This window comes from Colias philodice, chromosome 32, assembly GCF_061535455.1.
Source record: "Colias philodice isolate Cphi_HAF_F1 chromosome 32, ilColPhil1 Martin Lab GWU primary, whole genome shotgun sequence".
Taxonomy (NCBI): Eukaryota; Metazoa; Arthropoda; class Insecta; order Lepidoptera; family Pieridae; genus Colias; species Colias philodice.
This window is the reverse complement of record NC_143117.1, coordinates 1,486,512-1,558,600: the sequence shown is the minus strand read 5'-3', so window position 1 is coordinate 1,558,600 and position 72,089 is coordinate 1,486,512. Positions and strand designations below refer to the sequence as shown.

Genomic DNA, 72,089 nt, shown 5'->3' with positions numbered 1-72,089 from the left:
TGGTTATACATATGATGATTTAAGATGTTCGTCATGTTTATCACAAGCTTCCGTTTCAATTGGATAATTGTTAAAAAGTTCGAGAATTGATAAGGGTAAGCAAGCAAGTATTCAGTTACACGATTTATTCTGATAAGATATTGAGTGTATCTATGTATGCGTCTATAAAAATTTGTGGTTTTCTTCGTCAAGCACAGTTCCACCGTGAGCCTTATGGATCGCACATAACCTATAAGATATAGGTAATATTTTATAACAATAATAATTATTGTGGTAATATTAAACCAACTTAGTGGTGTAGTGCACTTAAAGGAATTTTGAGAAGGTAAACATTTTGATTTTGTATACGATTAAAATGATTGTCAACAATTATAATTTATGCGTTGTTTATTTATGTTTTTAAATACCTGAAGTGTGACTTTATGTTCAATAAACGCGCCAAGTTTAAAATTCACTCGGACAAAATTTCACTGTTCCCATGAAAGTTCGATATGAAACACGTCAAAATTTCATATTTGTATGGGTGAAATAATATAAATTCTCGAATTTTGCATGATAGAAATTAAAAAACCACTACTTTCATTGTTTCATTACTTACTCGGTTGGGTGGAAGCGGTGCGCGGTCGATTTTGCAATTGGCTCGCGTACGGTGTTTCGTTCCAAGCGTGCAGAGTGGTGACGTGGCGGCAACGCTCGTCGCCGTTCAACTCCCGCGTGATCCATTAAATTAATTAGTAATCGTACACTAAAATCTAAGCCCGTTAAAACTGTTCAATTTGAAAACGCAATATTTGTGGAGCGCAATCATACTCCAAAGTGCCCTCCGCGTCCTCCAGCCCAATACGACAAATAAAAACATGTTTATTTAACATATATACTTAAACTTTTGGCGGTAAAAGATTAAAGGGAGTGGAGAGGTCGAAAGGACGTCCAAAGATTTGGTCAAATATTGGAGAATAAGGGACGAATAATTTTGGTGTGTAACTAGAGATTTGGACCCTGACCTTAAATTGAACTTCATTTTAATTTAGTCTTTTCGTATTATTTAATTTAAATAATAAATCAAAGGAGAGGAGAGCTTGAAAGGTCTTTTAGATTCAGCTTAATTGTATGAGCGACACTGATTATACAAAAATTGTAAAATCTCAAATCCTGTCTGTAATCTTTTGGCACGGCTTAATAATAAAAGTATAATGAATGAAAATACGGTAAGATTTTGAAATAATTTGGAAAATCCAAAAGTGCACGCCTCATAATTTTTTTTTAATAAATATTAATTATTATTTTTGTTTATTTAATAACAATTAAACCACATCGAATCAGACCCTGAAAAATGAAAGGGTTCTATTCCTGAGCATACTCAAGCGTAAGAGAAAAAAAAATACTCGATTAGTAAAGTATTTCGGTCGCTATCGTGTTAACAAGAAAAAGGATCCGCACATACAGACACACGGACGTCCAAGACAGAACTTTTTTAAACTGTTTTTTAACTAGTTTAAATAACAAAAATGACATCAAAAATATCATGAACGTTAAAAATAGTGTTTTTTCTTAATATGTGTGTGTATGTATTATCTTACAAGTGCAATGTATGATACATAAAGACATTTTAAGTTTGAAAAATCAGATGTTTTGCGCGAAGTGACAGTAGTACCCACCTCAACGCTTCGCTTATGAGGCGTGCAAAATTATTTCGGTGTTAGATAGCCCATTTATCGAGGATGGCTATAGGCTATATTATATCATCACGCTAAGACCAACAGGAGCGGAGCAATGCGGGTGAAACCGCGGGGAACAGCTAGTTAAATATATAATATATATTTGTTTCACTTTATACGTAAATAACTCTTTAAATAAATAGGATTTTGACCAAAAAATATGCGCGAATGCTTATAATATTATGTTAGTGCATCCGTTAAAACAAAATTTTTCTAACTGGAATATTAATAAAAAGTCTTTAAGGATAGGTAAGTAACAATAATATTTTAAAATAGTATTATTATTTATTACATCGAGTTAATATGTACTACGTACTACGTAGTACCTCAATGATTAATTATTATTATTTTTTGAACATATTTCTATGGTGTAGTGATAGACTCGGACTTAAAAATATTACTATTTTGTGACGTTTAATAAAATCTACTTTCTTATAGGTTCCCGGATCAAAAGTACATAATTTAGGCGTAAGTTATGTTAATTTTTTGATACTTTTACTGTAATGTAAATTTTGAACACAACATTAAAATAAGCAAAGAAAATAGGTAGTTAAAAATACGAAAGCCATTTTCATATATTTTTTCTATTATTGCAGAGTTTGAATTTCCAATATGTAAGTACAGTTATAACTTATAAGTTCCCGTCCGATTAGGGCCCTTCTGGCCTCCTCCACCCAAGCGACAGCTCAAGCCGAGGTTCGTGGTCCCCGTCAAGGGGGGACGCCCTTGTGCATGTCGCTACCAGGGTGAACCTTCAGTTCACCCCCGCGTCCGCGTTAAAATGTAGAAGCCCTTCTGGCTAACATTGAGAGACACCACACAAAAAAAAAAAAAAAAAAACTTATAAGTAACATAATACAGGGTGTCCCACTGTTGGTATAAAATGCTCAAAGGAGGATATAGTTTTGCATACGCTGAGTACGTAAAAAATTCTTATAAAGTTCCAGACGTAGTTTTTTTTTCAAATAGATGAATTCTTAAAACTCTATGTGTACAACCATAACAAGCAATCCGCCCAGCTTTGCTACCAGCACGTGACCTATCGTTTAAGATTATGTTTTCATAGACAAAATGCTCACATTAGCGAAGCAGTATATGCCGGTTGCGCGAAGCTAGAGAAGAAAACATGGATTTTCAGGAAAAATTTAGCAAAAATTTTTTGATGTAATTTTGTTGTTTAACTATTTTTCCGTGATCAGTGTATGAACTACAAGTCCCTTCACGCTTAGTATACCAATATTGGGACACCCTGTATAATTGGTAATTTATTAAGAACTAGCTTCCGCCCGCGGCTTCGCCCGCGTGGTGTTTTGATAAAAGGTAGCCTATGTTCTTTCTCAGGGTCTAAAGATTGTCTGTGCCAAATTTCATCAAAATCGGTTGAGAGGTTTAAGCGGGAAAGCGTAACAGACAGACAGACAGACAGTTACTTTCGCATTTATAATATATTTGTGGCGCATAATATTAACAAAAGTTAAATTGATGAACTAATAAAGAAGCTATGAACGAAAAGATGTGAATTATATGCAATCAGCCCATGAATACAGGTAAAGTCACAAGCAAATGCTAGTAATATATATATATTCAAAATGTGCAAGTGAAGCGCTTTCAAATGATACCAAACACGGCATATTTATCTTAACTTTATTTTTTTACTCTGTATGTTTTGTCCGCTAGAGGGCGCCACATTAGATTTTGTGAAACCCCATATAGCCTATAACCAGCGGACAATTAAGAGACTTCTAATGATATGTCATTTGTCGAATTCTGATAAGTAGTTTAGAAGTTACGAGGGAACAGATGAACATACATACATACATACATATATACATACATACATACATAGCCTGTCAAAATCATAACCCTCCTTTTGCTTTGCCGTAGTCGGGTAAAAATATGTTGAATTTAATAACTTATTACCTGAAATTTTTTAAATTATATGTATTTTTAAAAGTGTTTTCCCGTTCAAAATATGTAATTACTAATAATAATTAATCAAAGTTACTATACATTTTTTTTATTGACTTTATATTTTTAATTTCACAGGTACAGCCAAGGAATCGGCTAGACTCACTAGAGAAATAAAGAAGATAAAAGAACGTGCGGTGAAAGTAAACGACGACTTTAATGTAAAAAGAAATGAAAAACTTTGTGTTAATATGTTATAGGTATAAATAAAAAGAGATACCCGCTCTGCTACCCGAGAGGCCGAGACATATTTATTTAATACGTCCTTATACAGGGTTACAGGTTAAGTCGACCTATTCCTGTTAAGAGCGTGTAGTAGGGGTCAAAACAAACTGATTTGATCTTATAATACCATATCCAAAAGTTAGCCGTTGAAGAGTTATTGCAATTTTAATTTTTTTCTTGAAAATGCCACTTTATCTTCGCATTTAGCGTTTAATTTTTTATTTTACTTATTTGGTCTGGGTTTTTTTGAGTTTTTATGTAAAGGTTGAGTTAAACAATAATTCTCAGCAATAAAAATCCATATCGCTGCAAACAATTCAAAGAAATGGCTTTTAAACTAAAAATAATAACATTAAAGTAATTAAGTTAACTCGTTTTAAACAAAGATATTGAAAAAAATCTCTATGAAAATGTGTCTGCAGATGTTTTTAAAAACATGTGCATGTTCTTAGCTATGTAAAAAGGTATGATAACCTCAGGTAGCATTCGTAGATTCCAAGAAATCGGGGATAAACATGGGACAGTGTTAGTAAAGTACAACATCAGAATAAATTTTGTCATAATTTATTTTTCTTAAAAACTTTACAGTTCCTGCTCAACATGTCTTCCTCTATTGCGAACACATATTCGAAACCTTTTCCGCAGAGAACTCTTGACTACCCCAGTTGTTAATTGGTTCCTCATCTTATTGGCTGCATCGATAATTTTTTGTCGTAAAATATCAACAGATGGAATCGGGTTCGGCTCATTGTACACCAGACTCTTCATATGCCCCCATACGTAAAAGTCCATGGGGGTTAGGTCTGGACTTCTAGCCGGCCATGGTATGGGCCCACCTCTTCCGATCCATCTGTTTGGATAGTTGATGTCTAACCATTCTCTAACACTTCTTCTGTAATGTGCAGGGCAGCCATCATGTTGGAACCACATGTCTCTTAACAAAGTCAGGGGTATGTCTTCAAGTAGGTCGCTTAAATGTTGGCGCAGAAAGGTCTCATAATTTTCACCATTTAGGTTGTCCGGAAGGAAGTATGGTCCAATTAATTTATTTGAAATTATCCCCATCCACATATTAAGACTGAATCGTCTTTGTGATTTTTTTGGAATCTTCTTGTTAGGATTGCCACGTGCTTTCGGAGCCCAATAGTGAGCGTTATGGTAGTTTGTGATACCGTCTTGATCAAATTTGGACTCATCTGTCCATAAAATTTTTTTGAAAAACGAGGGGTTTTCCAGATCCGCATTCAACATGAATCTACAAAAATCTAGTCTTCTTAAAGGATCTCCTTCTTCCATCACGTGCACGGGCGTGTAGTGATATGGGTAATATCCTGAAGTGTTCATTGTGAACCATACTTTCCACTGAGACAGACCAAGTTCTCGGGCAACAATGTTTGTTGATGTCGTGGGATCCATTCGAAAAAATCGCTTAATTTCATTTTCCTCTTCGTCTTCCTCATCCCGGACAGATGGCCAACCGACGTCTGTTCGTCGTCTTAGAATCGAACCAGTTTCTCTAAGGCGACGATAGGTCCCTTCGAAGACACTAACATCTGGTGCACGACGGTCAGGATAGCGGGTCATGTATTCCGCACGAGCATGTGCAGATACACCTTGACAAAACCCGTAACACATCAAAATGTCAGCATATTCTTCGTTAGTATACGAACTCATCTTGAAAATTCAAATCGCAAGCAAAAATCAAAGTCCAGTTTCGAGCCACGGTCACAGAATCGGAAGAAAATCAGTCCAAAAAGAAAGCCAAGTCGCGTTGTCAATACACAGAGGAGCACAGAAATCGCATCTACTAGGGACGAATCACATAAGCAGACTAAAAAATACAAAGCGGCATCCTTCGCCCCATACAGCTTCGTCCATCACCTTGCTCGCTCTCTCCAGTAGGTGGAAGCGAGATAGTTGCAGCGTGTGAGTGAGACATCATAATCACGCGGCACAACCCTTTATTGTTCGCATAGGCAGATAATAACTAGACCGATGTTAATGAGCTATTCTAAGAATTATTTCCCCATACCAAGTTTATCCCCGATTTCTTGGAATCTACGAATGCTACCTGAGGTTATCATACCTTTTTACATAGCTAAGAACATGCACATGTTTTTAAAAACATCTGCAGACACATTTTCATAGAGATTTTTTTCAATATCTTTGTTTAAAACGAGTTAACTTAATTACTTTAATGTTATTATTTTTAGTTTAAAAGCCATTTCTTTGAATTGTTTGCAGCGATATGGATTTTTATTGCTGAGAATTATTGTTTAACTCAACCTTTACATAAAAACTCAAAAAAACCCAGACCAAATAAGTAAAATAAAAAATTAAACGCTAAATGCGAAGATAAAGTGGTATTTTCAAGAAAAAAATTAAAATTGCAATAACTCTTCAACGGCTAACTTTTGGATATGGTATTATAAGATCAAATCAGTTTGTTTTGACCCCTACTACACGCTCTTAACAGGAATAGGTCGACTTAACCTGTAATTATATACGTATAAAATCAAATGTTTTTAAATTCTTAAGTCGATAATTAATGAAAATTGTATTTTACTTTTAATATTTTATTTTAAACTAAACATGTAATGCTTTGGGGTAAAACCTGTTAATTATGTACTTGTTATGAAATAAAATAAATAAATCAATTAATAAATTAATGTATTTTATTTATTACCTCTACACCCTTTACTTAACACACCTGTATGAAAATGAATACAATTTGAGAGGAAATTTTGTTATTTATTACATAGTTTGTTAAAAAATATATATTTGGAATAAACATGTTTATTCTCCTGTGAAAATCTTGTCAAATAGACGCTAGAGCTCCTTCCTTCAATGCGAATAAAAAACTAATCAATTCATTTTGATTGAATTTGGTTTATATTCATGTTTGAGGACTCCAATTACTTACATTTTCAGTATCTTTTATATATATTATATTTATTTATAGAATTAATCTGTATCTAATTTAATTTATAATATATTTTGTTTATAAAAACAATAATAATTTTTAACAAAAAAAAACTGATATGTCTTTAAATAGTCAGAACCTAACCAATTGGGTCCAAAATATGCTTCCAAACAAAAAAAAATATCATCAAAATCGGTTCACCCAGTCGAAAGTTCTGAGGTAACATTGTAACAAACAAAAATACAGTCGTATTGAGAATCTCCCCTTTTTGAACTCTCTGAAAATAAAGGTTAACCGCCCACTTCAATAAATAAGATAATATTTTAAATAAGACAATATCATATTTTAACGTCCATATTTACTCAGTAAATAATATAAGGACCTTTTAAGGTTACGATTAATATAAGTTCAAAGTATATTTACGCCTATATAACTGTAAGATAATATTATATTTCACATCCCACTTTGTAAGAAAGTCGAATTTTCTTTTCATCTCTTAATTGCGCATGTACTTGGAACTTTATCGTTTAATAGATCTAATATACCTACAATTTATGGTTGGGTTAGCGCAAAAATTAACTAGGTATGTATACTATACAGGTGACTTCATATAGGTGTAAAACAAAAACAAAAAAGTGAACATTACCTAGCCAAAACTTATTACTTTCAGAAATATTTAACGTTTTTTGAATATTTTCCAACTCCTTCGGGAAAACGATAAAAATTAATACTAATACTAAAAAAAAGTAATACTATACATGTTTTAAATATTTTATTCCACATAAAATATATCCATGTGTGATTAAATGTGTCTAGTAATTAATCTACTTTATGAATAAAATAAGAAACAATGCTCTTGTCGATCTAAATTTTTAGTAAAACGCATTTTTCCATACAAGTAGCTAATATTTTGGGTAGTTAAAAGTTTCAAGGTACATTGAAAAATACGGAAACAAGATCTATAAAAAAAACAAACACAGTGTTTAAGCTTGTTTTATTGGCTATTCAGAACAGTTAAAACATTTCAAGTGAGCCTCAGGAGCGAGTCACAATCAAAGTTTTATTACGGCGCGTCGTATTCCCAGATTCTGTCAAAGGTCAGGTGGCAATCGAGACCCTTTTTTTTTGCGCGTAAGCAACTGAGCGGTTAGATACTAAGTCCCTCTACTTCCCATAACCCGTTGGTCCACTACCTACTTACGGGACACCTGTCTATGTATTGCGGCTTAAAATATACTTTATATCAGAGATATCTAGTGGTGAATAGAAGAATCGAAATTAATAATGACTACATCTTCTCTCTAATAGATGGCGCTGTATTTAATTTCAATATTATACGGTTCATGAAATATAATGCTAGAGCGTTTTCAAAAAAAAGTGTACCCCTCACTTTCGGCCTGTCCCCTGTGTTTCAAGTCGAATAACAAGTAAAATTTATATGATGGCTAATTATATAATGCTTGAAAAGTATTAAATACATCATAATTTGATAAATGCAAACAATTAATTCACGGAAACATTGCGTACTATTTTTTAAATAATCATTTTTAAAACTAAAGTGTCAGTTTTTGGCGTGTCCCCATCCAAGTTCTTCGATGTTAGAGAAGCGATTCTAAAAAGTTTTATACCAAGGTACCATAAGTTTTAGTGTCATCTAAAAGTACATTTATTTGCGAATCGTCGCATGTAGTTCATAATTAAGGCCTTATAATCGTTTAAAAGCAATTTGATTTCCAAAAATATCTTAAAAAGTGGTACCGACCGGACATGTCGGGTTTATCACGGCTAATAATGCCACTTACAAATTTTAGATTACTATTTGAATTTTATAAATGGCAAAATTATCGTTTACTTTCACCGTCCGCTAATTTAAAAAAGCTTATTTTCAAATACAGTTCGAGTAAAACAGAAGTGTTTTGTGAGTGCAACGGCCGTTGCAATTTCTACTGTCTGGTTTGAGACATATTATTACTTGATACAGGGAAGTAAACATCGTTTAAATACTTTCAGAAGATGAGCAATATATTCATTAACCGTTATTTACATTTGATAATCAGTGTAGGCACATTTTTTCGTCAGAATATAATTTTGACTAAAAACTGAAAAGAAAACGTCACGTCAGTTTTGCAACATTTTGCTTCGTGACCTATAGGCTGACAAGAAAAGTCGCAAAACTGCAGCATAAAGCCAAGTCTAGATTGTCATTGTAATATTCTTCATAATTTTTATAATTTTTTCATATTTTTAGGTTTCACTGATCTCGGGACCAAAAAGGACATGTATAATTTGCAAAAAATGGTATTGCAATGAATGCGTTGGTCAGCAGGTATACCCTGAATACATAATATGTGATACATGTATGGAAAGTTAAAAGGTGTAGGTAGTGTAACTCTGAGTTTTACCCTAAAATTGATACTGTGTCAAACTATGTGTTGGTGTATTTTTTTTATGAGACTTAAATAAAATTTTTGTAAACATATTCTCGGTTTTATTTTAACCATGTTAATTGGATTCAATATAAACCTAGCCTTATGAAAAATGGTCTATCGGTTTTGCGACAGTCCCCCGTTTTGCGACAAGAAAAATTTTAGTTTTTACATTTTTTTATTATACGAGACACAAATAATTTGATTTCAATATTTAAAATGGTTTTACTGTTCCGAAATAAAATAACCACTTTGCCGATTTTAATCGAAATGTATTAAGTATCGTAAAAGTAACGGCTACTTTGGCATCAGCTGTGGCAAAACAGAACTTAAAGCTCGTTTAATAGGAATTTTATTAATTTGTCGACTTCAATTTTCTATTTTTTAAATAATGTATGTTATAATCTTCGTAACACAATCAAAATATTTTGCGTCTTTCTTCGTAGTTAATAGTTACATGAGCATTAATGACTGTCGCAAAACTGACACTTTTTTTCACAGTCCCAATTTATTTTGATGATTTCTCGTAAAACAAATTAATCTGCAAGAAATTAAATACAATTTCACTTACTATGATGTATATTTAAAATTTCTAAATCAAAATTTCATTAAAAATGCAACATTTAAAATTTATCCATAAATTCAGGCATGGTACACTTTTTTTTGAAAACGCTCGCTAACACTTTAAAGTACATACTAAGAAAAATATGTATATATAGTTAAATTTTTTGATGGTTATTTAAATATTGATATAATTCTGCAAACTTATAATATCACAATAATATACAAGAGCGTTTTCAAAAAAAAGTGTACCCCTCACTTTCGGCCTGTCCCCTGTGTTTCAAGTCGAATAACAAGTAAAATTTATATGATGGCTAATTGTTTTAATGCTTGAAAAGTATTAAATACATCATAATTTGATAAATGCAAACAATTAATTCACGGAAACATTGCGTACTATTTTTTAAATAATCATTTTTAAAACTAAAGTGTCAGTTTTTGGCGTGTCCCCATCCAAGTTCTTCGATGTTAGAGAAGCGATTCTAAAAAGTTTTATACCAAGGTACCATAAGTTTTAGTGTCGTCTAAAAGTACATTTATTTGCGAATCGTCGCATGTAGTTCATAATTAAGGCCTTATAATCGTTTAAAAGCAATTTGATTTCCAAAAATATCTTAAAAAGTGGTACCGACCGGACATGTCGGGTTTATCACGGCTAATAATGCCACTTACAAATTTTAGATTACTATTTGAATTTTATAAATGGCAAAATTATCGTTTACTTTCACCGTCCGCCAATTTAAAAAAGCTTATTTTCAAATACAGTTCGAGTAAAACAGACGTGTTTTGTGAGTGCAACGGCCGTTGCAATTTCTACTGTCTGGTTTGAGACATATTATTACTTGATACAGGGAAGTAAACATCGTTTAAATACTTTCAGAAGATGAGCAATATATTCATTAACCGTTATTTACATTTGATAATCAGTGTAGGCACATTTTTTCGTCAGAATATAATTTTGACTAAAAACTGAAAAGAAAACGTCACGTCAGTTTTGCAACATTTTGCTTCGTGACCTATAGGCTGACAAGAAAAGTCGCAAAACTGCAGCATAAAGCCAAGTCTAGATTGTCATTGTAATATTCTTCATAATTTTTATAATTTTTTCATATTTTTAGGTTTCACTAATCTCGGGACCAAAAAGGACATGTATAATTTGCAAAAAATGGTATTGCAATGAATGCGTTGGTCAGCAGGTATACCCTGAATACATAATAATATGTGATACATGTATGGAAAGTTAAAAGGTGTAGGTAGTGTAACTCTGAGTTTTACCCTAAAATTGATACTGTGTCAAACTGTGTGTTGGTGTATTTTTTTTATGAGACTAAAATAAAATTTTTGTAAACGTATTCTCGGTTTTATTTTAACCATGTTAATTGGATTCAATATAAACCTAGCCTTATAAAAAATGGTCTATCGGTTTTGCGACAGTCCCCCGTTTTGCGACAAGAAAAATTTTAGTTTTTACATTTTTTTATTATAAGGGACACAAATAATTTGATTTCAATATTGAAAATGGTTTAACTGTTCCGAAATAAAATAATCACTTTGCCGATTTTAATCGAAATGTATTCAGTATCGTAAAAGTAACGGCTACTTTGGCATCAGCTGTGGCAAAACAGAACTTAAAGCTAGTTTAATAGGAATTTTAATTATTTGTCGACTTCAATTTTCTATTTTTTAAATAATGTATGTTATAATCTTCGTAACACAATCAAAATATTTTGCGTCTTTCTTCGTAGTTAATAGTTATATGAGCATTGATGACTGTCGCAAAACTGACACTTTTTTTCACAGTCCCAATTTATTTTGATGATTTCTCGTAAAACAAATTAATCTGCAAGCAATTAAATATAATTTCACTTACTATGATGTATATTCAAAATTTCTAAATCAAAATTTAATTAAAAATGCAACATTTAAAATTTATCCATAAATTCAGCCATGGTACACTTTTTTTTGAAAACGCTCACAAACTACTAGCGCCATCAGATATATATGAGCGTTTTCAAAAAAAAGTGTACCATGACTGAATTTATGGATAAATTTTAAATGTTGCATTTTTAATGAAATTTTGATTTAGAAATTTTAAATATACATCATAGTAAGTGAAATTATATTTAATTGCTTGCAGATTAATTTGTTTTACGAGAAATCATCAAAATAAATTGGGACTGTGAAAAAAAGTGTCAGTTTTGCGACAGTCATCAATGCTCATGTAACTATTAACTTCGAAGAAAGACGCAAAATATTTTGATTGTGTTACGAAGATTATAACATACATTATTTAAAAAATAGAAAATTGAAGTCGACAAATTAATAGAATTCCTAATAAACTAGCTTTAAGTTCTGTTTTGCCACAGCTGATGCCAAAGTAGCCGTTACTTTTACGATACTTAATACATATATGATTAAAATCGGCAAAGTGATTATTTTATTTCGGAACAGTAAAACCATTTTAAATATTGAATTCAAATTATTTGTGTCCCTTATAATAAAAAAATGTAAAAACTAAATTTTTTCTTGTCGCAAAACGGGGGACTGTCGCAAAACCGATAGACCATTTTTAATAAGGCTAGGTTTATATTGAATCCAATAATTTACATGGTTAAAATAAAACCGAGAATACGTTTACAAAAATTTTATTTTAGTCTCATAAAAAAAGTACATCAACACACAGTTTGACACAGTATCAATTTTAGGGTAAAACTCAGAGTTATGGCGAGTTTCGCAAAATATAAGTAGGATATATCTTTAGCCGGTTATACGGATGTCTTTAGAAGTACTGTTAACCCAATAAGTCTAAATAAATAATAAGATACCGTTTAGGTAAATACTACTTCTTAGGACACGAAGTGTAATACGAATAAAAAAACGATGTAAAAAGTTACGAACATTATATTAATTGGAACCTTATCACAATTTAGGAACCGTTCCTTATAAATTTAATAGAGATCAGTTGCAACTGAAAAATAACCATGTTGTTGGAGCTTTGTGGAACTTAGAATGTTTTCCAATCTGAAAAAAAAGAAAAAAAGATAAGTGGTTAAAGTATCAAAACTTCCAGCAAACTCCTATAACAGTAGGAAGAATGTAATAGTTAAGGGTATTTATGATAAGACAAAAAAAACTAATCTCAAGCTTCAGAAGAAATAAATACACTACACCTTTTAACTTTCCATACATGTATCACATATGTATTCAGGGTATACCTATGCTGACCACCTGCTGACCAACGCATTCATTGCAATACCATTTTTTGCAAATTATACATGTCCTTTTTGGTCCCGAGATTAGTGAAACCTAAAAATATGAAAAAAAATATAAAAATTATGAAGAATATTACAATGACAATCTAGACTTGGCTTTATGCTGTCAGTTTTGGTCAGCCTATAGGTCACGAAGCAAAATGTTGCAAAACTGACGTGACGTTTTCTTCTCAGTTTATAGTCAAAATTATATTCTGACGAAAAAATGTGCCTACACTCATTATCAAATGTAAATAACGGTTAATGAATATGTCGGCGAAAGGTGTAGAATGTGGATCTATTTTCAAGCTGTGGGCGTTGCGTTGGGTAATCGAGCAAAGAAACACCTCTAACTCAAACATTTCTTTATTTACCACCGATTCGGAATGCAGTATCTACAGAGAAGAACCGGCAAGAAACTCCATAGTTGCTCTTTTAAATCATGTCAGTTTTACAATACAGTCATTTCTAATACAATTACTTGGTATTACAATATTATGACCACTAATAAAATAAATATCACAAATAAGTTATAGTAAGCTCGTAATAGATGTGCACTCGGCAACGGTCGGCGAACGAATGACCCGAGTCGTGCGCGCGCGCTGCTTTATATCGGTTCGCCGTTCGTTATTTTTTAAAGCTTCGACGGTGGCGCCGTCACGGCCATTCTGACATACGCTCGTCCTCGAGCGACTTCTGAGCACCTGGGAACAAGACAATTAAAACAATGTGCTGGTCCGGCAAGCCCTTCAGCAACCGTGCTAGTCCGGAAATCTCTCCAGATTTCCCTCTAGCGTGCTAGTCCGGAAATCTCTCCCGATTTCCCTCTAGCGTGCCAGTCCGGAAATCTCTTTAGCTTACTGTGCTAGACCAGATTTCCCTATAGCGTGCTAGACCGGATCTGCAATCCCTATAGCCGAGTTATTGGACCGGACTCCCTTCAATAACTCGCTCTCTCTTTTTTTTTGCACCATTCTTTTGCTCTCCTTTTTTTTGCATCATTCTTTTTGCATCATTTTTTGCATCATTCTTTTTGCATCATTCTTTTTGCATCATTCTTTTTGCATCATTTTTTTTTGCATCATTTTTTTGCATCATTTTTTTTGCATAATTTTTTTTGCATATTTTTTTTTAAGGATTATTTTTTTCCTTCTTTTCTTTCTTTTTTTTTACACAACAATATTAAATCCAAACTCACGACTCTCTCCACTCTCTCCACTCCTCGGCCATACTGACAATCGTACGTCCTCGTACGTCCCTTCTCGTATTACAGCACTACGGTATTTCATCCCGGGATTAGACAACTATACCGCTCGGCCATACTGACCTTACAGAACACCAACAACATCCACATAACATAGACACGACGCTCGCTCACCACAAATGAAGGCTCAACTACCGTGGACTGCAAACCAGATAGCACGCACAATTCCTGCAATGAAATCATTACCGTTACAATAATCCACGTTACAAACTTTTACTTTACACAAGTTATCTCCGATACAGTCATACTTGTGTCCTCGTACGCCATAATATCTCACACTACATTACTACGATAATTCATTTTCATTTTTTTTTGTCAAAATAACATCCATCCTGCCTCAGCCTACACTGCCCCGATCCTACTGACCGGTCAGAACACACATGTTTTATCCTGGACCTCATGCCAGATAGCATATCACTTTCTTCTAATAAACGACATTACTGTAGTAATATTGGAATATTACGTAAATGTGTGTTGTGTGGACACAACACACATTTACTTCGTACAGCGTACGAGTAAACAGATGTCAGTATGCTACTGGTCAACTATGAAAACTGAAAACAGAGTGTTGCCGCAGCAAATCAGTAAAACGGTACGCGACCGTATCCTCAACGTTTGTGCTGCGTCATCCTGGCATCGCGTCATCGAGCCGTACCATTGGCCGCTGATGATGCTACGTTGCTCCATATGCTACGCAACCGCTGCGCCGTACTGTTAACTGCCTCGCTTCTAAACGCTGTGTCGTAAAACGCTCTCTGTAATTTAGCTAATTAAAATCAATCTGACATTACCTGTCGTTAACTATGATCATTGACTATAGCGCAAAAATTACAATATCTAAAAAGTTTTTAAAACGAATAATTCGTAACTTAACCGCAAAAAAACACAAAATTTCGACTAACTCAAAAAGTGGCAAAAGCTTGTTCTCAAATGTGGTTAAAATTCCTTAACGGTATGTTAACTTTTGAAAACTCGAAACAATTGATAAGTGTAGGCTTAAACTCATCTGTGAATCTCATATCGAACGGTAAAAGGGCTGAGCTAAATTTTAGTTTCAACGTAAATAAGAATGTACTGCTCAACAACTACTGTACAACTACCTAATTGATGTATTCAGTTGATGTCAAACTGCAGCTAGTCACAAAAACTATTATCAAGGAATTACATTAAATGCACACAATGTAAATCGATTATACTATCGAATACTCCACGTTTAGGATTTGCGTTCTTATATTTTGAAGCTACAAAATAACCTTCAGAAAACCTGGATGGATTTTTTCTTTTCTCTATTCAATTAAACAGACATTATATTCTGACGACAGTATGTAAACTGTAAATGCGCGATTAACCTTGAGATTATTTTCGGTTATTATCTTTTTTTTTTTAAACTATCGTAATATTTAACGGACCCTTACGTTGATGGGATAGTTAAGAGTTTTTTTTTTCTTTTTTTTTTAAAGCAATCAAATTACATACTAAAACCGAATCTAGACCCGTACTCCAATCATAACGTTTATCTTACGCCAGATGTTTATTTGAACACACGATAATTATCTGTGACATTGTATTATGAACTGCCTAAATAGGGCCTTAATAAATTTTCTAAGTAAAAATTCAAAACGAAATGCCTCGATTTATCTTTCATTCGATCAAACTAAGTCTGCCACATTTCATAATACTGCATATTGTAAAAACTGTATACTGTGAATTGTTCACGACTTAATATTTATTTATTTTTTTTTATAAAGAAATGACCTCAAATATCACCCTAAATAAAACCTACGAAAAGTTTATTAAACCTCTAAGCACTAGTTAACGCATTGCTTTTCGTTTTTAATCGAATGGCAATAAGGCTGTCTTTGTGTAGCAATTAATTGCTATTTGTCAAGGGTATAGTCTAAATAAAAACTAACGCAGGTAGTTCAAGAAATGAATGCGGGTAGTCAAGAAACTAACGCGGGTAGTTAAGAAACTAATTTAAAAGTAATTCGCATACTGTTTTTTGTTCCGATACACGGACAAGTGAATGTTTATTGTTTACGTTCGATTGAAGTATCTGGATGCAGTGTACAAATTATTGCGCTTTCTTTCTTTAGTGTTAGCTCACAAACTAACCAACATTAAAGCAAGTCGTTACTTAATTCATCTTGAAGTCAGTGCTTACGCCGCGAAGTGTTTTTTTTTTAAATAACGTGAATTACCTACTCAAGTAAACGTGTCCCTGAATAAGTGAAATACAAGTCACACGACCTAGGTACTGATATTTGAATTTTAAGATAAATTTTGTTTTTGGCAATAAATTTCTTTTTCTTTCAAATAAGTTACTACATTTTAAAAACCTTACTTTCTTTATCTAATTGCACACTCAAAGTGAAATGTTATCTACTGACCGATTTCTTACAAGAGAACATCAGAAACATAGTAATAAAAATAGTACGACTGACCAGATTCACCAGCACTTAGCCTCATACATGTGCCGAGTGGCAGCTGCCAACGCGTCGTTTCGTTACACCATAACCCTCCTCTGCCATGAACCACACGGCTTGTAGGCGCACCGCCCGCGCCACTGCTACTGCGATAACGCTGCGATGCCAGACTTGTGAAGTCATGATGAAGCGCTGCTCTCGATGATACGGGGTCCGACGCGGTGGTGCGAGCGGCAGTGGCATCCGCGCAGCGCGAGGCGAAGTTGCCACCCGGCCCGCACATAACGAGCTCTCCCTTTGTCACCGGCTGCTCAGTGACACGTATGCTCGTAGATCTGTAGGATGCCTCTTCCCGTTGAAACTGGATCGAAGTGCCACGTGGTTGCGGCATTTTGTCTTTTAATCAGCGCACGCATTAATTATATCCAGGTTATCGCCACGTGCTTTCTCATTTGCTCGATTTGATCCCAATTCTGATGTCGGCGAAAGGTGTAGAATGTGGATCTATTTTCAAGCTGTGGGCGTTGCGTTGGGTAATCGAGCAAAGAAACACCTCTAACTCAAACATTTCTTTATTTACCACCGATTCGGAATGCAGTATCTACAGAGAAGAACCGGCAAGAAACTCCATAGTTGCTCTTTTAAATCATGTCAGTTTTACAATACAGTCATTTCTAATACAATTACTTGGTATTACAATATTATGACCACTAATAAAATAAATATCACAAATAAGTTATAGTAAGCTCGTAATAGATGTGCACTCGGCAACGGTCGGCGAACGAATGACCCGAGTCGTGCGCGCGCGCTGCTTTATATCGGTTCGCCGTTCGTTATTTTTTAAAGCTTCGACGGTGGCGCCGTCAAATACATTTCTCATCTTCTGAAAGTATTTAAACGATGTTTACTTACCTGTATCAAGTAATAATATGTCTCAAACCAGACAGTAGAAATTTCAACGGCCGTTGCACTCACAAAACACATCTGTTTTACTCGAACTGCATTTGAAAACAAGCTTTTTTAAAATAGCGGACGGTGAAAGTAAACGATAATTTTGCCATTTATAAAATTCAAATAGTAATCTAAAATTTGTAAGTGGCATTATTAGCCGTGATAAACCCGACATGTCCGGTCGGTACCACTTTTTAAGATATTTTTGGAAATCAAATTGCTTTTAAACGATTATAAGGCCTTAATTATGAACTACATGCGACGATTCGCAAATAAATGTACTTTTAAACGACACTAAAACTTATGGTACCTTGGTATAAAACTTTTTAGAATCGCTTCTCTAACATCGAAGAACTTGGATGGGGACACGCCAAAAACTGACACTTTAGTTTTAAAAATGATTATTTAAAAAATAGTACGCAATGTTTCCGTGAATTAATTGTTTGCATTTATCAAATTATGATGTATTTAATACTTTTCAAGCATTAAAATAATTAGCCATCATATAAATTTTACTTGTTATTCGACTTGAAACACAGGGGACAGGCCGAAAGTGAGGGGTACACTTTTTTTTGAAAACGCTCCACAACAATAAAATAATTAAAATCTATACATAATTATTCTAAAAAATATTAATTACGATATTTAATATATGTACAAGTACGCGAAATGCTATCATATCAATTGTTTCATTAGAGCGTTTTCAAAAAAAAGTGTACCATGACTGAATTTATGGATAAATTTTAAATGTTGCATTTTTAATGAAATTTTGATTTAGAAATTTTAAATATACATCATAGTAAGTGAAATTGTATTTAATTGCTTGCAGATTAATTTGTTTTACGAGAAATCATCAAAATAAATTGGGACTGTGAAAAAAAGTGTCAGTTTTGCGACAGTCATTAATGCTCATGTAACTATTAACTACGAAGGAAGACGCAAAATATTTTGATTGTGTTACGAAGATTATAACATACATTATTTAAAAAATAGAAAATTGAAGTCGACAAATTAATAAAATTCCTATTAAACTAGCTTTAAGTTCTGTTTTGCCACAGCTGATGCCAAAGTAGCCGTTACTTTTACGATACTTAATACATTTTGATTAAAATCGGCAAAGTGATTATTTTATTTCGGAACAGCAAAACCATTTTAAATATTGAAATCAAATTATTTGTGTCCCTTATAATAAAAAAATGTAAAAACTAAAATTTTTCTTGTCGCAAAACGGGGGACTGTCGCAAAACCGATAGACCATTTTTTATAAGGCTAGGTTTATATTGAATCCAATTAACATGGTTAAAATAAAACCGAGAATACGTTTACAAAAATTTTATTTTAGTCTCATAAAAAAATACACCAACACACAGTTTGACACAGTATCAATTTTAGGGTAAAACTCAAAGTTACACTACCTACACCTTTTAACTTTCCATACATGTATCACATATTATATATTCAGGGTATACCTGCTGACCAACGCATTCATTGCAATACCATTTTTTGCAAATTATACATGTCCTTTTTGGTCCCGAGATTAGTGAAAACTAAAAATATGAAAAAATTATAAAAATTATGAAGAATATTACAATGACAATCTAGACTTGGCTTTATGCTGCAGTTTTGCGACTTTTCTTGTCAGCCTATAGGTCACGAAGCAAAATGTTGCAAAACTGACGTGACGTTTTCTTTTCAGTTTTTAGTCAAAATTATATTCATATAAATTTATAAATATAAATTTATAAAGAATAGAAAAAATTCGATCACAAGGCGGGACTCGAACCCGCATCCTTCGCGCCATTCCGGGGCGGATGCCTCACCAACTCAGCCACTCGTGACCCGCCCGAGTGATCGAATTTATTCTATTCTTTCAGTTTTATGTGTCTGAAGGGACACATCGCGCGCCATCTATTGAGATGATTAACAACCATTTCAACCAATATGAAGCACTTTTCAGTGAATACAATATTGTAACGATGGAACACGACCTTTTTTGTTGAATTTATATTTTTGGTTTTATGGCATTCAAATGCTTTATAAATATAAATTTATAAAGAATAGAAAAAATTCGATCACGAGGCGGGACTCGAACCCGCATCCTTCGCGCCATTCCGGGGCGGATGCCTCACCAACTCAGCCACTCGTGACCCGCCCGAGTGATCGAATTTATTCTATTCTTTCAGTTTTATGTGTCTGAAGGGACACATCGCGCGCCATCTATTGAGATGATTAACAACCATTTCAACCAATATGAAGCACTTTTCAGTGAATACAATATTGTAACGATGGAACACGACCTTTTTTGTTGAATTTATATTTTTGGTTTTATGGCATTCAAATGCTTTATAAATATAAATTTATAAAGAATAGAAAAAATTCGATCACGAGGCGGGACTCGAACCCGCATCCTTCGCGCCATTCCGGGGCGGATGCCTCACCAACTCAGCCACTCGTGACCCGCCCGAGTGATCGAATTTATTCTATTCTTTCAGTTTTATGTGTCTGAAGGGACACATCGCGCGCCATCTATTGAGATGATTAACAACCATTTCAACCAATATGAAGCACTTTTCAGTGAATACAATATTGTAACGATGGAACACGACCTTTTTTGTTGAATTTATATTTTTGGTTTTATGGCATTCAAATGCTTTATAAATATAAATTTATAAAGAATAGAAAAAATTCGATCACGAGGCGGGACTCGAACCCGCATCCTTCGCGCCATTCCGGCATAAAGCATTTGAATGCCATAAAACCAAAAATATAAATTCAAAATTATATTCTGACGAAAAAATGTGCCTACACTGATTATCAAATGTAAATAACGGTTAATGAATATATTGCTCATCTTTTGAAAGTATTTAAACGATGTTTACTTACCTGTATCAAGTAATAATATGTCTCAAACCAGACAGTAGAAATTGCAACGGCCGTTGCACTCACAAAACACGTCTGTTTTACTCGAACTGTATTTGAAAATAAGCTTTTTTAAATTGGCGGACGGTGAAAGTAAACGATAATTTTGCCATTTATAAAATTCAAATAGTAATCTAAAATTTGTAAGTGGCATTATTAGCCGTGATAAACCCGACATGTCCGGTCGGTACCACTTTTTAAGATATTTTTGGAAATCAAATTGCTTTTAAACGATTATAAGGCCTTAATTATGAACTACATGCGACGATTCGCAAATAAATGTACTTTTAGACGACACTAAAACTTATGGTACCTTGGTATAAAACTTTTTAGAATCGCTTCTTTAACATCGAAGAACTTGGATGGGGACACGCCAAAAACTGACACTTTAGTTTTAAAAATGATTATTTAAAAAATAGTACGCAATGTTTCCGTGAATTAATTGTTTGCATTTATCAAATTATGATGTATTTAATACATTTCAAGCATTAAAATAATTAGCCATCATATAAATTTTACTTGTTATTCGACTTGAAACACAGGGGACAGGCCGAAAGTGAGGGGTACACTTTTTTTTGAAAACGCTCATATATGGGCATTTTCACAAAAATGTACCCCCTCCTTGAAAAATATATTTTTTTTGATAGTATTATATTTTAAACTTTTTTTGGTCTCTTTAAAACGGAAATTCAATATACTTCAAGAAAACATATAATATGATGGGTTTAAAATGAGAAAACTGTAAAAATAATAGGACACAATGGAAAGTCTCGCAATTTTATATCAGTTGTGTGACTATATTCAGTAGCTGGAAAAACAGTGCAAAATATAAGAATTTTTAGATATTGTTTATTTATTAACTTAAAATCGTTATTTTGTATATTTTAAACACTCACTATTCCCAACTTTTGGATCTAAGCTAATTAAAAAAAACATTAATATATTCAGTATTGTGACTCTGGTACTTCAACTGTCATTATTATCTTTACATTTAAAATGTTAGATACTTTTTTAGAGAAAAGGCAACAAATATTACACTTATGTATTATTCTCCATTAAAGAGACTGATTTGAAGGGCATTAAATGTAAAATCTACTGAAATATTTAAAAAATTCAGCTCCGTAATATAGGGACAGTCACACAACCGAATACCTAAAAAGGGAAAGGGTGCGTTTACATGGCGAAAAAAAAGTACGCAGGCACACATAATAAATATAATTATAAACTTAACTTAACTTCAAACTAAATTATCACAATCAGTTCGGGCTTAAGCCATCACATTATTATTATTTATCTAAAGGGTAAATTACTATCAAGATTCAAGAATAAGAAGTCTCTTTTATGTTTTATATTGGCACTAATCAAATTAATCAGTCGATAATCAGTCTTCGTGATTCGTTTATTATTAACCTTAAATAATCTCAATCACCATATTTGATAAAAAAAATCTTGTTTCAGTGGACGCTGCAAACACGAAGGTTAATCTGTAAATAAAAAAAAAACCAATGAAAAATATCGTGAAAAAAATTAATTTTTGTTCCATTATTATCTTTCGTTGTTATACAAGGCACATTGTCTAGATTCTTAGTTCTGCTGGCTTATTTTGTTTCTTTTTCTGCATAATGCTTCTTTTTTTTTCCTCAAAAAAAAATTTTACTTCCTCATGCAAAATGATCAATCAGCTGTTGCGATTTGTATGGAGAAATAATTTTTATTTTTGAAATCTACTTTTTGCCGTAGTTTCCTACTCAGTCAAAAATGTCTTAGAAAAATATTTTTATAGCTCAAGAAAATCGCCATGTAAACATTGCTTTATGTGTTCAGGCATGTTGTGACTTTTCGTTCAGCGTATATGTGACCGCTCAAATAGTCACACAGCGGAAGTCACATTTGATAATCCTCTAGTAATAAAAACGGTTTAAAATATAACCACAACACTTATATTCATCAAAACTTTTGATCAACTTACATATAAAACATTTAAAACAAAATTAACTAAATACTACAAGATAAATAGATAGAAATAAGCCAAAATATGGTCACATACCTGAATGAAGAATTTGGTCCCTGCGGCTTGCAAACACGCGTGCACTCCTTCTAAGCAGTTTTTTGACCCTGACGGCTTCTAACCTGATAAGTTGCATAGCAGTAGCTATGGTGTTGACAGTAATGCAAAATTAATTGAACCACAGTAATTTTCTTTTTAGAAAATCGGTGACACAACTGAATGTTCCGGGAAGGACAATTTTTTTGATTTTCTTTTTGATTTTTTTATCTTTTATTTTGTTATATAAGGTTATTATATTTTAACTATTATCACAGTAACTGATTATCCTGGACCAAATAAAACCTTAAAAGATGGTACCTTTCTTACAAAAAAGTTAAGAAATAATGTAATAAACGCGTAAGAGTAAGCAGGGGACAGCGTAAAATTACCCATTTTTCGATTGTTATTTATAATTAACTTAACTTTATTTTAGATTTTGTCATAGTTTTTGTTAAAAAAACAAAATATTGTATACGTATAATCACTTTGATAACATATATAAATAATTCTGGCAACTACTTCATTATATAGAATTTAATGAATTCGAGGGACAGTTGAAAATCAGGGGGGTATACATTTTTGTGAAAATGCCCATATATATATCAGATTAATTATATTTTATTACTGTGACATCTAGCGATGACAGGTAATAACTAATTGCACAAGAATTACTGCCAGATTCTAATAGATGGCGTTGTTTTGTATTTCATAATTACTGAATTTACGGAATAAAATTTTAACATTACATTATGGATGGCAAAAATCAGTGCAATATGAAATAAAAAATGCACTTTTCATTTTTTATGTTAATTATAATGTTGCTTTAGCGAAAAAGCTTTAGTTATTTAAATAATTAAAACTAGTGGCGCCATCTACATTAGTTTCCTGTATCATTTATTTTATATCTGTGACATCTAGTGGAGACTAGAAGAATCGAAATTTATAATGATTACAGACTCCTTCTAATAGATGGCGCTGTATACAATTTCAATATTATACAATTCATGAAATATAATGCTAACACTATAATTCACAAAAAAATGTATAGTTAAATTTTATTGATGGCTATTTACATATTGATTTAAGCTGCAAACTTATAATATCACAATAATATACAAACTACTAGCGCCATCTACATCAATATCAGATTAATTATATTTTATTACTGTGACATCTAGCGATGACTAGTAATAACTAATTGCACAAGAATTACACAACTTATATAATAATACAGAACAGAGTATAAATTAAACATAATTAATTCCCAAGGTGAAACAAACAGTCAAAAAGCAACGGGAAATAAAATTAGATGAGCGGTTTGAAAAACGTTTAACTGATAGGTAGAAAAAAAACCGAACGAAATTATTGAGCATTTACGGTAACGGTGCAGGACATGTCCAGTTAACAGATACCAAGGGGACACGATTAAAACTAATTTTAAAAAAAGACGGGTTGCACTCCGGGAGTGCCGGCAGAAGTGAAAACTTGATTATTAACGTTGAGCATGTTTGATATCCATCCGTCTTACGCTTTTTCGATCAGGTCACGTGTCCTGACGCGAGTTTAAGATTTTATACCCAACGCCGCTAAAGAAGTTTTCACTTCAATAATATAATTGTATTAAAATGTATTATGAGATTATTACACTTGAAAACTACAACGAAATTACAATAATTTAAATGTTTGCAGTAAGTAATAAATAGCGAAATTGCTGAGAAATTGTTAAATAAAGATCACATTTCGAAAAGGGGACAGTACTGCAATCCGTAAGATGTCAGTTTTTAGGATTAAATTTTGGAACTTTGGTTTAATTTTCTCTTAAGTAAAATTAAAACAAGAAATCTTAAGTCATCCTAAACTATTTAAAATTAATTCAACACTTCTAAATCATAAAATCCTGAGTTTTTTGCAATTTTTATGTGTGGGACATCCCGTGAATTGGATTACCGAACATAAACGCACCTCATCGCATCGAACGAATGTCAAACATAAACACTTCACATTAATATATTGAACATAGTCAAGGGGATTTATCCTAAATATATGTTTTTGAGGATACAGGATGCTGGTTCAAATTGTCGATATTACACCTTTTCTCGGATTTCATTCCACTCGATACCTATCTACTTATTCACCCATTTTCATCACGGTCTTTATGATGTTGAGTTGTTACATGATCATAGATATTATATTGGATGAACTTAAACATTATAATACAAAACTTACTTAAATTAATAAAAAACGTTAACTAAAGACTTAAAAGAGGCCGGTTATTGTTACCCCTTGAATGTCCTTAAACAAATTTTTTTTCACGATGCATACTGACTAGGAAAGAGGCAATGTAACTTGGTTGAGCGTAGCAAATTATACTTATTATTTAGTTTATGTAAGCGTACGAAGTAAACGAAGCTCGTCCCACCTTGATGGAGAATAAAGGACGGAAAGCTTATAAATTCATTAAAAATCCAACCATTGAGACAAATAAGCGTCCTTGGAACGTGGTTTTTGCGGCATAAACGGCTGTATCTTTTGATTGCGTTGGCTTAGAAGTTTGATTTTTTCACAGCTTCAAGGGACAGTAGACCTGAGTAATTGATATAAATTTCAGCTTCATACCTCCACGCGTTCCTGAGAAAAAGGGTCTTGACAGACGGACGGACGGACGGACAACAAAGTGATCCTATAAGGGTTCCGTTTTTTCCTTTTGAGGTACGGAACCCTAAAAACCGCATCAAAATCCGTTGCGTAGTTTTAAAGATTTAAACATACAAAGGGACATATGGACAGAGAAAGCGACTTTGTTTTATACTATGTTATATTTTAATTTATCCTGCACGAATTTTTCCTACTACTTTATTTTTATATTGCCCTCATATTGATTGAACAAAATATATGATAGATATGATGAAATAAGTCAGAGCGTTAACATTATATTTTAATTAGTTCGTTAATCTCTCACTTTTGACATTGAAATTATTAATTTTATAATTATTTAAAGCCGTCCAAATTCATTTATTCTTCAACAATATGGATACATCACGTTCAATTTTCCTTCACAACCTTTATTTAATTAACTCTCTCTAATTAATGAAAGCAGTAGGTGCCTAGTTAAATTTCTCAACACATCGCGCGTTAAGTGAAAAGTAACTAGGCGCGTGATTCCATTTAACCAAATATATAACAAACTCAAGGAAAGTTTGTTACGTTATGTAATTTCCTTTTTGTAAAGCATTATACAAACGATGTCCGGTTCCGGCTGTCGTACAGTGAGGACGTTGTTCAGTGCTTCCCAAAAGAAATAATTTGTCAAAATTAAACTTTAATGATTTTCGACTAAATTTTTTGAATTTCTGAAAGTTCATGATGCTAAATTTTGCATGTGTATTTATGAGCAAAAATGACATCTTTTTACAGGTATGCCAAAACGAAAATAATAATATTTTTCACTCCACCCTACTGTACAATAATAATTAGTATTCGTATAATTTTTAAATACAAAGTAACAAGTACCAAGTAATTAGTATTTAGCTTCTCAATTTGAAAATAAGAAATTGAAGACACCGACAGGTGCGCGCAGATGTGACATTTTGGGTACGTTATAATAATATTTTATATAATTATTTCACATATGAATTATCGAAAAATAGTAATAACTAATAATTTGGAAAATCCAAAAGTGCACGCCTCATAATTTTTTTTTAATAAATATTTATTAATTATTATTTTTGTTTATTTAATAACAATTAAACCACATCGAATCAGACCCTGAAAAATGAAAGGGTTCTATTCCTGAGCATACTCAAGCGTAAGAGAAAAAAAAAGACTCGATTAGTAAAGTATTTCGGTCGCTATCGTGTTAACAAGAAAAAGGATCCGCACATACAGACACACGGACGTCCAAGACAGAACTTTTTTAAACTGTTTTTTAACTAGTTTAAATAACAAAAATGACATCAAAAATATCATGAACGTTAAAAATAGTGTTTTTTCTTAATATGTGTGTGTATGTATTATCTTACAAGTGCAATGTATGATACATAAAGACATTTTAAGTTTGAAAAATCAGATGTTTTGCGCGAAGTGACAGTAGTACCCACCTCAACGCTTCGCTTATGAGGCGTGCAATAACGTTGTTCTCGTAATGTATCTTACGAAAAAAATACAAATTTCGTCGAAAATATGCAATAGAGGTGAGGTTTTATTATAAATTCGAGATAATTTAACGATAATAATGAAAATTGATAAAACAAGCAATACAAATTGTTACAAATATCATAACATATTTTTGACGTGACAACGTCTTATAATTCGATAGCCGGCTGCACGCACGAAAAAACATGACTCATGCGGCGTTACCTCGCTCTGAGGCGTTCCATGTAAGGCTTGAAGTGCAAGCGAGAGCGCGGAACGAGCGACAAAGAAGCACAATCGGCCGTTGTCACGTTCAACTATCGTCAGTAAACCGACTTTACAGACAACCAATTTTTTTGGTATAAATTTCATCAATCATCAATATCATCATCATCATCATCAATACATAATATTTAAAAAAAAAATCGAAGTGTCTAGTCGTCCGCTAAACGGATGAATAAAATAATTATTAGTCGTCCGATTACCGGATGAATAAAATAATTTAATCGTCCGATTACCGGATGAATAAAATAATTTAATCGTCCGATTATTCGGATTACTAGATAACCTTTTAACACTAAAGCTAGTTAGTTGGGTTGGACTAAAGCAAAGGGGCGCAGGACTTAGAAAATTTTTGATGGAGTTGGTGTCATTATAACACCTATTTATTATTGTTTTATCGTAAAGATTACGCTAATATAAGCATGTTTTATAGGGACAACTTTTCTCTAAAATCAAAAATGGCCGAGATATTCGCCCTCAATTCGTCAGGTTAGGTTTAGGTTAGGTTAGCCTTTAGGTTAGGTTAGGTTAGGTGTCTTAAAAAAAAACTACACAGAAATAGGAGCCCCGCGAAGCGGGGCTCCGTGGACGCGCAAAAAAAAATCAAGTTTAGGTTAGGTTAGCCGTTAGGTTAGGTTAGGTTAGGTTTCTTAAAAAAAAAACTACACAGAAATAGGAGCCCCGCGAAGCGGGGCTCCGTCGACGCGCAAAAAAAAATCAAGTTCAGGTTAGGTTAGCCGTTAGGTTAGGTTAGGTTAGGTTTCTTAAAAAAAAAACTACAATTTCTGGCCACGAAATTTATAATCATAATATAATATATTAGCTGTTTCGTTTCTCTTTTCTCAGAAAATTCGAAAAAAAATTCGGCTATTCAACAACAAAAATAGTAAGGTTAGGTTAGGTATAAAACATAGGCAAGATATATTCGTATAATTTTTAAATACAAAGTAACAAGTACCAAGTAATTAGTATTTAGCTTCTCAATTTGAAAATAAGAAATTGAAGACACCGACAGCGCGCGTGGTTCTTGTATGACTTTCTGCAAACGGTGCGCGCAGATGTGACATTTTGGGTACGTTATAATAATATTTTATATAAATCGATAGCCGGCATATCACCATCTCTTGCCAACCAGTTGCCAGCATGCGAGCTTAGCCAAGTCTTTCAAAATTCTCATTCTTATCCTAAATTATCTACATAAAGAAATACACAATTTTGTATCGTAAATGACAAGTTAATACCTAACCACAGAGGCACACAATGCTTATGTACTATAGATACAGCTAGATATTGAATATGATATTATAATATATTGTTAGACGTAACTTTTGATTTAATATTTTTGTGGATGAATAGTTGTCAATATAGCTGTCACTGTCACCTGTCAGAACATGCTTAGCTGTCGAATACTATAAATTGCCACTTTCCTTTGACTCGTGGCGCAATCGTACGGATCGTGCCTAGGGGCTCGGACGTTGTTTATACGACGTTTGACCCAACTACCTTCACTTTGCTAATAGTCGTTGACTTGCTGCGATTTGTTAATCAATTAGGTAGCTGTGTAGAATCGCAGTACATTCTAATTACATTTCAAACTAATATTTAACCCGGTCTCGTCATCCTGATTCCCAAGCAAGGCAAGAACATAATGCTGCCTGAGAGCTATCGCCCCATCACTCTTCTGTCCTCTATCTCGAAAGTCTTTGAGAAACTACTGTTGCTGCACATTACGCCCCACCTTCAGCCACGCGACGAACAGTTCGGTTTCCGCGCCGAACACTCCACCACTTTACAAGTGACGAGAGTACTGCACCACCTCGCTACCGCCTATAACAAGCGAGAACAATCAGTTGCAGTATTCCTTGATATGGAGAAGGCGTTCGATCGCGTCTGGCACACCGGACTCATCTACAAGCTGTCCACGTCCACTACTCCACGTCGAGTAGTTAAGACTGTGGCCACCTTCCTGCAAGACAGGCGTTTTCAAGTGGCGGTTGAAGATGCTTTGTCCTCAGAGCGCCCCATCCGAGCCGGTGTGCCCCAGGGAAGCTGCCTGTCGCCCGTCTGCTATAGCAGATACACGGACGACATTCCAGTCGCCGGCGGAGCCATTTTAGCGTTGTATGCCGACGACGCTGCGTTCATTACCACCTCGCTGAACGCCAAGCACGCATCGGTAAAGATGCAGCGAGCACTGGATGCACTTCCCTCATGGCTGGAGGACTGGAGACTCAAGGTCAACGTGGGTAAAACTCAGGCGATTTCCATCGGGCGGGCGCGCCTTTTGCCGCCCCCGGTGTCTCTCATGGGCGAGAACGTCGAATGGTCACCGACGGCCAAGTACCTCGGTGTGACCATTGACAAGACACTCTCGATGCGGCCCCATGTGAAAAACGTGGTCGCCCAGACGCGCGCTGTGCGGAATATACTCCGCCCCATGCTGGCGTCTCACCTGCCTCTCCGTACGAAGCTGTGCATATACAAGGCGTACATTCGCACGCGACTTACCTACGCGGCCCCTGCGTGGTTCGCGCTGACCAACGAGACGGACCGCAAGTCTCTGCGAGCGCAGCAGTCGCTAGCGCTCCGCACCATCTCCGGAGCACCACGCTTCGTACGGAATCAGGTCATCTCCAGGGACCTGCGCATGGAGAGCCTGGACGACTTCGTTCGCCGCCTGAGTTCCTCAATGTTCGCGCGCGCCGACGGAGCGCGATCCCAGCATTTGCACGGCATCGCGCCATACCATCGACGACCGCCGGACAAAAGAGGCCTACCACGTGACCTAATCTCCTAGGACACGACCGCTTCCTCGCCGCTGGCTGACGGGCGCTTACCGGCACTCTGCTGGCGAGCTCGACCTCGCTGAGCGGCGGGTGAAACACACACGGACATTCCCCCCTGCAGCAGGTCGCAGATCGCTCGCGATACCCCGCGGACTCGATCGCACTGCAGCAGGATACCTCCCGGACATGACACCTTGGACCATCCGGTCCCACCCAGTGCCCCGCCTGTAGTAGCAGGCGGCGTTGCTATCACTGAAAGGGGCCATCGCCCCGAACAGTTACCCCGAAGCCTGTGAAGGCTTGCGTGGAAGACCCGAGTAAAAAAAACCCGGTCTCGCGTGTAATTTCTATTATCAGAATTGGGATAGAATTCAAGCCCACTATTTTTAAATGTGTTTATGTTTACGTAGTTTTGTAACTGGCATTTGTATTTTTTTTTCGTGCGTTGTGTAAAGTAAAAGTTTGTTACGTGGATTATTGTAACGGGAATGTAGTCCATCGAAGAAATTGTGTGTGCTATCTGGGCTGCGGTCCAGTATTTGTAATAAAAACCTCTCAGTTCACAGGTAAATTAGATTCAGGGATGCGAGGGCCCTACGAAGTAGTGAACATCCTGCCTAGTGGTCGATACGAGTTGAAACTCGTTGTGGTGACTACGGAAAGAAGACTCAAGCCGCGGCACAGCATAATATGGTGCCCTGGCGTGGCGAGTGGTGTCCCGAAGCATGTGCCGAATTTTTTTGACGATGAGTGTTATTGGCTCGTAGTGATTCAAATCGCTAGTCGAACCCTGGCGTTGAGGTATTGTCTAGTCGCTGACGTATCGTAGTGATGTATTTCACTAGTCGTACGAGCGTAGATATACCGTCAAGTCGCCGTCTGTATGTCCGTAGTGAGTTGTCTCGCTAGTCGGATTTGAGCGTTGAGGTATTGTCTAGTCGCTGACGTATCGTAGTGATGTATTTCACTAGTCGTACGAGCGTAGATACACCGTCAAGTCGCCGTCTGTATGTCCGTAGTGAGTTGACTCGCTAGTCGGATTTGAGCATTGAGGTATTGTCTAGTCGCTGTTTTACTAACGAGTGCGTAGAAAAGTATGGTCAGTGTGGCCGAGGCAGTGTGTTTTTGAAATCCCGAGATGAACTACCGTTGTATTGTAATACGAAAAAAGGCGTACGAGGACGTACGTTTGTCAGTATGGCCGTGTTAGACGTAACTTTTGATTTAATATTTTTGTGGATGAATAGTTGTCAATATAGCTGTCACTGTCACCTGTCAGAACATGCTTAGCTGTCGAATACTATAAATTGCCACTTTCCTTTGACTCGTGGCGCTACTACTGCTGCCGGCGCCACAAACGCCGCGCCTCCCACCAAACAGTCCAACCGCTACCCCCCGCTTGTAGTGGAGACGCTGCCCGACTGGCCCACCCACTTTAGGGAGTTAAAAAAGGTCCTCGGGCACACCCCGAACGGACGCCCATTTGGCAAGGGTGTCCGTTTTATACCAAAGACAGACCAGGAGTTTCGACTCATCCAGCGCTATCTCACGCAGCTGGAGAGCAACACCGGAATCTCTTGGTTCTGCTACTCGCTGCCCGCTGAGAGAAGCGTGAAAGTTGCGATCCGTGGCCTGCCGGCCAACACAGAACCAGCACTGGTAGAGACAGAGCTACGCGAGCTCGGGTTCATCCCGGAACACGTGCGCGCAATCCCCGCTCGTCCAGGTAGGCCGGGCTGCTTGATGTTCGCGCAACTGCAGCGGACTCCGGACCTCATCCCGGGCATTTACGAGGTGAGCGAACTGCTCTGTATGCCCGGGATTACAATAGAAGCATGGCGCGGCAGAAAGGGGCCAGCGCAATGCCATCGCTGCCAGCAATTTAGGCACTCCTCCCAAAACTGTCACCGGCCAATAGCCTGTGTGCGGTGCGGTGGGAACCACCCGGCGAAGGAGTGCCAACGTCCGCGCGAGGAACCTCCAACGTGCGCCAACTGTGGCGGCGCGCACACGGCAAACAATGCGACCTGTCCGATCTTCCGGAAGGAGACGCGCAACCGCCGAGCGGGCACCGTCGCGCGCACTGCTACAAGTGCGCACGCGCCCACAACTGAAACCGATGCACCTGGCTCGCTCATGGCTGCAGCTAACCAGCCAGGGCCGACGGGTAAACGCCGCCGCAAACGTGGCAAACGCACCAAAACGCGGCCACTAACTGCACAGCCTACCGCGCCACCTACTGCAGTGCCAGTCACTGCACCGCCTAGTATGCCACCTGCAGCATCTACCTCCAGGCCGCGCTCTGCGTCGCCGACTGCGCCGCAACCTACTCAGCGTAGTAAGACGTCCAAGCCCACCGTGGTCGCCGCTCCCGTACGGGGGACGAAGGCGAAGCGAGTGATGCCGCTGGACCCCCGACTGACCAAAGTAATCAGCACCCTTAATCAGGTGCTGATTTCTATCCAAGAGCAGCGTGACCCAATACCGCTGATCTTGGGCTGTATCGCGGAGCTCTGCACCTCTTATGGCTGAGCTTCGCATCGTCTTTTGGAACGCCGACGGGCTCTCAGCGCAAAAAGCCCGTCTCTTAAAAACCTTGCTCTCCCAGCGTCAAGTGGACATCGGCTTGGTAAACGAGACACACCTCAGACCAGTAGACAAGTTGAAGGTTTCCGGATACTATGTCTACCGGGAGGACCACACCTCGCCGATTGGGACTGCTTACAGGGGATTAGCAGTCCTGGTCCGTCGGAATCTCATCCACCAACTGCTGCCAGTACCACAGCTGCAATCGTCGTACGCCCTCGGCGTGGAAATCTGTATTGACCGCCAGCCCACCCGCGTGTTTGCTTTTTATAAGCCGCCGCAGAATCGACTCGCAGTGGCTGATGTCCGAACCCTGCTGGACTCGCCGCTGCCCACGATCCTCGCTGGCGACTTCAACGCTAAACACACGGCGTGGAACTCTAACATCGTGACCCCGGACGGCAGACGCCTCCTGGACGATGCAGACCGCCACGGCTACGAGGTGCTAGGACCAGAGGTCCCAACGCACTACCCGTACTGTACAGCCCACACTCCGGACGTCATCGATATAGCAGTTGCTCGAGGCCTCGTCGCCGCACCGTCGCTTGACGTTCTGGATGACCATCTCATCTCCGACCACCAAGCCGTCCTCTTGACGTTGACATTGACCCCGATGACAACATCACTACCTTCTCCGAAACATCGCCAGGACTGGCGACACTTCGCTGAATACATGGCTGAACACTCGCCGTCCTTCAAAGTGGAGAGCCCTGCAGACGTCGACCGACTCGCCACGGACCTCAGCGCAGTCATGTCTAATGCGCTTCGAGAGTCCAGACTCGACGCTGCATCTACTCGGAAGAAACCTCAGCTTCCTGCCTACATACAAGCGATGTTAGAGGAGAAGAGGAAGCTGCGTAGATTGTGGCAAAACCTGAGATGTCCGATCATGAAGACGCGGCTGAACGCTCTGGCAGCCAAGATTTCAGACGCACTGGAAACGGTAGCAGTCGAATCTTGGCACACCGCCATCGAGCGAGCCGGCGATGACTGGTCCGGCATGCACCGCCTTTGCCGCCAGCTCTCCAGGAAGCCCCCTCCGATTAGACCCCTCATGGCCGGTGACGGAACCCCACGTTACCGCGCCGAGGATCGAGCGGAGATATTTGCAGACCACCTGGAGACGCAGTTCATGCCTAACCCGACTACGAATGTGCAGCACGTAGAAACCATCGAGCGACATGTGAAGGATTACTTCGAACCGCCGATTCCGCCGACAGAAGACCCCGTCGTGTTCTCTCCTGGACGTGTTCAAAGGATGATTCGACGAACCAAACTACGCAAAGCCCCCGGCCCCGATCGGGTCACCAATGAAGCGCTGCGTCACCTTCCTCCGCGAGCAATCGCGACGCTGACGCGGCTCTTCAACGGAATCCTCCGTACCGGGCACTTTCCATCTCCGTGGAAGCTCGGCCGAGTCATCCTGATTCCCAAGCCAGGCAAGAATATAATGCTACCTGAGAGCTACCGTCCCATCACCCTTCTGTCGTCAACCTCGAAAGTCTTCGAGAAGCTACTGCTGCTGCACATTTCGCCCCACCTTCAGCCACGCGATGAACAGTTCGGTTTCCGCGCCGAACACTCCACCACTCTACAAGTGGCGAGAGTACTGCACCACCTCGCTGCCGCCTACAACAAACGAGAACAATCGGTTGCAGTATTCCTCGATATGGAGAAAGCGTTCGACCGCGTGTGGCACACCGGACTCATCTACAAGCTGTCCACGTCTACTACTCCGCGTCGAGTAGTTAAGACTGTGGCCACCTTCCTGCAAGACAGACGTTTTCAAGTGGCGGTTGAAAATGCTCTGTCCACAGAGCGCCCCATCCGAGCCGGTGTGCCCCAGGGAAGCTGCCTGTCGCCCGTCTGCTATAGCAGATACACGGACGACATTCCAGTCGCCGGCGGAGCCATCTTAGCGTTGTATGCCGACGACGCTGCGTTTATTACCACCTCGCTGAACGCCAAGCATGCATCGGTAAAGATGCAGCGAGCACTGGATGCACTTCCCTCATGGCTGGAGGACTGGAGACTCAAGGTCAACGTGGGGAAAACTCAGGCGATTTCCATCGGGCGGGCGCGCCTTCTGCCGCCCCCGGTGTCTCTCATGGGCGAGAACGTCGAATGGTCACCGACGGCCAAGTACCTTGGTGTGACCATTGACAAGACACTCTCGATGCGGCCCCATGTGAAGAACGTGGTTGCCCAGACGCGCGCCGTGCGGAACATACTCCGCCCCATGCTGGCGTCTCACCTGCCTCTCCGTACGAAGCTGTGCATTTACAAGGCCTACGTTCGCACGCGACTCACCTATGCGGCCCCTGCGTGGTTCGCGCTGACCAACGAGACGGACCGCAAGTCGCTGCGAGCGCAGCAGTCGCTAGCGCTCCGTACCATCTCCGGAGCACCACGCTTCGTACGGAATCAGGTCATCTCCAGGGACCTGCGCATGGAGAGCCTGGACGACTTCGTTCGTCGCCTGAGCTCCTCTATGTTCGCGCGCGCCGATGGAGCACGATCCCAGCATTTGCAGGGCATCGCGCCATACCATCGGAGACCGCCGGACATAAGAGGCCTACCACGTGACCTAGTCTCCTAGGTCACGACCGCTTCCTCGCCGCTGGCTGATGGGCGCCCCCCGGCACCTTGCCGGCGGGCTCGACCTCGCTAAGCGGCGGGTGGCTTCACCCACGGACATTCCTCCCTGCAGCAGCTAGCAGATCGCCCGCGATACCACGCGGGCTCGATCGCACTGCAGCAGAACACTTCCCGGACATGACACCTCGGACCATTAGATCCCACCCAGTGCCCCGCCTGTAGTTGCAGGCGGCGTTGCCACCACTGAAAGGGGCCGTCGCCCCGAACAGTTACCCCGAGGCCTGTGAAGGCCTGCGTGGAAGACCCCGAGATGATGATGACTCGTGGCGCAATCGTACGGATCGTGCCTAGGGGCTCGGACGTTGTTTATACGACGTTTGACCCAACTACCTTCACTTTGCTAATAGTCGTTGACTTGCTGCGATTTGTTAATCAATTAGGTAGCTGTGTAGAATCGCAGTACATTCTAATTACATTTCAAACTAATATTTAACCCGGTCTCGCGTGTAATTTCTATTAATATATTTATGTACAGACAACAAAAACATACACGTGACAAAATTTTCGAATCAATTAACGTCAACTATTTTATTTTATAGTGCAATAAATTTATTACTACTGATAAATAATAATATTTAATAGACAAACAATGTATGTGTGTTTTACACACATACATTGTTTGTCTTTGCCTTTTTCAATCAACCTCCAAAAATATAGGTTCACAATTTGTAGATATGTTTTAATCATCCTGATTTAAAGGTTTATCGAAAATACAATAAAATCTAGAATCTGATATATGATGACTTACAAGTGTAATGAATTAACATTAACTCTTAAAACTAGACACTTATATTTTCTAAAGCGATAAACTCAAACTATGCTACAAAATTTATAATTTCTCAATCAAAACCTTGAAAACAGGATGATTGTGATGTGAAAAAGGCTTTTCTTAGTGTAATAAAATTTTGACAAGTATACATTTTTGTACCTTAATACTTGATACCAATGATTTCCTAGGCTAATACTATAGGCGGCCATCCGACCTCGCATACTGTGACCAGAGTCGGTACTTATATACTATTTATTTACAATTTTTCCAAATATTTATGTTCCGCTTTTACATGTTACAACAATTCGCTTTCCTCACGGCTGAATGCTGACATAACTTCTGAGACAAATTTCAAAATCCAACAACATTGGACAGCAAATTGTTTTTCATGATAAAAACGGAACATGTGTGAACTGAAATTACTAAAAAAATGCCATTTTTACATTTGATTATTAAATACTTGAAAAATATTCTAAGAGATGTGCCAAGCTAGAGTATTAGCTGCTCATAAAAATTACAATGTCAAGTGATTAGTATGTCAAAAGATAACATAAAAGACCTAATTATACATAACCTAGGTTCTGCCAGTATTTGTATTCATAATTAAGTTAATTTTCTACACACAACTAATAGAAACCTTAAGGCCAAACATACTAAATTCAATTTAAAGTGAATGCAAAATTGGTTCCAACACGCTTTCGATTTTTTTTTTAACTATTTAGCCTCAACAATTGAGAAATATTTCGGTCACAATAATTATTGTATAAGATACTTATATCTAAGAAGCGACTAGAACTAAAAATACGACAAAACCAATCCTGAATTGTCATAAAACTAAAATGTATTCTTCCAAGTATAATACAGTAACTTATTGCTTAGAAAATCATAAAATTTCACGTTGAGTCTATATATTTTATTTCGTTATTGTTGTTTTTTTTAATCTGTGTACATCAAATGAAACCTACGTCATCTAGTGAGTAAGAGAGTGAAGAATGTAATTACTTTTGTGACTGTATGAATTGTATTGATTGATGTATCGGTTCATTCGTTCTTGCTCATTGTCATTAAAGATACTTGCCTCTTGTTCGCAATCTGATATACACGTAACACGTTGTTTTATTTTATTAATAGGTTATGGGCCCAGAACCATATAATTAGTTATCAAAAGTTGTAAAGTTATAGTTTTTTAGTTAGCATCAGTGATTAGAGAGTGATTGCGTCATATATCACGGTAAAAAAAAATTTTTCATCCCTGTTGCACGTGGCGCGGCGTTGTGGTGTGATCAACAGATATGGCTTCAAGTACAAATTCCTTTATTGCAAATGTGCCGAAACTAAAAGGCCGAGAAAATTATAGCGAGTGGGCGTTTGCCGCTGAAAACCTATTAGTACTTGAAGGAAAATCAAAATTTGTCAAGCTTGAGGGAACCGGCGACGCCATTACGGAAGACGCTATGACGAAAGCCAAGTTGATTCTAACCATAGATCCTTCGTTATATGTACACATTAAAGATGCTAAGACTACTAAACAACTATGGCAGAAATTACAGCAGATGTTTGATGACGCGGGCTTTTCGAGAAGAATCATGTTATTGAGAAATTTAATTTCAATACGTCTCGAAACATCGGATTCAATGACAAGTTATATTACTCAAATAATAGAAACCGGGCAGAAATTATCTAGAACGGGTTTTGTGGTGAATGATGAATGGATTGGTTGTTTAATGTTGGCAGGATTGCCTGAAAAATATTTTCCAATGCTCATGGCCATTGAACATTCAGGGATCGCCATTACGGCGGATGTTGTAAAATCCAAGTTATTAGATTTGTCCGGGAATGATGATTCGGCGGAAACTACAGCGTTGTACACTAGAGGGCGTCGACATATCGATCAAAGATCAAAATCATTCAGTAAGATTGGAAACACGTTCAACAAAGATGGCGATACGTCAAATTGTTATCGTTGTAAACAGATTGGGCACTATAAAAATCAGTGTACACAAGTGAAAGGTGCGATGACAAACAACTTAAATTGTTTTTCTGCATTATTTTTACGGGAAAACTTCAAGAAAGATGATTGGTACTTAGATTCAGGCGCAAGTGTGCATATAACCTCGAACGTGAACAATATTCGGAATCCATCAGAAAACACGAGTATAAAGGAAATTACAGCGGCTAACAATGGAGTGATGGCTGTATTATGCTCGGGTGATGTTGATATTGTTACGATTACGTCGAAAAGCAGATATAATATCACAGTGAAAGACGTGTTATGTGTGCCAAGTATTGCAACGAATTTATTATCTGTTAGTAAATTAATTGAAAATGGAAACAGAGTGGACTTCAAAAAAAATCATTGCTATATCTACAACAGTAAAAATCAGATGATAGGAGAGGCAAGGCTAGTCGATGGTGTCTATAAACTTATTGTAGAAAATAAACACAGCTGTTGGCTCTCAACGACTGTCAGTGGAAAAGGTGAGTTGTGGCATCGAAGGATGGGCCACTTAAACAGTAAAGACCTCACCAAAATGAAAGATGGTGCAGTTGTGGGCATTGACTTTAATGACAAAGCTGTTGTTGATAAAAGTTCGTGCGTTGTGTGTTGCCAAGGGAAGCAGTCACGATTACCGTTTAACCATGTTGGTACCAGAAGTAGTGAAGTACTTAACATCATTCATGCAGATGTGTGTGGACCTATGGAGGTGAATTCAATTGGAGGCTGCAGGTATTTTTTAATCTTTGTTGATGATTACACATGCATGACTTTTGTCTATTTCTTGAAAGCTAAGAACGAAGCACTTAAATATTTTAAAGATTTTAAAGCTTTAGTTGAAAATCAACAGAATAAGCGGATTAAAATATTTAGAACTGATAACGGTCTGGAATTTTGTAATACATTGTTTGATAGTTACTTGGCAGAAGCTGGTATACTTCATCAGAAAACTAATATCTATACTCCAGAACAGAATGCTATCAGTGAACGTATGAACAGAACTCTAGTAGAAAGGGCTCGTTGCATGTTGTTTGATGCCAAACTAGACAAAAAGTTCTGGGCTGAAGCGGTAAACACAGCCGTGTACCTTAGAAATAGGTCACCAGCTTCGGGCTTACAAGACTTGACACCAATTGAACTTTGGACTAATAAGAAACCTAATCTTAGTCACATTCGTATTTTCGGGAGCCAGGCCATGGTGCACATTCCAAAGGAAAAGCGATTAAAGTGGGATATTAAATCTAAACCACATATACTGGTTGGTTATTCTGAAAATGTGAAAGGGTATAGGATTTATGACCCAGTTAAGAAATGTGTGACAGTAAGCAGGGATGTCATAATTCAAGAAAACTTAAAAAGTAACATGAATGAAACCATATCAGTTTCAGTGGGGGAAATCTCAGAAATAAAGGAAGAAAAGAAAGACATGGATGGATTCAAATGAAAAAACATAATCATATTATAATTTAATATGAAATTATCATGAAATGATATTTTTAAGTTTTATGCTGGGAATAATATTATTATTTAATAGGTATTTAGGTACCTTAAGTTGCTATTTATACTCTAATCTAGATTAGGCACCATATTTTAATTATTGAGTTTCATCTAGCAAAAGTTGAAAGGAACAGATATTATTATGTATTCTAAATCATTCTTATTATAGGTATTTTTACAAACATTTCCCTACGAATCCCTAAACTCGCATTGTACGTTTATTCGTATTATTATTGAAGTTTTTAAGTAATTTTAAATAAATTTTTGTTAGTCGCTTGTTTCATCTTTCGGTGTCAAGTTGCTATCGTTTGCGTTTTCTGTGTTTCATCTGTGAGTTTCTGAGTCGGTAATGTCGTATTATACGAACGCGGAGTATTACAATATGATTATGTGTGTGGGTGCAGAGGATGGTAATCAGCTCGCTGCAGCTCGAGATTTATATCGGCAGCGATACAGAGACGGAAGAGAAGCACATCACCAGCGGAATTTACCGTCCTATAATTGTTTTCGAGCGTATTTTTGTTCGCTTCAGTGGTACCTAATTGGTAAAACTATGTTATGACAATTCAAAAGTGCTTCTAGAAGAATAAATGTTTGAGTTTAAGTACCGGTGCTTTATTATGTTGTGAAGTGAAGTGTGTGATAGGTACCTACTGCATGTTGTTTGCTGAAATTTCTACAAGTTGGTATGTACCTTATTTCAATATCATTGTACAAAAATAATTGATACGCATGTATCTAAATAAAAAAATTAAGTAAAGATTAAAATATGATTAAGTATTAAAAGGGAGCAGGTCAGAAGGGGATGGTACTAAGTAATTTTTCGTTTCTTTTTGGTATAAAATATAAATAAACGATAGTGTACTTGTGTATTTGTCTCGTATACTCTAAAAAATATTATCCAAACAGTAGGTATTTATTTTCGAGGTTCGAGGTTAAGCATAGCGTTCGAGGTCAATGACCGCTTATGTATAAGGCTCGCGAGTATGATCCGCGTAGTTAGGGTTACGAACACGAAGTTTATTGAAAAGTTTTGAGATAATTTTTCCTGCACGACCGGAATTTTATAAATATTTTTTACAGCATCAGAAGGTTAAACACTATATGCTCCATTAGGCATACGATAGCACATCCGTGACACCCTGTATATAATATATAGTTCCGACAATATTGTAACTTTTGTCGATCTGTTGAAAAAAAATGTAGTTTTTTAAAAATAAGAGTATTTTTAACTAAAACAACAACACCGCCGTATCCGTCAGTTCTATCATCCCTCAAACAAATGTCAAGGTAACCAGGGAATAGGGATACGAAATTACGAAAATTTAAATATGGTTTTAACTGTGGTTTTAACCAAGTCTCGTTTAGTGAGATTACTATTGGATTATATTTAGGTATTAATGATATGGAACAACTCTGATTTTTTAGGAAGAATGCTCCTGCAATTCCAGTGTATTATGTTCGAAGCCATTGTTATGAATTGTGTTACTAATCATTTTATTAAGTAATGCAACGTTGGACGGTCTTAATGTTTTACTCTGTTTTAATAAATTTATTAATGCAACTATAATTTCCATTAATTCACAATTTTGTGTATCACTAGACTGAGATTTGTAGGTATGCACAACCATTGTCAGGTGTAGGCATTTGGCACTCTTTAATAATCTCTCACGCATCCTACTATAACATACTGATTTAGTTACGAGCAAATAATGTACGTAGGACGCGTGAAGCTTTAAGCAAAGCCTCATGACTCATGAGCAGCTCTATCATAGCCTTGACTACTTTTAGGAGGAGAGCGTTGTTTTTTAAAAACAGTCTTTTTATAAGAGGTATTTAAATTATTAGCATTCTGTAATGGATGTTTTGGTGAGACTTGCAATGTTGAAGTGGTGAGCACTTCAGCATAAGGTTTTTTTGATTGTGGGTGTAATTTCAGTGCCTCTCCATATGACAAGTTCTTTTGAGCCATAGTATGTTTAATTTGTTTTTGGCGATTATATTCAGGACAGTTTTTATTATTTGCAAAATGGAAACCAGAGCACATTATACACGATGCACCATCCTCTTCAACAGAGCAAGTTTCACCACTATGATCCTGCCCACATTTGTAGCAACGGGGCTTGGATCTACAAATCGATTTTGTGTGACCATACCTACAGCAATTATAACATTGAATGGTTGGAAATATGTATAGCTCCACAGGTAAGGAATTAAAGCATATGAATATTCTAGATGGTAGTGTTTGCCCATCAAAAGTTAATATAACTGACTGTGAAGGCTTCCATGTAACTGCACCATCAACAGTAACTTTATAATTGATTCTGCGCACTTTAATTATAGAGCCACATCCATTAGGAACAACTATATTATCTTTAATTTCTTCAGGAGACCATTCTGATGGAATGCCTCTTACTAGCCCTATGTGCGTATTAACTATAGAGCTATTATTTATTACCTTACCTAATACCTATAGGTATGTTATAGCTAATTACTGCTGGGCGCTGGCTGCGATTTCGTCCATGTATCTACTGAAAGGTTTCATGACATAATATGAGCACAGGAGAATTTAAATGATCGGTTCTAAGTTTGGATAAAACTTTATCTGCACGAGATGTAACTCTATTATTGCTAAAAACTTCTGCATTAAAAATTTCGCAGTTAATTGGTCTATCTAATGAAAAAATTACGTCATGCGGAGATGGGTTGTACACGGTTGTCCTCGAATTCTATCTTGAACGTTATTGACTTTAAATTTATCTGATTCCAGGATACAATTTTCAGGAACGGTTATGAGGAAGCTGCCATTAACAGTCATGAAAACAAGAAAATCCTCCGCACATACAGACACACGGACGTCCAAGACAGAACTTTTTTAAACTGTTTTTTAACTAGTTTAAATAACAAAAATGACATCAAAAATATCATGAATGTTAAAAATAGTGTTTTTTCTTAATATGTGTGTGTATGTATTATCTTACAAGTGCAATGTATGATACATAAAGACATTTTAAGTTTGAAAAATCAGATGTTTTGCGCGAAGTGACAGTAGTACCCACCTCAACGCTTCGCTTATGAGGCGTGCAAAATATGCTATATAACTAATGGCTGGTTCACACTTTGATTAGTGCGAGTGCAGGTGATGAGTGCGAGTGCAGGTGTGTAGTGCGAGTAGTGTCCAATTGACTGCGAGTGCAGGTGATTAGTGCGAGTGCAGGTGTGTAGTGCGAGTAGTGTCCAATTGACTGCGAGTGCAGATGATTAGTGCGAGTGCAGGCACGCTGCGAGTGAGGGGGAAGGGAGGGCGCGCGGGACGTGGCTACTCGCAGTCCACTCGCAAAAAAATAGAACACGCTTCTATTCACTTTACTACACAGCCTACTAAACACTCGCACTAAACAGTCGCTGTCCACACGTAGTACTACTCATCACCTGCACTCGCACTAATCAAAGTGTGAACCAGCCATAAATGATACGACATAACAACATTTGATAAAAAACAAATAAATAAATAATAATAAAAATATCAAATTAAATCTTTGTAGACTACTTTTTTAACTAAATCTAACATTTAAAGCTTAGAAGCTATTATTCGGCAAAGGATTATTCTTAAATTTTATGCTATAACAAGTTTTTCAATTATTTTCTGTATAATCATAAACACATTATCTTAACGTAGTATTATTGTTATGGGATTTATAAATATTTTATTTTAAAAATAATACACGTAATCAACGTAATACGTTCTAAAGACAGTTTATTTTTAATAAAAGATACACATAATTTACTTATAAAATACACTTAAAAGAGGATTTATAAAAAAATGTACTTTGAGTATAAAGATTTAAATTGAATACCTAACATGAATGTTTTCTTTAAATTAAATAACATTATACTTGGTCTGAATTATTAGTATTTTAAATATAAGCAGTTTTTAGACTAAATCTAACATTTGAATGAGCTTTAAAGCTTTTATTACATAGAAAATTATGTTAATCTTTCAACCTGCATTATAGTAAATCAGAATCAATTTCTTAAATAAATATAAGTAGTTATTAAACTTAATTTCGTACTTGGAGATGCTTTAAAACTTCTACTACGAAAAGAATTTTTATTTATTGTTAAATTACTATGTGAACGTAAAAAAAATATAAATTGACAACTTAAATTAAAATTTCAATCTTAACACTGTTATTTTTTTAGCCTTACATACACTGTTTATAAGTGTAACCTACTGAAAATTGAAGCTTTTATAAAACGTAATTGAAAAAATAAAAAAAAAATTGTTAAATACTCTTATTCAACATTGAAAAAAAAAATCATAAGATAGAAAGATAACAATTAAATGTTAAAAAAGTAAGATAAGATGCGAATAAATCTTTCTATTGAGACAATTCTTCTTGAAGAAAGAAATGACGGGAATTTATCGAACGCACCCGAATTGTAATCGTTATCGACATAAATATCCAGCTTATATGAAAACGAAATAAATCATAACACAATACGACTATCTACAATCTGATTTTGATGACCTCAGTTGCCTTCAGATGTCACCACTTATGATTTGGATATACAAATCGAGGTGTACACACGTGAGCATTAATACCTGGGTTTAAAATTTTTTTTTTCTTACTCTTATCTACTCTACAAAAATATGAAGTTCAGGGCAAAATTTTGTATTGGCAAAACTGGACCGGAATAAAGCGTGGACTTGGCCATGCTGAAGATAAATATATTTATAATGGTTAGTAGTGTAATATTGTGACAGCTAGTAAACACAAGCCGAGGTTATAACTTGCATAATGACAATTTAAAAAAAGTTCAATAAATAAATGTAATTTTTATTCTCTACTATATTTATAAGGCGTGTAAAACTAAATTATGAGACGTGCAAAAATTTGAAAAAAAAAAATTATGAAGCGTGCAAAATAATTTCATTATCATAAAAACGCAGTTCTTGACATTTGTTTGATTCATTGATTATTTTTCGACGCTCATGGGTTTTTTAAGTCAAATCAAATTTCTTAATAATTAAATCGAAAATCGTTTTTTTATGAGTCAATAAATTTATTTTGTCTAATTTGCACTGGTTGTTTTCAAACAAGTTAATTTGTTAGAAATCCGCTAAATGCTATTGTTGAGAACTACTACTTTGGTTAATTATCCGATAAATTACTTCCGGTAAGTTGGTAAAATAAGTAATATACTCCGATAGCCAGACATTCTCGACAAAAATCTGACAATCAGTAGTTTCGGTCAAGTTGATGAAATCTGAGACCTCTGAGACTTATTCACTTATTCAAAGAAAAGGTTATTTAGGAAATTTTGGAACCGCGATATCTTTGGAACGCATAGTTCGATTTTGACGCGCTTGACGGCATTCGACGCAGGTTTTCAAGCACAAAAATATTATTTCTTACAAAAAAAAAGACGGGTTGCACTCCGGGAGTGCCGGCAGAAGTGAAAACTTGATTAAGGACGCTATTACGTATTTTTACAAAAACACGCTGTTTTAAGGTAGCATTCGGATCTGGGCGGTCGCGACCCGGCAGCCGCTGCCCCGCAGCCGCGACCGTGGTCGCGCCGTACCGCTTCGTAGGGAATTGTATGTGATAGTTACCGACGCAAGCGACCGAGCCGCGCGGCCGAGGGGCGTGGCCTGCTCGCGACTTTGGCAGCGCCGCCAGGCCGCTCCGGGAGCAGTACGGTCGCGCTGCTGGCGACGTTTACCGATGAAAACGACAAGTTTTTAGTTGAATTAATTGCTAAAAATCCACCACTTTACGATCCTCGACTCAAAACCTATAAGGATAATATAATGATAAAATAAATCGATTTTATTCCTCTTTGATGATAGTAAGACCAACATTATTTGATCGTCCTCTTCTTCGTCCTCTATCAGTCTCTTCACGAGTTCTCGCTTTCGTATATTTGACTATTATTTTGACTGAGTGCTGTTTGACTACTGCGCGTGGCAGTCGCTGCCCGGGTCGCGGACGCTGTTATCCGTAAGCTTCTGGCAGCGCCGCACAGCAGTGACAATTTTCCCGGCTGCAGGGCCGCGGCTGCCAGGTCGCGACAGCCCAGATCCGAATGCTACCTTTACGGTACCATTTTAACTTAAAGCAATTACACGTGAGAACATAGTAATAATATCTTAATTTAAAGATAATATATTCAGCTCTACGTTCATCTTATAAAAATTGTACGACGTCATACAAAATTGTCGCTGAAATAAGTTTTTCCCATCACAATAAACGCATAAAATGAAAAAAAATGGGGTCTAAAACGGTACAATTTTAGGAAAATTAAGAGCCTAGTCTATTTTCTTAACTATTGAGGGATATAATATTATAGTCCTTTATAAATGGTGTAATTTTTATGAATCTAAATCAAAATTTTATTTCAATTATGAGCTAAATTAAAAATACTTGTCGATTTCTTCATACATTTTGTTCTCGCGGTTCGTCAGACCACGCTCAGAAGCGCTCTTGGAAGGACGGGTGTATCGCTCGGCGCTCCTCGTGCCAAAAATAAAAACGAAATAAAAAAGATTATTGTGCGTGCACTGTCTTTTTCGTGATTTGAAATATTTGATACTATAAAAGAGTAAACTGTATAAGTTTCATATTCCAATTATTTGTAATTTAAAATTATGTTTTAAAAATTACCTTGCCTGAGATCCTCTTTTTTATGGGTTGTTGAATAGATTGGTGGGGTAAAACAATTCAAGATGGCGTCGACGAAAATTTGACTTTTTTTCGTGATGGGTGTCATTTTCATAGTTTTTGGGGTAGCTATTAACGAATATGAGGTCAAAACTGAAATCCAAGATGGCGCCGACGAAAATTGTACATCTTTTCGTCATGGGTGTCATTTTCATGGTTTTTGGGGTAGCTATTAACCAATATGAGGTCAAAACTAAAATCCAAGATGGCGCCGACGAAAAATTTGACATCTTTTCGTCATGGGTGACATTTTCATGGTTTTGGGGTAGCTATTAACGAATATGAGGTCAAAACTATAATCCAAGATGGCGCTGACGAAAATTTGACTTTTTTTCGTGATGGGTGTCATTTTCATGGTTTTTGGGGTAGCTATTAACGAATATGAGGTCAAAATTATAATCCAAGATGGCGCCGACGAAAATTTTACATCTTTTCGTCATGGGTGTTATTTTCATGGTTTTTGGGGTAGCTATTAACGAATATGAGGCCAAAACTATAATCCAAGATGGCGCTGACGAAAATTTGACTTTTTTCGTGATGGGTGTCATTTTCATGGTTTTTGAGGTAGCTATTAACGAATATGAGGTCAAAACTAAAATCCAAGATTGTCGTCGAATTTCAAGATCGCGTCATGGTAATACTGTCGCGTTATGGAGCAAGGCGGCGATTTTGGTATCTATGAATCTCGCCAAAGAAGTTTCACTCCTGACACGTTTTCTCGGCACACACGTTCTTTTTTATTTTATTCTCTTCGTTTAAATGTTTTAGATAAACTTTATTTTAAATAAAGTTTAGCGAATATATTCAAAGTTAATAATATCTGTCAGAATATTAACATGATTGCCACAGAGTTGCGTTTTATATTACATTTCTAAATAATTATGTATTTCAATGTTCTTTAAAATAGTGTTCTTTAAAATTGTTTTTTTAAGACTTTCTACAAAACTGTAGTTGTTAACGTTTTTGTTATTTTATTTAAGTTTACTTTAAAGGAGTAAGAAAAATATACCTAATTATCGACGGTTACATTGGGGATTTGGTAATAGCTGTCTCAAAAACCTTGAAAATGACACCCATGATGAAAAGATGTAAAATTTTCGTCGGCGCCATCTTCGATTTTAGTTTTGACCTCATATTGGTTAATAGCTACCCCAAAAACCATGAAAATGACACCCGTGTCGAAAAGATGTAAAATTTTCGTCGGCGCCATATTGAATTTTAGTTTTGACCTCATATTGGTTAATAGATACCCCAATAACCATGAAAATGACACCCATGACGAAAATATGTAAAATTTTCGTCGGCGCCATCTTGGATTTTAGTTTTGACCTCATATTGGTTAATAGCTACCCCAATAACCATGAAAATGACACCCATGACGAAAATGTGTAAAATTTTCGTCGGCGCCATCTTGAATTTTAATTTTGACCTCATATTCGTTAATAGCTACCCCAAAAACCATGAAAATGACACCCATCACGAAAAAAAGTCAAATTTTCATCAGCGCCATCTTGGATTATAGTTTTGACCTCATATTCGTTAATAGCTACCCCAAAAACCATGAAAATGACACCCATGACGAAAAGATTTCAAATTTTCGTCGGCGCCATCTTGGATTTTAGTTTTGACCTCATATTGGTTAATAGCTACCCCAAAAACCACCCACATTTGCAAATGTGTTTGCTACTTAGGAAAAGTTCAGATTTAAAGATATAAGTAGGTAATGTCGCTCATTTGCGACAAGAACGTGTTAACGAGCATATGTATCGTTATGGAATAATGATACAGTAGAATCCGTCGCATCGCGCTCTACTTGCTGCTAAAACGCGATATTTCTAGCTCCAAAAATGACCGAGCTATGAGGGAAAAGGTCGGCGACTATCGGTTTAGCGAAATCTCTTTTTGCTCTTGAATTTAATGCAAGAACGGTTTAAGTCAGTTGTCGCTGCTCCCTTGAGAAGGAAACTGCTGCCCGATTGCGGTAAAAACGTAACAGCTTATTGTATCACGGTTTTGCTGAAAGGTAAGTACAGCTTTTTGTTTTTTTACTGATTTATATTTGCAGCTATAACGGGACATTTGTATGTGGGTCATTATTGTAGTAAAAATAGTATTCGCATGCTACGGTTTACATAGGATTGTCCCGTTGTTGCTGAAATAAACAATGTTTTTTGTTGGTTAATTTAAGATGTTCCGTTACAGTTGATAATAAAAGTACAAAATGTTTGGTATTTATGTTGGTTATCTCAAGTTAACACATTCTTGATAAAAAATAATACATTTTTACAACGAATACGCTACAATGTTGCATTATAAATGATAAAAATGTTGTCTGATTACTTAATTTATTTTTCAGATGGAATCATGGTCTAGGAAGCTTGTAAATCTTGTACGAGAAAATATTCATTATTTTATTTTACATTCACTTAAGTTAGAAAAACGAAAAGATCATACCGATTCTCGAAATACAAATGAATTAAACAATCAATTTATTTTATAGCATAAACGAGTAAAAAATACCACTGAATAAAGAAAAATGAAAAAAAAAATATTACAAATCAGTTAAAAAATGCAAGACAGTCCTACGAATCGAAAGCATCACAAAAAAAACTGTGCCTCCCCGTCAACTAAAAGAGAATCCTGCAAGGAAACCTGCATTTTCAAGTGTAAATTTTTTTTTCCGAAGAACAACACCGTGAAATACTGAAAGATTACTGGAATTTAGGAGAGATCAAGAAGCTGTCTCGAGACAAGAACCTGTGATTTGTTTTGCTAATATGTTTATTTGATTTATGTATGACCGGGACCCGCAATAAAGATTAGTTTCCTAATATTACTGAGATAAGCAAAATATAAAACAAAGTCGTTTTTCCCGGCCGAATGCTTGCCGTTTTGCAATTTTGATGCAGTTTTTGTTAACAGATAAAGTGATTGAAGAGGAAGGTTTATATGTATATTGTATAATAGCATCCATAAATAGGTGAATGAACTGTTATTTTTGACGTTTCTAATGTGATGTTGTAAATAATTACATTATTTTCCGCCTGCATTGCAAACGCATTCTGAACCCTACGAGATTTATCAAAATAATTTACCTACTAAGTATTTAACACATGAAAAAGTCTTCAGAAAAATCGATGGTATCAGGATTGCACCCGTGTGAATTCGGGGCGGGTCGTAATATTATAATTGCCAACGTTTGTGAGTAAAAGTAAAACAAAAAATATTAATGTCTGGTTATAATTGTAATTTTTTTTTAAATGTGTATATTACTTGTATTTCAGAGAAAGTTACACAATAATTTCGCAAAAATATCTTTCATTTTGTAAAACAAAGTACAAAAATAAAAAGATTTCTACTACGGTAACACGTTTTAATTAAAATTTCCAATACATTTAGATTACTGATTATCAATAAAACGTAACAATACGACATAACTTGTAAAGTTTTAGATTTTTATTCAATTTTTCTTTCAAGAAAAATGATACATATCTTTATCATTTTTCTTGAAAGAACGCAATACTGTTTCGTTTGTAACGCAATACTGCACACTTTTTACAAGAAAAACGCAACAAGAAGGGCCCTTTCTGAAATAAATAATCATAATAAATTTAATAACCGACTTATTGTTCGGAATACAATTTGATTCAAAAAAACGAGAACGTTTTAATATGTTGTATTGAGCTGAATAGTCTAAGCATAATAATTAAAAAGTTACAGGAATTTTAAACTTTCAAATGCGTTTTCCCAACAATTGAGATTTTGACTTTGTCACGTTATAGAAGCAAATGAGCGATGTGACGAATTTAATTTATTTCATTCCGACTGTTTCTCGGAATAACATACATTTACTAAGAATTGCATACAATGCCGGTTTTAATATATTGCCGGTAACATAATATTATGTATGATAATAATTCTTAAAAAAGTATTTTATACATTTCTTAAAAAGCTTCGATATTGTATACAATAATACAATTCATATTCAAATTGTTGTAAAATAGTCACACTTTTTTAAGTTGGTTGAATACACTAAAATACTTATAAGGATCGTACCTACTAATAAAAGTAACTAAATGAATTTTTAAAGTTCCCAGTAATCTTCTGGAATCAATTTCAATAAAAATATAAAAATTCACTTCAAAAAAAAAAAAAAAACATCCGTCTTACGCTTTTTCGATCAGCCACGCAGTGCCGTCTTTAAGGCAGGGCCCGCAGGGCCCTGGCCCGAGGCCCCGAGGTAGGCAGGGGCCCCACAATTCTGAAAATTTTCGATATACAACAACAAATTTTATAACATAATAAGAAAAATATCAAATCACACACTTGGTAAAATAGAAACAAGATTTAGAAAATTTGTTTAAAAATTTATTTTTGCACTCAAATAACAGTTATTATATACAGCTTAAAAAACTTTTTTTCTCGATTTCTTCGCAGCAAAATTAGATATGAGTTCATCAAAATCAATCGATTTTAATAAGTCCGATTCTATACTCATTAAACTTAGATGATTCAATCGTGACTGTGACATTGTGCTTCGATGATCGGATTTTATCAACTTTAATCTAGAAAATGATCGTTCACCAGCACAATTGGTGATCATTAGGGTAAGGAATATTCGGAGACTTATTTCAATATTTGGGAATGTAGACGTCAGAAATTCTTTCTTCAGTTGCAAGTATAGATCAGGAATAAATAATTCTTCGTTCTTTCGTGTATCACGAAGATAATGTTTATAATGTAAACATTCTGATATTAAATTTTCTGCAGAAATGTCTTGATCATATTTTCTGGCAAGCTTTTCGCAGCATTCTTTTATTCCTTCGTATGTCATGTTTGGTAGAGCAGTAAAAAACTTGAAGTTATCATTCACCGTTTCGTAAGCAGTTTTTCTGGTTTTCAAATTGGAACAAAGTGAATCGATTATCGGATAAAAAATCTCTATTTTGAGCTTTTCATCTCCAGTAAATTGTGTATGTTCACTCTCTCCTTCAAAGCGAGTAAGTTTTACGCTTCTTCTTCGATTTCTTGGCTCAGATGTAGATTCACTTTCGCAGATATCAGTAAAGCTTTTTGCTTTTTCTAAAAACTCATCGAATTTATCCCTGATATCCAATAAATACAATTCTAAGGAATTTAAAAGACTGCATGCTATATACAAATCCATATTTTCTTTTTGTAAATTTTTAGATGTATCATTAATACGTGTCAAGATTTCGTGCCATACCACAGTTATAAAGACATTTTCAAATTTTGTAATTTGCTTTAAAATGGTCTTAGCTTCAAGTCTAGTCTCGTTAGACTGCGTATCATCCTTTGATAAATCATCTAGAGCTTTCGTAATATCTGTATGATCTGTGAAAAGAGCGATGATTGCATCAGCTCGGGCTGACCATCGAGTAGCGGATAAAGATTTAACGACTTTTTTTTTCGTTCCTAAATATGACAATAGTTTTTGCCATCTATAAGTCGATCCTGATAAAAATGTGTACAAATTTTGTACGATATAGAAATACTTAACGACTGCATTAACACATTCAGCTGCCTTAACGCCGACTAAATTTAACGAGTGCCCGGCACAAGGAATATAATCAGCATACTTATTGATTTCCCTTATCCTGGTTTGCAGTCCTGAATAGCGTCCAGACATATTCGATGCGTTGTCATAAGATTGACCTCTACAGTCATTTATATCAATATCATTATCTTTAAAAAATTTGACTACAACCTCTGTTAAATATTCGGCATTATGACCTTCTATAGGAACGAACATTAAAAAACGTTCGATAGGCCCCTGATCGGTAACGTAGCGCACGGTGAACGTTAATTGATCTAGATGAGTGATGTCCGGCGTAGAATCCACAGAAAAAGAATAATATTTTGCCTTCTTCAACTCACTTATAATGCAAGCAAGAACTTTTTCCCCCATAAGGCCTATAAATTCCTCACAAATATTAGCTGATAAGTATGATGTTACTCCATGTCCTTTATTTCCGTAGGTATTAATGTGCTCTTTAAGGAAAGGGTCATATTCGCTCAGTAATTCTAAAATACCTAAGTAATTGCCATTTTGACTAGATCCGAATCGTTCGTTCTCCCCTCGAAAAGCGAGACCTCGTGAAGCAAGAAACTTTATAGTGTCAGTTATTCGACGTAATACTTGAATCCAATAATTTTTCTCATTTTTTTGTTGAATCGTTAATGCATTTTCTAAACTACCAGTTTCTCTTCTCCGTTTAGAATAAATAGTTAAAGTTTGTTTATGAGCTTTGCTTTGCTCATGCTCCGTAATTCGCTCTGGGTGTTTCCAATCATTAAATCCGTAAAATGTAAATTGATCTTTTTCAGATGAAAAAAGTCGACATACAAAGCAATATATACGTCCAGTTGATGGCGAATACGATAACCACTCACGCTCTACTATTTCATTATTTTGTAGTTTCAATTGAAATAATGATTTGTTTAGAGTTCTCACTTTTTGTTTATCTCCTTCTTGGTAAATCCGTGCAGATTTTGAGAAATCTTTATCCTTATTGCTGCATAAACCTGGATTTTTTTGCAACCAGTATAATCGTAACTTCTCGTTGATTTCGCCCCATAACGCAATATCAGTCGAATAACTTTCAATTTTTTCTGACGTGCTTCTCAATGCTGCCTCCTCTATTAAAATAAAATATATTTTTGTAAATCGCTTTTAATTGAAAAAAATATTTAAAATTATTCAGCTTTTTTAGAATCTAAATATTTACAATTTGAAACTCTTTATTTACCTTCTGTTCTATGATTTATAAGAACTTGTGTAGCTACTGATAATTCCGACTGTTCTGAAGGATTCAAATCGACTGATTCGTTTTGAATAACATTTTCCTGTAAATCAGCGGTACCTTTTGGCGTTTCATCATTTTTGCCTAATAAATAAAATGCAATGATCTTATTATCATACTGTTAGCACGGTTTGTTTCATAAATTAATTTCATAAAAATGATATTAAATCGACTTTTCATAAAAAAAACTTTTGCTACATGCGAACAACAATGAGGTTATAGGACTCAATTAATGAACTAATCACTCTTAATTCAAATAATATATAGTATTACTTACTAGTAATGTCATATTATTTTAAAAATCCAGTAATTTTTGGTAACTTGTCTATTTTCTTTTGTTCTTCTTTCGCTTTTCGTTTTTTTTTCAGCACCACTTTCATAAACACGATTCATGATTTTGATGTACTTCAAATGATTCGATAAACAATACTAAATTAACTGTTGCTACATCGCGTGAAAATCTGGTAATGAACCTGCTGGCTGTTTCACGTGTCGAAACACGGACGTTGACTATTCATTTTCTCACCAAAAACAAAAGCAAGCTTAAACAAGTTTCTTTCAAAACAATCGCGCTTCTGCTTGCGCGCAAGAGCGCGCATGCGTAAGAATCTGAATGAAGATTTTGGCGCGTTAGTTTGAATATTGTAATTGAGAAAACGTTTACATGGCATTATAAACATTACATTTAATCGTTTGTTTAAAGAAATTAAAATATACGAAAATTGTAAATTGTAAGAAATTAAATGTATGCATGGCTAAAATTACGGGTATTTAAAACAAAGCAAATAAGTTAATTGTAAAGTAAAAATGAATTAAGAAATAAGTTGAAATGCCAAGTGTTCGTTTGAGAAGCCATTGAGAACTGAGGTCGATCCGGAACGACGAAATATTGTAGTCCGATCTAATACAGCGGGGACAGTTTACGGCACTTCCTCGAAGAAAAACCGATAGCCCTTGTTTATTAAACAAGATTCGGCGCAGCATCGCGCTGTAGTTATAGACTTGGTATGCAGTGGCTCGCTAACCAATGCTGTTATAGGCTATGATGTCACGGATGACGTCACTTTCATATATTTGTATATGAATAAATATAAGTATTGTTCTTTGTATAGATTATAATATATGGTTTTCATTCAATTTTATTTAAATTAGAATTGGTGGGGTATTAGTTTTTTAGATTCAAAAAATTTATTTATTGAACTCTCATATGTGGGGTGTTAAGAGACGGGGTTACGATTTAGCCTATTGCGTTATTGTAAACTGAAAAATGATAAAGTTAAAATTTAAGGATTTTCCATCCCTTACATAGGCCCCAGCCAGTACCTTGGCCCATAGCCTCGTTGATCCTAAAGACGGCACTGCAGCCACGTGTCCTGACGCGAGTTTTTTTTTTGTTTATTTAATAACAATTAAACCACATCGAATCAGACCCTGAAAAATGAAAGGGTTCTATTCCTGAGCATACTCAAGCGTAAGAGAAAAAAAAAGACTCGATTAGTAAAGTATTTCGGTCGCTATCGTGTTAACAAGAATAAAACCGGCCAAGTGCGAGTCGGGCTCGCGCACAAAGGGTTCCGTAGCAGCAAATATAATAAATTACAGTTAAATCAACCTATCTCAAAAACTATAAGAGATACTTTGATCAAACCAAAAATCGTTGAAAGAGTTAATTAGCATGCATCACCTCTATTTTTTTTAGAATTTTATACCCCGTAGTTATAAAAATAGAGGGGGGGGGACATACTTTTTACGACTTTGAGAGCTGATATCTCAAAAACCGTTCACTTTAAGAAAAATGTTTTTTAGAAAACTTTATATCATTTTAAAAGACCTTTCCATTGATACCCCACACGGGTATGTACATCGAAAAAAAAAATTTCATCCCTCAGTTACATGTATGGGGGGCCCCACCCCCAATTCTTTTTTTTACTATTTAGTGTCATATTTTTGTAGCGGTTCATACAACACATATTCCCATCAAATTTCATCACTGTAGTACTTATAGTTTCCGAGTAAATCGGCTGTGACAGACGGACAGACGGACAGACGGACAGACGGACATGACGAAACTATAAGGGTTCCGTTTTTGCCATTTTGGCTACGGAACCCTAAAAAGGATCCGCACATACAGACACACGGACGTCCAAGACAGAACTTTTTTAAACTGTTTTTTAACTAGTTTAAATAACAAAAATGACATCAAAAATATCATGAACGTTAAAAATAGTGTTTTTTCTTAATATGTGTGTGTATGTATTATCTTACAAGTGCAATGTATGATACATAAAGACATTTTAAGTTTGAAAAATCAGATGTTTTGCGCGAAGTGACAGTAGTACCCACCTCAACGCTTCGCTTATGAGGCGTGCAAAAAAAAAAACATCCGTCTTACGCTTTTTCGATCAGCCACGTGTCCTGACGCGAGTTTTTTTTTTTTGTTTATTTAATAACAATTAAACCACATCGAATCAGACCCTGAAAAATGAAAGGGTTCTATTCCTGAGCATACTCAAGCGTAAGAGAAAAAAAAAGACTCGATTAGTAAAGTATTTCGGTCGCTATCGTGTTAACAAGAAAAAGGATCCGCACATACAGACACACGGACGTCCAAGACAGAACTTTTTTAAACTGTTTTTTAACTAGTTTAAATAACAAAAATGACATCAAAAATATCATGAACGTTAAAAATAGTGTTTTTTCTTAATATGTGTGTGTATGTATTATCTTACAAGTGCAATGTATGATACATAAAGACATTTTAAGTGTGAAAAATCAGATGTTTTGCGCGAAGTGACAGTAGTACCCACCTCAACGCTTCGCTTATGAGGCGTGCAATACATCATTAAGTACATACACAGTACACTCTTGTTCATTTCTTATGTAACGCGCGAAACGGAGCTTACGGAGCGCTCTCGATTGCGCTCCTATGAAACAAGATTCAATACATTGCCCAAATACGAAATCCAATAAGAGTGAAAGAGAAATTTCGCAACAGTCCTGCACGTGAAACAAAAGATTTACTATGGAAAAATAGCAATTTTTGGAGCGCCGCTCACACGCGACGTTGCCGACGCGACGCGTCCGCATCGCATGACAGCAGTAATTGCGCGCGACGTTGCACTCCTATATTAGAAACAAACACTATGAGTACGCTCGATAATCATTGAATTTGTTTTGAAATAGCCTGTACTTTATAATTTTTAGTGTTTAAATATTTTATAATGTGGTGCTCATTATTTTTTTGTAATAAATTATCCCGCTTACGCTATTGTATTTTCGTTGTTTTATTTCAAGTGAACACCCATACAATTTTGTCACGAGCCGCCTCTGGTCATAATGAATTTAATCTTTCCCTCGAGTGGGCTCGAGAAGGCGTGCGGATTCCCGCGACTGCTCGAGAAGTCGCTGGAATGCTCGAGAAGTCGTGGGTCTCCGTGACTCCGCGCTTCGCTGCCCTTCGCCGCTCTTTCGGTGTGAGTTGACCCTTAAGCTATAAATTGATAAGAAGCTCGCTTCTCCTTAGATAGCAAATGATTGGAATATACTCACCAAAATTTTGCGTTATATACTTAGCCACACAACTACTATTTTAATTTCACTTAAACGAAACACAATGAAAAGTTTATAAAGTATTATTGAGGGTAATTTAAAAGTGTTATGAACTAATTCGTTTGAAGAGTCAAACTGCCATTTTCAGAAAGCAAACGGTTAAGGACGCGTGAGAATCACTATCCCACTTCTGAATTTAGGAACAAATATAATCAAAACTCGTTAATTTAATTTAACATTAAGTAATATCATTTACAAAATAATGAAATAATTTCACACTATATTTTTAAACTCACTTTAACTAACTTAATTGTAATTAAAAAAAACTTATATAATGCAAAGGAAAATAATAAGGCAGTTGACTCCACAAACGGGCAGAGTTGTAGTGTGTCAATTGACTCGCGGCGAATGCCGCGCGCCGCGAATGAGCGCGCCAGCGCTTTTATTTGCAATCCGCCACCACTTCGTGAGGGTACGTTTTCAGGAAACTATGAACTTCAGGATTTTTTTAATTTTTTTAACGTCATACTTAGGTAAGTACACATAAATAAGTCCTGTGTACTCGGTCAAAAAGGTCTGAGTACATTTTTTCCCTCAGTTGTAAAGGGCTAAGCGACAAAACGGCCTGTCGTGTGCCAAACGTGTCACTTAACGCAAACAAGATGGCGCCACTTTCATAACAAAAAGTTTAAATGCCACTATAGGATTTTTTTATACTATTCTTATATATTGTACAGGTAAATACAATAGGTCGGGTTCGTTTGCCCTCACCGTCTGAGCACATGTTACTAAATTACTATTTGTTCAGCTGTTTCGATGTTTTGACAGAATCCATACTACTCTAATGCAATGCATAAAAACAATGCATTTTGATGTTTATTCGATTGAAGACCCAAAATTGATATATCGTCAAGTTACATGGTTGGCAATTGTTTTTCACGGTTGACTATTAGTAGTTCTTTTATGATCTAGACACGCGGCAGCGTGTCAAGCCGAGTTCAAGCGAAGAGAACTGGCGAGCAGCAGCCGTGTGTATATTTACACGAACCATTTGGAGCCACTTTTCACCCCCTTATAACTCGAAAACTATTTAACTTAAACAAACCAAAAATTGGTACATATAATGAGGACCCCAACATAAACAAGAACCTTAAATTTCATAAATACAGATAAAACAGTTGCGTAGATATGAATATCCAAAAATCGCAATTTTTAAGACTGACTGACTCATAGATATAAACAAAACCTAACCCACTTCCAGATGACCTAGAAAGTTTCAATTTTGTAATCAACTAGGTAATAGTGTATGTACAAAGGAAAAAATCAGAAAATACTGAATTTATCTGTATTTAATTTTTTTTTCAATGACATTAATTTTGTTTGTATGGAAAAATGGAAAAGTTTATAAAAATAGAAAATATTATAATCACCATAATAGTGTTAAAATATAGATCAAAACTAATCAGTGGCCGAAAAAAATTTTGAAATCCATCAATAAATGACTGAGATATAGATTATTGAAGTTTACATTTATTATTTTAGCACGAAACATCTGGATTCGATGCGCCTCTGACATTACACTCACTCGCGCTAGTATCGCTAGGGCAGATTACTTCGATTGCATTCTTTATTCAAAACACGTAAAATAAAAGAAAAATATTGTAATAAAAAAATTGCTCATACATTAAAAATAATATATAATTATGTTTCGCAGCTTCATTCTTTGCGATTTATATTGACGTGGTGTAGTAGCGTTCCTAGCCTGAGCCTTGCACGGGTTTTTTAAAGTTATAAGTACATATTATTAATTTAAATTTATATTTTTATAATTTTTAAATTATACTTTTTTTTTTTTTTTTTTGTGGCAACACTATTTACCCCTACCATTTACCCCCATCATTTCTCAAACGGTTCGTTACGATGTGTACCTAAGTCATTTCTGCGTTTCCGTGCTCAAGCCTTCGCACGTCTCCGATAAAATAATTTTTGAATTTTAAAATTAAAAAATTAAAATAATTAGTGCTCAATATGGGGAAGAAAAGGAAACATGAAAAAACGGACGAAGAAATTAGACGAAAGATTAAGAAACTAGAAAATCGGCTTGCCAAAAGAGCAAATCAATCTACAAGCGATGCATCGGAAGAAAATATGTTATGTAAGTTGGTAATTTTTAAAAATTCAACGGTTTTTTATATTGATTGATTAGTGATGCGTACTGCTAAAATTGGGCTGTTACTATCACCAACATCAATCAATGCTTAGTGATCCGAGGATACCGTAACTGGGTTTCTTCTATCACAAATAAAGAGACGCGTACTGCTATACTTGGGCTGATACCGTCACTGTTTTTAAAAAACATTTGCTAAATAGAAATGTTTTTGCAGGTGAGCCGTTGGATGTGCCATCTCCTGGGTCCTTATACTGCCAGTCGCCACTGAGAGACCACCAAACTTATGAGGCACCTCGGCCCCTATCGCCATGTCCGCCTTTGTCACCACAAGAAATCGCGCCACGTCCTGACTCGCCACGACCTGATGAGGTTGTTGAACCGCAACCGGGAACATCGGCGGACAGTGATAAACAAAATGAAGAGCTGGAGCTGGGTGAAGACGTCCTCCAATTGTTAGGAGACGCTCCAAAAACCGACACTTCGCTCGGCCCTGCGATCCATAAGGATGTCGCCAGCAGGTGGCAGGACATCCTTTCCAAAGGACTTCCTAAGGAAATAAAAGATATCCTTTACAAAGAATATCTAGTTCCCAATAATTGCGATTTGTTGCTGGCCCCTGCTCTCAACCCGGAGGTAAAGGCTGCATTGCCTGAAGCTTTAATTAAAAGAGACACGTCGCTCAGCTACAGGCAAAAACAACTTGGGGTTGCACTGTCTGCTCTTGCAACAGTCACCCAAATGGTCATAGCGAATGAGACATCAAAACAAAAAATTTTAAAGCCTTTAAGTGATGCGTGCCGTATACTGTGTGACAGCCATCATGCTGAAACGAGGACACGAAGAAAATTCGTAATATCCTCGATTAACACCAAATTAAAAGACGCCCTAATAGAATCCAAACGAGATGCGTTACTGTTCGGTGAGAATATCTCGGAAAAACTTAAAGCTGCCAAGTCTATCCAACAGTCAGGTGAATCTTTAAAGAATATACAAAAACCTAAAAATAGACCTGTATCTGTGGCGACTAATCAAGTTAATAAGGGCCGTTTGAACTATGTTCCTCAGCAGCGCCAGGCGGACACCAAACGCCACGACAATCGTTTCGCTCGTGTGCCCAACATGGCGTCGCGTCCACCTCCAAGCAACAGTGCACGACGACCCCCCGACCGGACGTACCCGCCTTCGAAGACACCAGCTCCGCAACGGAGGCAATAATCGACCAGGTGCGATATGCTGGAAGACTCCAGCATTATGTTAATAACTGGCGTAAAATAACTAGTGATAAGATCATTTTATCGTGGGTTAAAGGTTATTCTATACCTTTTAAGTCCAATCCATTTAGAACCGATAAGCCTAGTGTTTGTCCTAAAACGGAACAAGAACGACAAGATTTTGATACGTGTTTGTCGAAATTATTATCTATAAATGCGATATCGCATTGTAACCATGAACCGGGCGAGTTTTTATCCTCTATTTTCTTAGTGTCTAAACCAAATGGTGACAAGAGATTTATTCTTAATTTAAAATGCCTTAACAAGTTCATTGAAACTAAACATTTTAAAATGGAGGATTATCGTACTGCGTCAAAGTTGATAACTCCAAACTGTTTTATGGCAACTATCGATTTAAAAGATGCTTATTTTTTAGTGCCAGTAAATAAAATGCACAGAAAGTACTTACGGTTTGAGTATGATGGAGTCCTTTACGAATTTAATTGCTTGCCATTTGGTTTATGCACCGCACCATTCGTGTTTACAAAACTTCTAAAACCTATATTTGAATTTTTAAGAAAAACTCATCGTATGATATCAGTAGTTTATCTTGATGATGTCTTTTGTATTGGTAGAACACTATTAGAATGCCAAGAAAACATAACTTTGACCAAAACACTTTTTGAAAGACTAGGTTTTTTGATTAACTTAGAGAAAAGTTCGTTAGTACCAAAGATGCAATGCAAATTTTTGGGTTTTGTATTCGACTCTAAAAATATGTTATTAAAACTACCCGATGATAAGAAGTTAAAAATTAAAGAAAAAGTTTCTACCGTCTTAAATACTAAAAAATGCAAATTACGAGAATTTGCTCAATTTATCGGTTTATTAATTTCAGCTTGTCCCGCAATTCAATATGCTTGGTTATATACTAAGCTTTTCGAAAAGTATAAATACATGTGTTTGCTTAAAAACTCTAGCTACGAACAGATAATTAAAATTCCGGATAATTTAAAATCGGATATGTTTTGGTGGATCCGTAATATAGATATAGGTAATTGTCCTCTCGGGATTGAAGATTTTAATTTAGAGATTTATTCAGATGCATCCAACACCGGTTGGGGCGCCTATTGTAATAACAATAAATGTTTCGGCTACTGGAAAGAATGTGAAAAAACATTGCATATTAATGAGTTAGAATTAAAAGCAGCTTTTCTTGCCCTTAAATCCTTCGCGAAGAATTTATGTTTATCGCGAATCTTGTTAAGAATTGATAATGTCACCGCAATTTCTTGTATAAATAGAATGGGTAGTATTCAATATGATCACCTTAATGTGGTTTCCAGAGAAATCTGGCAGTGGTGTGAAATGCGTAAAATAACTATTTTTGCATCCTATATAAATACAAAGGATAATTGTGAAGCAGACCAATTATCGCGGAAGAAATTTCATGATACAGAATGGGAACTAAACCAAAATGCATATGATGAGATAACTATTAATTTTGGTGTTCCTGAAATAGATTTGTTTGCAAGTAGATGTAATGCAAAGTGTCACACATATGTAACTTGGAAAAACGACCCTGATGCATGGGCGGTAGATGCATTTACGGTTTCATGGAAAAATAAGTTATTTTACGCATTTCCCCCGTTTTGTTTAATTACAAAGGTAATGCAAAAAATTATAAAAGATAAGGCAGAGGGTATAGTTGTGGTACCATATTGGCCTACGCGACCCTGGTTCCCAATTTTTCAAAAATTAATGACAACCAAGCCCATATATTTTGCACCTGATATTAATTTATTAACTTCTCCCTTCAGGTTCAACCACAACCTACACAAAACTCTGAAGTTGGTTGCCGCGAGGCTTTCAGGCAAGCTTTACTAAGGAAAGGCTTGTCACCAAATACAGTACAGATTATGTTATCATCTTTATCTGATTCGACTTATAAACAATACGATGGCTGCATAAAAACATGGATAAACTACTGCAGTACCCACAACTATAGCTACATCTCGGCATCTGTCCCTGTAGTTTTACATTTTCTTACCGATTTATTTAATAAAGGTGCTAAATACGGTACCATTAACTCGTATAAGTCTGCCTTATCATTAATTTTATCTAATTTAGAAGATGATAGGGTAAAACGCTTTATGAAAGGAGTTTTCAAATCGAGGCCAACAAATCCTAAATATCTTATAACCTGGGATCCGAGCATAGTTCTCGAATATTTAGCCCAACAGTGGCCAAATAATGAACTCAGTTTGGAAACTCTTTCCAAAAAGACTGCAACTCTATTGGCTTTGGTAACAGCTCATCGAGTACAAACACTTGCTCTTATTAAATTAAAAGACCTTGATATGAGAGGGACCAGTGAAATAATCATAATGATTTCAGATTTAATTAAAACTTCTAAGCCGTACTCGTTACAGCCTCTTTTAAGAATTCCTTACTTCAATAGTCGTTCGGAAATCTGTCCAGCCAAATGTCTAGAATCGTACGTAAATAAAACATCAACACTTCGACATAATGATCATTTATTTATTAGTTTTAAAAAACCATACTCAAAAGTTACCTCCCAGACGCTCAGTAAATGGATAAAGGACACGCTTCATAACAGCGGAGTAGATACTTCTATATTTAGTGCTCATAGTACTCGCCATGCGTCCACATCCACTGCCAATAGACTTGGGGTCAACATTGATGTTATACGCAAAACTGCGGGATGGTCCGATTCTTCTGCAGTATTTGCTAAGTTTTACAATAGACATGTAATTACTGATCCTACCAGCTTTGCTAAAACATTGTTATCTAATAATGATTGTAACCTGTAAAAGAAATAATTAATGGTTAAATTATGAAAATTAAGTGTAATTAATAATTTATTTATTGATTATTGCAAATAAAAATATAAAACTTACCATAAGTTTTTCATTTTTTATCACCATTTCACATTTTATTTACTCTAAACATCTACACCACGTCAATATAAATCGCAAAGAATGAAGCTGCGAAACATAATTGAAAATCAAACGAACTTACCAAGTGAAGTTCGATGACAATTATGTGAGCAGCTTCATTCGAAGCGATTTATAGATACCCACCCTAAGATTATGGTTAATTCCACAACAAACGTATTGCATAACATTTTAATATATTCCCTGCCCTATGTAAATATAAAATGTGAAATATCTCTCAACAAATGACTTAGGTACACATCGTAACGAACCGTTTGAGAAATGATGGGGGTAAATGGTAGGGGTAAATAGTGTTGCCACAAAAAAAAAAAAAAAAAAGTATAATTTAAAAATTATAAAAATATAAATTTAAATTAATAATATGTACTTATAACTTTAAAAAACCCGTGCAAGGCTCAGGCTAGGAACGCTACTACACCACGTCAATATAAATCGCTTCGAATGAAGCTGCTCACATAATTGTCATCGAACTTCACTTGGTAAGTTCGTTTGATTTTCAATTTTACATACTCACATTTATTTATTCTTTACTAGCTTTCCGCCCGTGGCTTCGCCCGCGTTTTCAAAGAAAAACCCGCATAGTTCCCGTTCCCGTGGGATTTCCGGGATGAAACCTATCCTATGTGTTATTCTGATGTATAAGCTATATTGTGGTAAAGTTTCATTCAAATCCATTCAGTAGTTTTTACGTGAAAGAGTAACAAACATCCATACATCCATACTTACAAACTTTCGTCCTTATAATAGTACTAGACTAGACTAGACTAGATTTCCGCCCGCGGCTTCGCCCACGTTTTCAAAGGAAAACCCGCATAGTTCCCGTTCCCGTGGGATTTCCGGGATAAAATCTATCCTATGTGTTAATCCAAGTTACCCTCTATATGTGTGCTAAATTTCATTGTAATCGGTTAAGTGGTATTTGCGTGAAAGAGTAACAAACATCCATACATCCATACTTACAAACTTTCGCCTTTATAATTGAAAATCAAACGAACTTACCAAGTGAAGTTCGATGACAATTATGTGAGCAGCTTCATTCGAAGCGATTTATATTGACGTGGTGTAGTAGCGTTCCTAACCTGAGCCTTGCACGGGTTTTTTAAAGGTATAAGTATTATTAATTTAAATTTATACTTTTATAATTTTTAAATTATACTTTTTTTTTTGTGGCAACACTTTTTACCCCTACCATTTACCCCCATCATTTCTCAAACGGTTCGTTACGATGTGTAGGTCATTTGTTGAGAGATATTTCACATTTTGTATTTATATAGGGCAGGGAATATATTAAAATGTTATGTAATACGTTTGTTGTCGAATTAACCGTAATCTTAGGGTGGGTATCTATAAATCGCTTCGAATGAAGCTGCTCACATAATTGTCATCGAACTTCACTTGGTAAGTTCGTTTGATTTTCAATTATGTTTCGCAGCTTCATTCTTTGCGATTTATATTGACGTGGTGTAGATGTTTAGAGTAATTAATAAAATGTGAAATGGTGATAAAAATTGAAAAACTTATGGTAAGTTTCATATTTTTATTTGCAATAATCAATTAACTATAAATATTATTAATCACACATTATTTTCATAATTTAACCATTAATTATTTTTCTTGCAGGTTACAATCATTATTAGATAACAATGTTTTAGCAAAGCTGGTAGGATCAGTAATTACATGTCTATTGTAAAACTTAGCAAATACTGCAGAAGAATCAGACCATCCCGCAGTTTTGCGTATAACATCAATGTTGACCCCAAGTCTATTGGCAGTGGAAGTGGACGCATGGCGAGTACTATGAGCACTAAATATAGAAGTATCTACTCCGCTGTTATGAAGCGTGTCCTTTATCCATTTACTGAGCGTCTGGGAGGTAACTTTTGAGTATGGTTTTTTAAAACTAATAAATAAATGATCATTATGTCGAAGTGTTGATGTTTTATTTACGTACGATTCTAGACATTTGGCTGGACAGATTTCCGAGCGACTATTGAAGTAAGGAATTCTTAAAAGAGGCTGTAACGAGTACGGCTTAGAAGTTTTAATTAAATCTGAAATCATTATTATTATTTCACTTGTGCCTCTTATATCAAGGTCCTTTAATTTAATAAGAGCAAGTGTTTGTACTCGATGCGCTGTTACCAAAGCCAATAAAGTTGCAGTCTTTTTGGAAAGAGTTTCCAAACTGAGTTCATTATTTGGCCACTGTTGGGCTAAATATTCGAGAACTATGCTCGGATCCCAGGTTATATGATATTTAGGATTTGTTGGCCTCGATTTGAAAACTCCTTTCATAAAGCGTTTTACCCTATCATCTTCTAAATTAGATAAAATTAATGATAAGGCAGACTTATAGGAGTTAATGGTACCGTATTTAGCACCTTTATTAAATAAATCAGTAAGAAAATGTAAAACTACAGGGACAGATGCCGAGATGTAGCTATAGTTGTGGGTACTGCAGTAGTTTAGCCATGTCTTTATGCAGCCATCGTATTGTTTGTAGGTAGAATCCACAGACATGTATCAAGATAGACTAAGCGAGTGTATGTACTTCCCGTGTCCAAACTAAGTTTATGAAACTTACTTGACGCTGGCCTACACTCAGCCCGCGCTTGCAGTTCGCCAAGGAAAGACGTGAAGCTGAATAAAGTAAAATGCCGAATTGCGCCGTTATAAACTGTAGAAACTCCACAGCTGTGAGTGGCCGAGTTAGCAGAGATGTTTCCTTCCACCGGTAAGTAATTTTCTAATCAGAATATGCACTATTTATTTTAAAATCAAATAAAGAATATCTGTGGAAAACGATCGTGACAAACACGGATACCAAATCATACGAAATTATTCGGAATACATTGCGGCTTTTACTTGGCACGGTAAAGATCGCGTCGTATGATAACAAGCAATGAATAGCGTCTTCTCATTTTTCTGTTCTCATTTTTCTGTCCAATTTTGTGGTTAGTGATGTTCATTTGATGCAACAGTTCTCAATTCTAATCGATTTTATAATCGAACAGAAAAATGATAATTTGAAGGAGCAATTTTTCAGAAAAAAAGGCATAGATTTTTTTTGTCATTTAATAGGACTTGACCTAGAACTTTTAAGTATTTTAATACAAAGGTGGTACTAAAAATAAATATTATGACATGGACGCCATTAGTTAAAGTGTCATCTTGGGAGTTTTTTAAGAAAACTCCTTATTGCTTAGACTATGTTTGTTTTTTCAGTTTTCCAAGTAACCCGAACATAAAAGAAAAATGGATCGATGCAACGGGACATAAAGATTGATTGATTGACAGTTTCATTACTTTCTTTCGATGGCCTCTCTAGTACGTAGTACATGGTAACTCAATGGGCATATGTAAGAAAAAGCTAAAACACATTAGTTTACTTGTTAGAATATTAAAAGGTTTATAACTTTATTTTATCATTCCTCTGTCTATGGTAATTATCATTTTTCTGTCTTGAATCGATTTAGTAATCGATTACGATTCATTTATTTAACTACCTCTTAGACATAGATCTAGTTTGATCTGATTTCTTTCGATTTACTTCGATGGGATAGGACGATACTAGAATCGCCGCGCGAGTGGCGTCCTAATCGATTTAGCGTAAAATGAAATTACCATCACTAAAAAGCGCTCGTGACGTCATAACGCGTCAAGGTCAGTACAAAAAATATGACACGCTTGGTTTTCATACAGATCGCGGTACTTGCGTTGTCTACTTAATATACATGTCTGTGGTAGAATCAGATAACGATGATAACATTTATATCTGTACCGTACTTGGTGACAAGCCTTTCCTTAGTAAAGCTTGCCTGAAAGCTTCGCGGCAACCAACTTCAGAGTTCTGTGTAGGTTGTGGTTGATCCTGAAGGGAGAAGTTAATAAATTAATATCAGGTGCAAAATATATGGGCTTGGTTGTCATTAATTTCTGAAAAATTGGGAACCAGGGTCGCGTAGGCCAATACGGTACCACAACTATACCCTCTGCCTTTTCTTTTATAATCTTTTGCATTACCTTTGTTATTAAACAAAACGGGGGAAATGCGTAAAAGAACTTATTTTTCCATGAAACCGTAAATGCATCTACCGCCCATGCATCAGGATCGTTTTTCCAAGTTACATATGTATGACACTTTGCATTACATCTACTTGCAAACAAATCTATTTCAGGGACACCAAAATTAATAGTTATCTCATCGTATGCATTTTGGTTTAGTTCCCATTCTGTATCGTGAAATTTCTTCCGCGATAATTGGTCTGCTTCACAATTATCCTTTGTATTTATATAGGATGCAAAAATAGTTATTTTACGCATTTCACACCACTGCCAGATTTCTCTGGAAACCACATTAAGGTGATCATATTGAATACTACCCATTCTATTTATACAAGAAATTGCGGTGACATTATCAATTCTTAGCAAGATTCGAGAAGAACATAAATTCTTCGCGAAGGATTTAAGGGCAAGAAAAGCTGCTTTTAATTCTAACTCATTAATATGCAATGTTTTTTCACATTCTTTCCAGTAGCCAAAACATTTATTGTTATTACAATAGGCGCCCCAACCGGTGTTAGATGCATCTGAATAAATCTCTAAATTAAAATCTTCAATCCCGAGAGGACAATTATCTATATATCTATATTACGGATCCACCATAGCATATCCGATTTTAAATTATCTGGAATTTTAATTATCTGTTCGTAGCTAGCATTTTTAAGCAAACACATTTAATTATACTGTTCGAAAATTTTAGTATATAACCAAGCATATTGAATTGCGGGACAAGCTGAAATTAATAAACCGATAAATTGAGCAAATTCTCGTAATTTGCATTTTTTAGTATTTAAGACGGTGGAAACTTTTTCTTTAATTTTTAACTTCTTATCATCGGGTAGTTTTAATAACATATTATTGGAGTCGAATGCGAAACCTAAAAATTTGCATTGCATCTTTGGTACTAACGAACTTTTCTCTAAGTTAATCAAAAAACCTAGTCTTTCAAAAAGTGTTTTGGTCAAAGTTATGTTTTCTTGGCATTCTAATAGTGTTCTACCAATACAAAAGACATCATCAAGATAAACGACTGATATCATACGATGAGTTTTTCTTAAAAATTCAAATATAGGTTTTAGAAGTTTTGTAAACACGAACGGTGCGGTGCATACCTAAACCAAATGGCAAACAATTAAATTCGTAAAGGACTCCATCATACTCAAACCGTAAGTACTTTATGTGCATTTTATTTACTGGCACTAAAAAATAAGCATCTTTTAAATCGATAGTTGCCATGAAACAGTTTGGAGTTATCAACTTTGACGCAGTACGATAATCCTCCATTTTGAAATGTTTAGTTTGGTGAGATGCACGATAGCCGGCTGCACGCACGAAAAAACATGACTCATGCGGCGTTACCTCGCTCTGAGGCGTTCCATGTAAGGCTTGAAGTGCAAGCGAGAGCGCGGAACGAGTGACAAAGAAGCACAATCGGCCGTTGTCACGTTCAACTATCGTCAGTAAACCGACTTTACAGACAACCAATTTTTTTGGTATAAATTTCATCAATCATCAATATCATCATCATCATCATAAATTTTTGATGGAGTTGGTGTCATTATAACACCTATTTATTATTGTTTTATCGTAAAGATTACGCTAATATAAGCATGTTTTATAGGGACAACTTTTCTCTAAAATCAAAAATGGCCGAGATATTCGCCCTCAATTCGTCAGGTTAGGTTTAGGTTAGGTTAGCCTTTAGGTTAGGTTAGGTTAGGTTTCTTAAAAAAAAAACTACACAGAAATAGGAGCCCCGCGAAGCGGGGCTCCGTGGACGCGCAAAAAAAAAATCAAGGTTAGGTTAGCCGTTAGGTTAGGTTAGGTTAGGTTTCTTAAAAAAAAAACTACACAGAAATAGGAGCCCCGCGTAGCGGGGCTCCGTCGACGCGCAAAAAAAAATCAAGTTTAGGTTAGGTTAGCCGTTAGGTTAGGTTAGGTTAGGTTTCTTAAAAAAAAAAACTACACAGAAATAGGATACCCCGCGAAGCGGGGCTCCGTCGACGCGCAAAAAAAAAACTCAAGTTCAGGTTAGGTTAGCCGTTAGGTTAGGTTAGGTTAGGTTTCTTAAAAAAAAAAACTACAATTTCTGGCCACGAAATTTATAATCATAATATAATATATTAGCTGTTTCGTTTCTCTTTTCTCAGAAAATTCGAAAAAAAATTCGGCTATTCAACAACAAAAATAGTAAGGTTAGGTTAGGTATAAAACATAGGTGAAAAAAGGCAAGAAGATAATTTTAGATACTGATTACATAAATTGTTTTACGAAATGTAAGTCTCTCTTAACGAATGATCCGATTTTACAGTATCCAGATTTTAGTAAAGATTTCATTTTAACAACGGACGCTTCAAATTTTGCTTTAGGAGCTATCTTATCGCAAGGTCCTATTGGTTCTGATAAGCCTATCTGTTACGCATCTAGAACACTTAATGACAGTGAATTAAATTATAGTACTATAGAAAAAGAGCTTTTAGCTATAGTCTGGGCAACAAAGTACTTTCGCCCTTATTTATTTGGCCGTAAATTCAAAATCGTTACAGATCATAAGCCATTACAGTGGGTTATGAGTATGAAAGAACCGAATGCAAGACTAACGCGGTGGAAACTTAAGCTTAGTGAATATGATTTTTCGGTAATTTATAAAAAAGGAAAAGCTAACACAAACGCAGATGCGTTATCTCGCGTTGAAATTCATAACGAAGAAATTAGTTCCGTATTAGTTAACACATCAGTAGATAATATTTTAATTAGCTCATCCACAGAGACAGTTCATCTTAGTTCACCTAGACGTAATCAGAACGCAATGAGGTCTTCAACCGAAACGGCTTATTCACCATCAGGTGACCATATATCGCTAGGCTCATCCACGGAAACAGCACACACTAGTAGAGAGGTAAAATATGACAGGAAACCCATTAAACAGCAATTCAAGGTTGTTCCACCAGCTACAAAGCCTTTCGAAATTGTTCACATAGATACTTTTACAGTTGAGTCCGAAAAATATCTAACTATTATAGACGTGTTTTCCAAGTACGCGCAAGCTTATTACCTCCGAGATATTACTGCTATAAGTATTGTGCAAGCTCTTTTAACATTTTCAACGCATCACGGTCTGCCATTAACGATTGTAACTGATAATGGCACGGAATTTACGAACCAAATTTTTTCTGAATTCGTTAACTTACATAAAATTAATCATCACAAAATACTTCCAAATTCGCCGAATGACAACGGTAATATAGAAAGATTCCATTCCACGCTTTTAGAACACCTTAGAATACTTAGATTAAAAAATAGAGAGGCTATGGTGACGCATTTAATACCTTACGCACTTTTAGCATACAATAGTACTATCCATAGTTTTACAAAATGTAGGCCGTATGACCGCATACTTGGTCATATGGATCCTAGAGACCCTATAGATATTGATCTAACAAAACATTGAATGCAGCAATATATATTAATACACAGGAGTAGAGTACAGGAAGTATATAAAACGATTAACGAATTTTCTTTACAAAATAGAACTAATCTAATAGAAAATAGGAATAGAGATCGGGATCCCGAGATCCAGTACGAACCTGGTCAGACAGTATTTGTCAATAACCCATTAGCTGCCCGTAAGAAATTAGCACCCCGTTATACTAAAGATAAGGTTTTAACTAACTTGCCTATACATATATATACCTCTCGTAAAAAGGACCCCGTTGCAAAACACAGACTTAAACGTGTGCCTAAGACCGCCAAATTGTTACAGGATACTGATGCTTCTCACGATCCCCGTAGTAATGACACAGGAGATAAAACTTGACGACTTAGGAAATGGACCAGGACTACTGCCGTTTAAACTTGGACAAGCGAGACTTTTGACGCACTATCATACGTTTTTAGAATACATAGAACTTAATGACATTGACATTAAATTAAGGACATTACAGGACCAACTTATACACTATAAAAAGACTCTAGACAGTGAAGCTTTAAGTTTGTACGAAAATCAAATTGAGCACCTTTCTTCTAAATTAGTGCAAGTTTTAGAACAGCTTAAATCGCTTGAGCCAAGTCGTGTAAAAAGAGGTCTCATTGATGGGCTAGGATCGGTAATAAAAGGCATAACTGGTAATTTAGATTATACAGACGCAATAAGATACGATAGTGTTATCAAAAATTTAGAACACAATCAGGATCAAATAGTTAATGAATTCAATAGTCATATTAGTATAAGCAAAGAATGGATGAAACGTCATTCTGAACTTATATCCAAAATTGTCGAAAATCAGGTAAAAATAAATTCTACTTTATTATTTTTTATGACGCAACAAGACTATAAAATATCCCGTTTGATAAAATATGCTAAATTTGCCCAAATCCTTAGCATAATGACAGAAAATGTAGATGATATATTGCAAGAATTGGTTAGAATTGAAAATACATTAGCTTTCAATCGTACGTCCTCAACACATCATTCTATGTTAAGTTCAAATGTGTTAAAGGATATATTAATAAAATTAAATACTATATATGGTAAGGATAGAATTTTAGAGTTAGAATTAAGACAATATTACGATATAATAAAACCAGGATATTATTTTAATGGAAAAAAGATTATAATTGTTCTTAAATTTCCGATAGTGTCTAAGGATTCATTTACTTTTTATAAATTAGCTGTTTTTCCTAATAAGTACATGCAGGCTCTCATCCCTCCTTATCCTTTCATTGCCACAAGTACACAGTCTTTCTTGTACATGGAGGCTGAATGCCCGAAGTACGGTAACGGGTATCTTTGTGAGATAAAAACCAATCAGATCCAGACGAAAGCAGACTGCATACAGGATTTTATTCAAAGTCAAGTCTTGGGCCAAGGATGCAGGATGACGGAAGTAATCCTTTCTCAAGAAATGATACTAGGACTGGATGACAGACACTACATCCTATCTATGCCACACCAGACGAAAATACACCTAAAATGCAAACAGGACGATTTCATGACTGTTAATGGCAGCTTCCTCATAACCGTTCCTGAAAATTGTATCCTGGAATCAGATAAATTTAAAGTCAATAACGTTCAAGATAGAATTCGAGGACAACCACTGAAAATAAGTAATATCGACTTAAATGAAATACACTTCAACCACAGCCCTGAAAATCATGTAAAGTTGAATTCAATAAATTTGGAA

General features: G+C 36.0%; 2 protein-coding genes and 1 long non-coding RNA gene across 3 annotated transcripts; 1 reads left to right on the top strand and 2 right to left on the bottom strand.

The window, feature by feature from the left end:
• Positions 1 to 13,422: 13,422 nt before the first annotated feature.
• LOC149474930 (uncharacterized) lies at positions 13,423 to 17,644 on the bottom strand. Its single transcript, XM_089714054.1, has 2 exons — positions 14,400 to 17,644; positions 13,423 to 13,776 (listed from the first exon to the last, which is right to left on the bottom strand). Exon 1 carries the CDS (start codon positions 17,151 to 17,153, stop codon positions 16,734 to 16,736), a length of 420 nt encoding a protein of 139 aa, XP_089570180.1. The 5' UTR covers positions 17,154 to 17,644; the 3' UTR covers positions 13,423 to 13,776; positions 14,400 to 16,733.
• Positions 17,645 to 21,832: 4,188 nt separating this feature from the next.
• LOC149474929 (uncharacterized) lies at positions 21,833 to 22,885 on the bottom strand. The gene is made up of 2 exons (XR_016318171.1): positions 22,680 to 22,885; positions 21,833 to 22,116 (listed from the first exon to the last, which is right to left on the bottom strand). It is a non-coding gene; the product is annotated as an uncharacterized LOC149474929 (long non-coding RNA).
• A 35,628-nt stretch (positions 22,886 to 58,513) lies between these two features.
• LOC149474928 (uncharacterized) lies at positions 58,514 to 60,149 on the top strand. Its single transcript, XM_089714030.1, has 2 exons — positions 58,514 to 58,640; positions 58,870 to 60,149. Exons 1-2 carry the CDS (start codon positions 58,514 to 58,516, stop codon positions 59,868 to 59,870), a joined length of 1,128 nt encoding a protein of 375 aa, XP_089570156.1. The 3' UTR covers positions 59,871 to 60,149.
• Positions 60,150 to 72,089: the final 11,940 nt, after the last annotated feature.

Coding starts and splice junctions, on each gene's coding strand:
- LOC149474930 (XM_089714054.1), bottom strand. CDS start 17,153: ATGCCGCAACCACGTGGCACTTCGATCCAGTTTCAACGGGAAGAGGCA.
- LOC149474928 (XM_089714030.1), top strand. CDS start 58,514: ATGGGGAAGAAAAGGAAACATGAAAAAACGGACGAAGAAATTAGACGA. Junction 58,641..58,869: donor ATCGGAAGAAAATATGTTAT/GTAAGTTGGTAA, acceptor ATGTTTTTGCAG/GTGAGCCGTTGGATGTGCCA.